Source organism: Xenopus tropicalis, chromosome 2 (assembly GCF_000004195.4).
Source record: "Xenopus tropicalis strain Nigerian chromosome 2, UCB_Xtro_10.0, whole genome shotgun sequence".
Taxonomy (NCBI): Eukaryota; Metazoa; Chordata; class Amphibia; order Anura; family Pipidae; genus Xenopus; species Xenopus tropicalis.
In genome coordinates this window covers 132,960,176-133,032,264 of record NC_030678.2, presented here as the reverse complement: position 1 = coordinate 133,032,264, position 72,089 = coordinate 132,960,176, and the positions used below count along the sequence as shown (strand labels likewise).

The 72,089-nt window shown below is 38.3% G+C and overlaps 1 protein-coding gene and 1 long non-coding RNA gene across 4 annotated transcripts in view; both read right to left on the bottom strand.

Annotated features, from left to right (window-relative positions):
- The window catches only part of LOC116408704, a 34,425-nt gene extending 12,693 nt beyond the window's left edge, over positions 1-21,732 (bottom strand). For both annotated transcript variants that reach the window (XR_004221168.1, XR_004221167.1), the window contains exons 1-2: positions 21,663-21,732; positions 12,583-12,637 (exon numbers count right to left, since the gene is read on the bottom strand). This is a non-coding gene — a long non-coding RNA (uncharacterized LOC116408704). The remainder of the gene's footprint in view (positions 1-12,582; positions 12,638-21,662) is intronic.
- A 16,031-nt stretch (positions 21,733-37,763) lies between these two features.
- Positions 37,764-58,977, bottom strand: dnajc15 (DnaJ heat shock protein family (Hsp40) member C15). 2 transcript variants are annotated; one of them, XM_031895874.1, is made up of 7 exons: positions 58,359-58,392; positions 58,119-58,243; positions 51,838-51,889; positions 49,764-49,837; positions 49,549-49,625; positions 42,721-42,791; positions 37,764-38,965 (listed from the first exon to the last, which is right to left on the bottom strand). In XM_031895874.1, exons 1-7 carry the CDS (start codon positions 58,375-58,377, stop codon positions 38,895-38,897), a joined length of 489 nt encoding a protein of 162 aa, XP_031751734.1. In that variant the 5' UTR covers positions 58,378-58,392; the 3' UTR covers positions 37,764-38,894. The 2 variants fall into 2 exon arrangements, with proteins under 2 accessions (XP_031751734.1, NP_001005145.1); NM_001005145.2 differs by lacking the exon at positions 58,359-58,392 and adding an exon at positions 58,942-58,977 and having other exon boundaries at positions 38,188-38,965.
- Between the last annotated feature and the right edge of the window lie 13,112 nt (positions 58,978-72,089).

Below are 72,089 nucleotides of genomic sequence, written 5' to 3'. Positions count from 1 at the left end.
CCTACATCTAAACCTTAAATTGCATTTAAAAACCACTGTTACTTCTTATTATAATTATTATTGTGTATTTATAATGCCACAGTGCTGTACAATAGATAAATGTAGAATGAAATATACAAATGACAAACAAAAAGTGATCAATACAGGAGGTAAAGTAGGCCTTGCTAAACAGAGCTTAAAATCTAAAAGGAGAAGGGGGTATGAAATACAAATTGTGTAGCAGTGAAACATTTCTCATGTGAGCATAGGGCAGAGCAGTGGTAAGGTAAGGTAATAAGGTACAAGGTATTCTGAAGGGATGCTAGTCTAGATGATATGCTTCTCTAAAAAAACTGTGTCTTAAGCGGCACAGAGATTGAGAAATTTGCATAGAACATGACTGGGAACTCTAATGAATGATGACTATGTACACGTGAGGAGTTAAGTGAGGAGTGAGGTGTTGAGAAGCAGATAGCTGGAAGTGCATAATCTGACCAGTACTTAGAGATTAGTTTGGAGATGTAGAGTGGAGCAGAGTTGCTAACTGCTTTGAATTTTATTCTGAAAAGGTAGTGGAAGCCATTGTAGACACTGGCAGAGTGGCATAGTAGAGGAAGTAGCTTTAGAGGTGTATGAGCCTGCCAGCAGTATCCATTATGGACTGAAGTTCTGACAGACTCTGGAGAGGAAGGTCAGTTAGCAGAGAGTTACAATAGTCAAGCAGTTGTATGATGAGAGAATCCATTTTGGTGCCATCCATAATTTGGAAATATTCTTTACAAGACAGTTACACAGTTTAGTTAATGGAGAAAAGGAATGAATGACAGGGCAGAATCAAAGATAACCCCAAGTGATAGTTGTGCAGTTAATGATAATAGACACATCTCAATGATGCTGTGGGTAATGTATTTGGGAAAGAGAACCGTTTCTGTCTGAGAGGTTAATTCAAGGTAGTGTTGGCACAGTAAAATGACAAATAAGAAGAGACTTCAGTTAAAACATATTGAATAGATAAAAGATGAGAGATACATTTGAGTAACATCAGCAAAAAGAGGTTGACCAGCAACTCCCAGCAAAGCGGGCGTTACATGCAACATTTTCACTCAGATGGGCTCTTGCTAGGAAGATAGAGGAAGGGTGCTGAAATTGAACTATAACTTTCAATAGAATAAGCGCAATTGGGCACCAGTTAAAAGTGTTAAATCTTCAAGTACAAGGTCCTTCAAGTGGAACTTCTATGTCAGGACTTGTCAGGGATCAAACCCTGATCTGTGTGGTCAAAATTTGCCGCACTATCCTGCAGTCTGCTATTTTCTTTTGTTATTCATCTATCCAGGTTGTTCATTAAATCAGTTATCATGCACAGTTACATTTTCTGGTCCCTTCTTAAGCACCTAATGTTGGAACACCACATAACCAAGCACATAGGCTCCTACCTCCCAGTGTAGCTTACAGAGTACAACATTTCTCCTGCTCAGACCAAACACCACTGCTGATTTCTTTTTAAAATAGGTGTCAACATGGAGATCAGAAAAGAGATACAATAAACATTTTCCACATCATGATAAATTTCAGTCCAACAATAGTTTGTCTTCTGACCCAATGACAGATGTGTACGCAAGTGTGGGACATATATCTCCCTAGTCAAAGAACACAGAATCAACAACAAAAGCAGAATGTGAGTACTAAACACATAGATCTTTTGCATTTTAGCAATAATATCAATCTAAGCAGTTCTACTTCAGTAGCAAAGGGAGCTTTAGTTATTATTTATGGGTTCCACCAACAGGTAGCTTGCTAGCTAGCCCACATAATATATGAGTATGAAGATAAAAATTCCAAATATTTATAGAACGTTCTATCCAAATAAAGGCTTTGGGAAAATATATACCCCTAAACCACTTGTAATTTAAAAAGTCATCAATTTGATTAATTTTCAGTTACTTACCTTAGCCAGAAAAAAATAAAAAAGAAAGTTAGCATATTATCTAAATAATATAACTCACAGATTATCTTCACTTATAGACAGGGTTAGGGCCAGCTTTTTTAGACAGAACCCCCCCACCACCATATTTTGGCAATAATCTAAGATGTATAAATTCACCAATCATGCTCTGCGCCTGGCTTTCAGCCAGACATTTATATTGTTAATACTTAAGCCAGGAGGATTCCATGCAAACTAACAAAGCTAAAAGCCCAATCAACATTTTAGCCAATTATCTTAATCCAGTATTAACATCTTTTCATTCTAACCAAAGTGCATTCTTTTACTTATATAAATGTTGGAATCTTTTTTTATATTTTTGTATTACCTCACAATTAGAAATTAAGGGTTTTTACATTATTAGACATAGGAGAGGCCATTGACATTGGTAAGTTGTCATACCTATTTAAGTCACTGAATAAACCTGGCTTTGGCAACAGGTAACCCAGTATCTATACCAACAGTGGCACCATGACCAGGATGATAGGGTTGTATCTTACAGAGGTATAGATCCTGGGTTCACCAAAATTCCACCTATAAAAGGTAGGTGGATAATTGCCAAAACACTTCAAAATAGTGGTCTCCAATTATTTGTATAAATTTGGTTGTTATATGCCCTCTTCAGAATAAACAATGTCAATTTGGGTTTTTACGGAGACCTTCCGCACCATGGGGCCGATTCACTAAAGGTCGATAACGTTTATTGCATGCTTTTTTGCGTTAAAAAGCATGTGATAAATAAGTACCGATTCATCAAAGTCATTTTGCATGCGTTAATCCGCATATGGCATGTGCAAAAAAAAATGCATCATCGCAAAGCGTTATTAGTAACGCATTGTGTTAATTAGCGAATAGAAATAGCACTAACGAATGATTCACAAACACATATGAAGCGTTAAATGCGCAAAATATCACATTAATCTGTGCAAATATTAACAGCTACTTGGGGCAGGCGGTACTTAAAGAAAATTGTGGTTCATGAGTTTTTGGCAACATACAGTAACATGGCGTTTGCAGTCATATTATGTCATAGTATGACATGGCAATTTACATTCATAGATGTCATATCGGGGAGATTAGTCACCCGCGACAAGAGAGATTTGTTGCGGGTGTCTAATCTTAGCGTGTGCCACAACCCTTACCAGTGCTTTGTAAAGGGGAATTCCCTTCTCCTTCAGTGCATCTATAACCTTTTAATACGGGTCAATACTTTGTTAATTTGCTGACTGCCATCCAGGACTCCAGGCCCCTCTCAAGCATTAGCTCAAGCCTAAATTAGTCCCATTAAGGGTATAAGCGACTTGCATATTTTTAAAATTCCAAATGTTTAACCTAAGCAACCCAGCCCTAGGCAACCCAGCCAGCAGCCAACTCATACCCCCTGCCCCACGTGAGCACCCACACTGAGCATACACTCCAATTCTTCCAATTGCAGGCCCATGCTTGAGTGTAACTTATATACAGTAAAATAGTACAGTCATTTTGGATGATTCTGTATATGAACTGGACCCATCAGTCTGCAAAGTGGCATACATAATCCTGCCTAATCACAGGTAGTTAGTTTCAAGCAGAGAATGCAACCTGATAATGGCAAAAGCTTTGCAGGATCATTTGTTAATTAAGACTCTCAAACATTTTTTAAAATTCTCCCCCTGCACTGCCGTGGGTTTCATTCTGACTGCAAATCAGCGGCAATGTGGGCTATCTTTTCATTATAGGTCACTTATACCATCATTGGTCTCATGATTAACAAGTTATATCATGCTGTTTAAATCTTATCTACTTGGAGGGATAGCTTGTAATAGTGTGTCATATAAGCCTTTCTCCGAAGTTTTCAATTAAAAGCCAATGTTATTGGGAGTAATGAGGTGAGTCCAATTAAAAAAGGAGATTAGAAGCTTTCTGGTGTTATAACAGCAAACATTACGCTGCTTCAGTAAAATGACATTATTAGACAGCTTACACAGCTACCAATATCATCAGAAAATAAATGGCATATGTTGGTTCATGACATTAGTACCTCATTTCCTAGTGCTTTCCTATTGTAGCAAGCATAACTTGGGCAGAATACAGAAAGGGAGATCTGATTCACTTATCTTTGGGGTGGGAATGGTGTAATGTGTCAAACAAAATAGTAAGAATGCTTAAGCATCAATTTTAAACTAGTAGGTAAAAAAAGAACTAACATAGCCTAAGCAAGTTATTGTTAGGGAGGAGTGAGCTTTTTCACCCAGTACAGTTTCATGGCAAAAATGTTCACAGCAGATATGACTATTATGCCCTTCTTGCCTTCCCCATCAACCAGTGGGATCATAGCTGTCTTTCTAAGGAGCTGTCTAGGCTCTGTGTTAGACAAAAAAAGACTCAAATGTTGCCAGTTTCTTCCTATGAAGGACAGTGGTAGTATAGTTGGAAGGAGCTTATCTAACAAGGTAGGGCAATGTATAGGCTATTGTATAACTTAAAATGTTATCATTGCTCAAAAGCCCAGACCTCTATGCCTAGTATAAATCATTGGCTATACTTTTTATTTGGATATTTTTCTAACTGTTCTGTGTATTGCAGGATAGAAGTACTACCCATAGTTTATCTATACAGTGGTAACTGCCATTGAAACTTTGACTTTCTATATGATTGGGTTGGCCAAATATTCAAGTACAGACTCTGTAGCATTCATTAATTTAAAAAAAAACAAAAAAAAACAGAAGCTCGGACCTAGAGACGATTATTAAGTACTGGGTAAAATTATATTTATTATTGTATGTATGTATCTTTATTTATAAAGCGCTATTTATGTACACAGTGCTGTACAGTAGAATACATTAATACAAACAGGGGGTTATTAATATAATAGATAAATACAAAGTACAACAATAAACACAGATAGATACAAGATAAATACAGTTGCAATAAGTAAAGAGTCAAAGACACAAGAGGATGGAAGTCCCTGCCCCGAAGAGCTTACAATCTATATGGGAGGGTAAATAAATTTATTATTGCACATTGGTCTTTTAATGACTTTATTAGACAAATGTATTAAGCTAAAATGTAAAAATATTAGGTACATGTTTCCCTTTAAATCTCCCTGGGACATGAAAATCAATGTCACAAGATTTTTGGCCGCCCTGGTTGCAAAAAGACTGCATCATAGAAGCTTAATTGAAATTCCATGATGAGATTATTTGCCTGGGGACCCTTGTCCTGACCAAGTATCTATGCCTATCATCACAGATATAAATTGCATATTTTCTCATTCCTTTTAATGCTGTCTCTTTACTGTGCTTCTTAGAAGGAAAAAAAAAATGACCTTTAAGTAAAAATAAACAACAAGGTATTTTCATTATAAGTAAGTGAGCTGAGTGACAGGTGTGATTTACAATGGAAAATGTTTTGTGCCATAACCTTTAACAGCTGCCCTAAAGCTTGACATGCTCCCTATGAATCCCTACAGGAAAAGCTTTCCAATTTGTGATAATAGCAAACTGGCTATTTAGCTAAATATTTTTGCTTCCTCCAGCACCAGCTCCACCGGCTTCAAGGTGTTATCCATATCCATTGTGTCGATGTAACAAATCAGCAAAGCCATCTCAATACAAAACCAAATATGGTACAGTGGTATGATCTGGTTATATTTAATGAGGATTCAGAATTAAAAATAGAGGTTTGACGAGTTTAATTCCTTTTAGAAATTAAGATTCAAATTGCTAAAACTGGTCCTCTGGGCAATTACTGTTAAAGGACATGTAAAGCCTACATTTGCCTACAATGTATATCAGTTGGGCACGTCTCCTCCACCCTAATGGCATCATTTGTACTGCATATATCCCCTCCGCTTGCCAGCACCATCGCATTTTCCTAAAGCAAATAGCAGCTTTCACCTGGTGGCCATTTTTCCTTTGATACATAATCAGATACATTTAAATCTGCGAACAGCATACACACACACACACAGACCCTTATTCAACATACATTTAATCAAGAATACAGGCTCACACAGGCACAACTGTCACTGATTAAAGTTCTGCTTTGTTTGAGCATTGTAATGGTAAAGCTGAGCTCAGGAAAAAAACTGAAGCAGACAGCTAGAGCTGAGTTTCTATGGGAACCAGCAATGCCATCTCTTTACTGGCTGCTAGACTGGGGGTGTGTTTAGTAATCTCAGTTTAGAACAACTGAGCATGTCTGGCAAGCCAGGAATCAAAGCAAATTCCTGAGGGAGGGGGCCGAGTGGGTTACATGAGGAGAAGGAAATCTAAGTGATTAAGGAGATGTTGCAACCTTACTATTAACCACTGGACAACCAGTGTGACAGGTATTGAAAGATTTCAAAGAGGCTGTTCACTGATTAAATTTTAGTGTGTGGGGTTTACATGTCCTTTAAGACAATTCAACCCATGAATACCCCTCAGTGCCAACTGAAACTATAAGCAGAGGGCAGAACTAGATTCTCTAATCGGATGGCTGAAATGTACAGGTATAGAAGTGATATTTATAACAATCCTGTATACAGGGTGCGAGGAACACAGAGGGAGCTCTACCCATCGCTGTTCAGAACAGGCCTTGCTCCCTCGCGCTAGTAGCCTATGGTGGAGTTGTATAAGGTAATGGAAAGTTATGACCACATACTCATGTAACCCCATTTTGGCCACTGTTGTACTTTTAACACGCAACTCCCTGCGTGTGGCGCTACAGGAGCCCTGAGCCCCTGCTTACTTATGGGGGACAGGTATGATATAAATGAATGGCGTGCCTCCACCCAGGGTAGGTATAGGTAGAACTATATGTCTCCTCCCTGGGAAAACTCTATGAGGTCCTCCTTGGACCTGGACTCCCAGCAACTCCCAGTACCTTACCCCTCCCTTGGGGTAGCTGCTTACCAGGCAGTTGAGGATCCTCAGTATATGAACCACCAAGATACCGGCTAAAATGGTGAACCAGATGAACTTGTTTATTGATGCAGGCAGAACACTTCAGAGGATGTCACACAGACGGCTCAAGTCACACACTCTCTCTTTGGGCTACCCCCAGTACTCCCGCCAGATGATCCCACCTAGGAACTCACCCCGGTCCACGCGTAGGGCCCCTTCACTGGGAACACTCCCAGGTGCTGACTTGGCTCCTCTTACTAAACACTACAGGACCTGAACTCCAGCCATAAATGCTGGGGGGTCTTAACCCCTCTCTCTCCTGTTGGGGCTATCGCTGCCCGTTCTCTCTAGCCTGCCCGTCACTGTTAGAGTGACCTATTACAGTACCTCCTGTACTAGAACGCTAGCCTGTTGTACACCTACTTACAGAGGGGGTCCCAAGCAGAAAGACTTTCACAAAATGGGTGTCATCCCTTTTTATATAGCAGCACACTGCCACCTAGTGGTTGCTGCTGCATAACAGGGGAACTCCCTTTTCACACATAAACAGCTAGGACCACCTTTAGGTGTCCATATCTTATAAGGCCACCCTCATGGTGCCTATCTAAAAGGGAAATTTATCCTGAAGGGGCCCAATTCTTTGGGGTCCCTACACTCAGTATTCTTACATTTCCTTATCTCCAGAGGCAGCATTAACTAGAGAGTAAAGTAGCCATAAGATTAGGGTGGGTTATATGAAGCCACTTCCCCAGGTGCTCCAACATCCAAATTATAGTGAGTAGCAATTAGCAAAGGTTTTACAGAGTTTTAACAGAGTTACCCACAAGGCTGTCTGGCAGAATTTGTCAGCTGAAACAAATCTTTCTGCCCACTAACAGAAGCTATTCTGGTTGAGTGGATTCTTAGGTCATTTGGAATTGTCACCATTGAGAAAACAATGAGACATGAAAATAAAATTACTCTTTAAAGTTGAATCTGTTCATAGTATATTATATTTATATTATTGCTGGGTTCTTTAAGGATTCAAACGTTTACACCGTAACTTTCATGTAGAAATCACATTTCTCTATCCCAGTAAAAGGACCCCAACTTTTTAGATTTATTCATTTATTTATTTATTTTATTATTTATTTATTTTAAAATCAAACTGAACCTTTCCATTTCTATTAGGGTATATTGCAAGACTAGAACATTATAGGAGGAGAAAATATAAAGAGGAGACAGCCTACCCTCCCTGCCTGAGAAAATGGCATCTTAGACAAGGCTACAATTGAAAATACAACATTGAAAAATTAAGTCTGCAAAAAAGTTAGTAATTAAAAAATTGCAAATCTTTATTATAAATCATTTAAAATATAAACGTACCCCATGTACGCAGCCTAACACGTTTCATGCTAATCTAGCACTTAATCATAAACCTATGATTAAGTGCTAGATTAGCATGAAAAAAGCACAATACAAAAAAATCATATTTAATGGTACAAAAATTGTACTTTGATAAATCTGCCCCCTTGAGTATCAAGTTGGGTCCCAATATGGATCCTATTTGGTAACAATTATTTCCCTAATTGTCCCGTTTTGACTACCACACAGTAGCACATGGATTATCTCAGACCCCTTGTATTCAGGCTAATCTCTCGTAATTCAGGTGGCAGGGCCATATACAGTAACAACAGAGATGTCAAATCCATAATTCTTTTCAAACACTGAAACCCCTCCAAAATATTTGATCATATACCAAAAACAACCTCAATAAATATAATAAAAATGTCAAAATAACCCGTGAACAATTTAAAAACTGCATATTCTGTTAACAAAAGAGTTTTAAAGACACATTATTATAAGGATTTGAAGATGAACACATTGGATATGGCCTATTCTTGAACCAAGTCCTGGATTAATTGTGTCCCACACTATGATTGGAATCAGCAGTTCACAAAAAAAAATTTGCTTCCATAATTAGGCAAATCAATATCTCACAGCATAACAACACTTACTACTCACTCTCTGAAGCAGTGTTGTATTACTTGACATGAATCACATCTACCCAGTGGTGAATTACTATAAGAGCAACCAAGCCAGGGACCCAGGGGCCATAGTTCCAAGGGGACCCAGTGCCATGAAAAGAGGAGGAGTGGGGGAGGTGTAGGGGAGAAGGCAGGGTGCCACACAGAGCCTGGCATTAATCCATCCATTTATCTGCCACTAACTCCCACTAACCATAAACCCATCCTACCAGGTAATTACTTGCTTGTGCCATGACATACTGAGGGCTTTGTGTGGATAGCCATTTTACTATATGCTTTTTAAAATATATTTAAAAAGATCATTCTAATAAAAAAAACGAATGTAATAAAACATAGGTATAATGTCAACAACTCTCTGCTACATTTCTTAAACTGTTTATGATTTTGTAATCACATCTTGTTGGATCAAATGAAAATATTTGCCATTTGTTCCACTGTTGCACACAATAAAAACATTGGTGCTTGAATAAACATGACTGAGTTGCTAAATTAAAATCACCGTGTTCTTTGCTGCACCAGTGAAACTGTAAAACCAAACAAATTTTAAGCCAAGCACATTCCACAGAAAAACTGCAATTTATTACTTAGATTAGCATACAAACCATAATATGAAGGAGTAATTCCTGGTGTGTATAACTGCTACAGGTAGCTCTTCCTTGTCACCCACAAACACCGTAATATGCAGGATGCTGCCACTTTACAGAGCGATTTTGACAAACTTGTAAAAATGGGCAGCAAACTGGAAAATGAGGTTCAATGTGGACAAGTGCAAAGTTATGCACTTTGGTAGAAATAATATAAATGCAAGCTATCTGAATAGCTATACTGAATGGTAATTTGTTGGGGGTATCCTTAATGGAGAAGGATCTGGGTTTTTTTGTAGATAATTCCAGGCAGTGTCATTCTGTGGCTACTAAAGCAAATAAAGTGCTGTCTTGTATAAAAAAGGGCATTGACTCAAGATTTGAAAACATAATTTTGCCCCTTTATAGGTCCCTGGTAAGGCCTCACCTTGAGTATGCAGTGCAGTTTTGGGCTCCAGTCCTTAAGAAGGATATTAATGAGCTGGAGAGAGTGCAGAGACTGCAACTAAACTGGTAAAGGGGATGGAAGATTTATGGTTGTTTTCTCTGGAAAAGAGGCGCTTGCGAGGGGACATGATTACTCTGTACAAGTACATTAGAGGGGATTATAGGCAGTTGGGGGATGTTCCCATAAAAACAAAAAAGGATTTTCCCATAAAAACAATCAACGCACCAGAGGCCACCCCTTTATATTAGAGGAACGGAGCTTCCATTTGAAGCAGCGTAGGTGGTTTTTCACGGTGAGGGCAGTGAGGTTGGGGAATGCCCTTCCTAGTGATGTGGTAATGGCAGATTCTGTTAATGCCTTTAAGAGGGGCCTAGATGAGTTCTTGAACAAGCAGAATATCCAAGGCTATTGTGATACTAATATCTACAGTTAGGGGCTGATTTACTAAGACACGATTTCGAATTGGAAAAATTCTGATTGGAAACGAACATTTTGCGACTTTTTCGTATTTTTTGCTATTTTTTTGGCGTCTTTACGATTTTTGCGTAAAAACGCGAGTTTTTCATAGCCATTACGAAAGTTGCGCAAAGTCGCGATTTTTTCGTAGCGTTAACACTTGCGCACAAAGTCGCGCCTTTTTCGTAGCGTTAAAACTTAAAATGCGCGACGTTTCGCGCAAGTTTTAACGCTACGAAAAAATCGAGACTTTGCGCAACTTTCGTAATGGCTAAGAAAAACTTGCGTTTTTACGCAAAAATCGTAAAGACGCAGAAAAAAATCGCAAAAAATACGAAAAAGTCGCAAAATGTTCTTTTCCAATCTGAATTTTTCCAATTCGGATTCGAAATCGTGTCTTAGTAAATCAGCCCCTAACTGTAGATATTAGTATCACAATAGCCTTGGATATTCTGCTTGTTCAAGAACTTATCCAGGCCTCTCTTAAAGGCATTAACAGAATCTGCCATTACCACATCTCTAGGAAGGGCATTCCACAACCTCACTGCCCTCACCGTGAAAAACCACCTTCCTCTAATCTAAAGGGGGGGGGCCTCTGGTGTGCTGATCATTTTTATGGCAAAACAGAACCCCCATATCTGCCTATAATCATAGTGTGGTCATTTAAGATACAAATCTGAGAGAAATTTGAGATCATTCAAAAAGCACTTCCATCTGAATTCTTGCTGAACTTTGCACTTAGTACCATAGGGCAGGTGGTAAGTACAGGGCTCTATTGCACCTTGCACCCCCCACTCTCCCTAAGATTTCTACAGCCACTACCTATTTCTCTGCAGGAGCAAGGATCTGTGATTTGATGTGAGATGCATGTGCAGTTTTGTTTTTTCACATGGGATGCATCAAGCACAGCGCTCCTAGCAACAATGATGCTGGGAAAAAAGCTGCATTGAGGGGAAAAACATGGTAATTGTGCTTGACATTGCTCACTGTACAAAGTTGTATTTTTGTTCATATAATTATGGTTCCTTATACTTTTATTATACATTTAATAATACTAAATGCGTAAATGCGTAAGTATGCTGCATCGCGTATGTACGCATTCACACCGCACTTCTGCATTCTGCATCGGTCCGGTCAATCGCGCCCGAAAAAAGTCTGACCACCCCTGGCTTAGGCTGTCTATTATGAAATCATACTGCATCATCTAACAAGTTTTGACTACCACAACTAAGATGTGTTTCGAAATATCACAACAAAACTATAAAACTCCTAACCAAAGATTAAACAAAGATTCTATAAAGCATTGCTATAAAGCTAAACTACTAATGTCTACCACAGTTTCCTATTAAATTATTAAATTGTATGTGTTTGTAGTATTGAACTGCAAGAAGTAGTTTGTGGTCATGGAACTCCTTGATGACTTATAATATCCTTATATTTTACAAAAGGGTGTACATTATTCACTATATAATATACAATGCATGCATAAACACAAACAAAAAAAACTATGGCTCCCAATTTTGTGGAAAATGTATAGTGTCTAATATGGGTTCACAGTATTTAAGAGCAGTTATTAAAACTGCTTCAATGTGTGCATTTGCAGGGCAAATATCATCCCATAACACAGGTTGATGTCATAATTCAAACCCTAGCCAGTCTTTGTAAAAGCATTTTGCTTCACCTAGCCAAGCGTAGGAATGCAACAACTAATGGCTTCCCCTTACATTGGCACAATATTTCCTCTAGATGTGGATTACAATACAGTGCAAAGTACATGCTCTGCCTATAATGATGCTATCATTTTTCTGAAAAAGTAGATAAAAAACATGAATCAATATACTTATCAGCAGAGTACAATATATATGTATTATAAACCGGAAATTATGTTCCAGTACAAATAAAAAAAGGAAATTTCCCCCATTCAGACTGGGAAATTGCTTTGTTGTTTTGCTTAGTAAAAAACATTTCTCAATGTACCCAAGCTCCAATATCTAGAATCTATGGTCCCAGAGCTAACACATCCATTGTTAATCTATTTACTACCACATCTTACTCTATAATGAAAAGCCAAGCAAGGCGGTGCATACTGTATGTCTGCTGTCTTTGTGTTGATGCCTGAGCTGACAAGCTATTTATTGGTCGCAGTAGCCATTCTAATTATCCCAGGCTTTCTAGGTCTGCCACTTTATCTTTCCTGTTGTTAGTCAGGGAATAATAACATGAAATAGTAACCTACCTGTGTGGAGTTAAATCAATATCAGAATAAGCGAGCATTCAAGTATCTTGTAAACCTAAACACACACAAAAAAATATAATGTTATATAGTGTATGAGCAAAGAATCACATAGTTAAAATAACCAAAATACAGAATTTACACAGTTTACACAAATTGTGAAATCTATGTTCTAATAATCTGAATGAAGGTTAAAATGTAATGCAATAGTAATGGGATGAACATTCGTTTTTGGGATAGTGCTCTTGTACCTTCATGCTCCCAGCTAATTATGGTTTCCCCATCCACTACTTAAAGGAAAACTATACCTTCAGAATTAATTCTTTATATGGTATCAGGTGGCCTATTAGAACCTTACCAAACTGGCACCATGAATCATATGATCCCAGGGGGCGGCCATTAGTACTTAGAATGGTAATTTTCTATTTGGGATTATGCAATGGCACAAACTATTACAAAATGATATGTTTATGAAAATGGTTTATTTAAATGAAGCAGAGTTTTACATACAGTTTTCATTTAAGATGTGTATACAAGATTAACAAAATCTTTATTAGAAAAATACAAGGCCAACTAAGCTCGTTCAATTGTATTCAGCTATCTATAAACACGTTATTAAACTAAAAGATTTATTTTCTTAGCTCCTGTGATCTCTATTCTGAGTTCAGCTGCTCAGAAAGAAAATAGAGAGGTAGAGATCCAATTCTTTAAGGAAGACAATCACATGACTGTGTGGCTGTGCAGTGTTTTAGGAGAAGGAAAAGCCTGCCATAGGAATAATGAAGAGGATAATAGTGATGTGAGGTCACAGAAATGACTTCACTTCTCGATGAGGCTATCACCCCAGTGGGGGCAGGGCTAGATCCAATAATTCCTGTGCATGCATTGGCTCATGTGGCATGAGTCCCATCACTATCATATTCCTATGGTTGCTGCAGTAATTTAATAGATTAATATATCTTTTAACAAATTGCATTTTATTAGCCGTTAATTAGGGATAAGTTAAAACTGTGTATTCTCTGTAAAACAGTGAGTATGCTTAATATCGGTGCTGTGGTACATAATGAAGCTAGCCGCAAGGAGCCAGACTAACAAGCTGGTTCTTTCATGAATTAATTTGCCATTTTGAATGTAGAAAAGTCCATATAGGAAGGACAAGCTTTTTTAATGGACTCAACTGAGTGTATTATAATAAATAAAATAAATATTAAAGAAAGGCCGAACACCTAGGATTATACCTCAATTCATTCAATCGTAATGGAGAAAAGGACACCATGGGGTGCTCAAAGTAAAAATAATTGCAAGAAATAAGAAACCCACTTATTGGCACACCCAATTACTCCTGCTACCCTCTTACTGAAACTCAATGATGGCTACCCCTTTTTCTGCATTATTTAAAAATGTATTATAAACATATGAGACTGATTACAACACATCAGATGCGATGGGAATTGTAGTGTAAAAACTCCTTTCTCACTAAGACTTCCACATTGAAACACTTTCAGGGAAATTCGTGCCTCTGCTAACAATGCTTAGACAGGCATCTCCTAAGATCTAATAGCCTAGGACCCTGACACTGAGGCAGCAGTACTAACCACTATGCCACCATTAAGCCACCGTGTTGTCCTTATTTCTTCACAATGCAGATTTCCATACATTATTGCTATTGCTTTATACTGTTCTCTAACCTAACACTCTGTGGTAGGCTATTTGTTATAGCCTATAATTTAAATTTTATACTGAAAGCTCTTTCAAACAAGGCTAGTGTTTTTAGCACTATGCAAGACCAAGAACAAGACATCAACAGTATAGAGAGACTTTTAAGTAATATTCTTGGTGAATGGCAATTTAAATTGTTATAAATACAGTATGAACATACAAAGACAAGAAATCCTCTTCACTCACCCATTATCGAAGGCAAACAATACCCATGAACAATGTAGGTCTCTATAAAAATATATTGCATAAAACAGCCCATATGTAAAACCCTGCTTCATCTAAATAAACATGTTAATACATAATACATGTTAAGGTCCCCATGCACGGGCCGATTGTAGCTGCTGATATCGGTTTCTTGGACCGATTTGGCCAGATATCGATCGGCCAGGTTAGAAAATTCAGTCGGATCGGGGACCGCATCGGCTCGTTGATGCAGTCCCCGAACCGACTGCCCCATTGCCGCCTTTAGAATTCGATCGTTTGGCCCCAGGGCCAAAAGATCGAATTCGCTACAGGTTCCCCAATATTGCCCACCCGTAGGTCGGGATATCGGATGAAGATCTGCTCGCTTGGCGATGGTCCGTGTATGGGCAGCTTTATACTGTATCAGCCAATGAATGGACAAAGTTTTGTCTTTTGCTTCAACACTTCTTCCTGTTACAGTTAGAGCTACATTCTTTCTGGTGATCTCTGAGAGAACGCACAAACCATCACAAAATGGTAGCTTAAGGTAAAAGATGTGATCTCTGAGAAAACGCACAAACCATCACAAAATGGTAGCTTAAGGTAAAAGATGTGATCTCTGAGAAAACGCACAAACCATCACAAAATGGTAGCTTAAGGTAAAAGATGTGAAACGGCAATATTTACTGATATACATATTCCAATTTGGTAAGATTCTTTAATAGGCCACTTAATATAATATAAGCTATCTGTTGGTTAAGTATTCATTCTAGGGGTATAGTTTCCCTTTAAGAACACCGATACATTCTGTGCATTAAGTTTTTAAAAATGCCTGTCCCGTTAAACAAAGCAGGGATTGTTTGTATACATATTGCTATATATTTAAGCTGACCAACTGTGTCAAAGGCCTCCCTCACAACAACCTGATTATCATGCCATTGATTGAAACTCCTGACATCTTTAACATAATCTGGCCAAAACCCACCCCAAACTTACCCTTCCTCTTCCTTCTACAGCTTCCCCAATCCTCCTCACGACTTCCGTGACGTCATATACCGGCCCCTTTCATCATCACCCCACCCCTTCTACATCACAAACCACCCCTTTTGTTTCTGCTGCCCCCACTGGCCAATTTATTTTAAAAAGGTGGCAACCCTAAGCATTCCTACTATTCATCGTTTTGCAGATTCCTGCACTTTACTAAGCAATACAATATCATCCTTGTTAGCAGGTACCACAAAGTACTGTTCCATACAGTAAAAAATTTAACCAAGGATTTGTAGCAATTATAATTTCTAATTTCTTGCTTCCTATTATTTCCTTTATATTTACTGCCTGATAAATAAACCATTGCAATATCACAAAAAAGAACCTAATTGTACAGAATGCATTCAAATAAATATTTAGCATTATTATGTTTCTTATGTTTCAGTGCTTAGAATATTTATTCAAAGTAAAACATGATAGAAATTGCTGACATCTCTTCCAATTCAGTGAATTGTTCTTAATGTTGCTAATCATCAACGAATAAGGTTTAATGGTATAAATGATGCACTGAATGCAAACACTTTACAGTTATGTTATGTTTTTCCTCTCTTTTTTTTTGAAAGTGTTGTAAATTGCCAAGGGAAGTTTTTTTAATTGTTGGGTCAGATGTGCATTTTATCTGTATTTGTCTATTGGTGTTATAGAGTAATATCAATAAAGGTATCATGTTACCACAAACACAAGTATATTTTTTCTTTTTCTGTTTTAGGGCAGGTACATTTCTTAGGTAACATAAAAATATCAAGCAAAACTTGCCCGATCTCATTCTCCATGTTCCTGTATGAGGGGGCTGCCATATTTGTTGTGCAATAGAAGACTGAAATTAATAGCTTAATTAATTAATTAAGACTGAATTAATAGCCTGAAATTTTAGCTGACTGGTTGAAAAGGGACAGTCAGAATGGGTTTCTTCTGAGTTCCACCCACTTCCTAAGAACATACAGTCAGGTAAACTGCTGCCTGTTAAAAATTATCATAGTGCTGAGCAAAGATATGAAATAGTTCAGGACCACAAAAAAAGTCACAGTTAGGCTGTACACTGTACAAATAAACATGTCAGCTCACACATGCAACAAGTCTTACTTCTGCAGCTTGTGATGTGAATGGATATAATAGCATCCCAGTGCCTAATAAACCAGAAAGACCCAGACCCAGGGGGAGTTAACCTTCCATAAATTCTGATTTATGCACTATCATTTGGGAGCTGCATAGCTAATCAGTTCCCTTTTGTAGCTTCTGTTAATTCTTACTTATTCTAAGTCAACACTAATAATTAAATGAGAGTGAACTCACACAATGTTTATTAGAATTAAATATGTGGGGGCCTTTATTGACAATTACCCAGGGCTTCAGGCAGGCTGGATCCATCACTAGGGAATTAGCAGCTACAGTTATATGCTGCATATAAAAATAAATATATTTCTTACTTGCAATGACAGCCTCTTTTGGCTTCTACATCACATTTACAAGAAGAATAGACCATTTGTACTTTCTGAGAGCTAGGTCATACTTATTCCTCTAATTTAGCTCATGTGCAAAAAGGCATACAATTCAGGGTTTTTACAAGAACCTGCAAGACAGCAGTAAAATCCAGATCATTACCCCCTGAACATAGTGCTGTCATCGTTCTGCCTTGTGTCCTTCTCAGAAGCTGATTAATTAAAAGTAATTGCACAAGCAGAAATAGAAGCTTCTTTATCACTTTAATGAGCCGCTGATTCTTGGATATAGCTCAAAAGAATCTTCTCCTCCCCATCATGCAGATAATCTGGGTGATTCTATCGTGTGATGCTTATTTGTCCTGGTGCCTTCTCAAGGGCAGCTGCCTAGAGTCTTATGAATTAATCATGTTAAAGCAACATTATATGACAAACTGCAGTCAGAAGGCATGATAGCCCGACATGGCAGCCAGAAAGGACAAATAATTCAGAATAGTAAATATGGTTAGCATGGAAAGATTTTTAAATGTAGGCTGAGAGTTCTACTATAGCTACATAATCCTTCTAAATAGATTTTTATTAAAACAATCTTGCAATGAGAAAGGTACGGGTATCGGACCCCTTATCCGGAAACCCATTATCCAGAAAGTTCTGAATTATGGGAAGGCCATCTCCCATAGACTCCATTTTAATCAAATAATTCACATTTTTACAAATGATTTTCTTTTTCTCTGTAATAATAAAATAGTACCTTGTACTTGATCCCAACTAAGATATATATATATATATATATATATATATAAAATGTTTTTATCAGACTTTAGGTAGGAGATCCAAATTACGGAAAGACCCCTTATCCAGTAAACCCCAGGTCCTGAGCATTCTGGATAATGGGTCCCATACCTGTACTGAAAATTTCCAATCCAATTCAACCCCAAAATAACAATCTCAAAAATGAAAATCAATTGCAAATTGTCTCAGAATATCATTGTATATGTCCGGCAGCGCGCCGAGAACGCACCAGGCCCCCGCCCTGCAAAAGAAATCTTTGGAGGGGCCCGGCGCGCACAAGTACCTAGCCACCCCACCCCCTCTCTCCCCAGTCTAACATGCATGTTGAAGTAATGTGTGCACTCGGTAAATTTTAAGCAGTGGGGGCTTAATAGGAATTTTATGCTGACAATACAATATTTAGTTCTAGGTTGCGATGCAGGGTTTTTGTTGCTCAGTAAAACAAATGCAATCCCATGATTTAGAGATATAATATTCATAAAAACAAAGCAAGTCCCTACATTTTATGAATATGTATGAGGCACATTTGTCATTAAAGTTTTTACATGTAGTTACCTCACAAGAGCAATCATGGCTGCTCCTGGCTATACGAGAAAGCTCAAAGAAGGGAAGCATGGCTCCCCGAACACATTAACATCTGGCAATATCTTCACTGAAGTATTATAGAAACTTAAATGAATGCAAAGCAAATTATAAAGAGGCTAAATGTTTCCCTTTATTGAATAAGGAGAGAAGAAAAAGGGAGAGCTGCTTTATTGTTTACAATTGTATCCAACAGTGGGTTCTAATAATATATAAGTAGCTGCAGTGGCACATTGTGATTGAGCAGCTAAATTACTAGATAATAAATTTATTTCAATCAACCTGCCAGTGCACCAGTAATGTGAGTGATAGAGGAGAAATTCCCACCCTTTGCCATTTTGCCACCCTTCCAAGAAAGCTGGATATTTCCTAGCTGGTAATTTCCCAGTGGACCATTGACTTTAGTGTCACACATACCTTTGTTCCAGCCTAGGCACCTACACCCCTAACTGATTGGAAAAGCTGCTCAGCTTTATTCTCTAACACTGAAACGAGCCTGGCGACACCTCCAGCATTTTGCATCAAAATGGCGTGTGCATATGAGGCGCAAGTGTGTTGCTTCTGTTGACCCTTAAGGTGTTGCTAGCTCCAGGGTTCCCCTAAATCAACAACCACGGTTGAACAGGTGCTCAGCACAATTACGCAAAGGTTCAAGGGGTACCTGTAGATGCAATTACCTTTAATGAATGTGATTTTATTGTGCAGCATCTGCAGCCATTTTGCACAAAAGCAAACTGCACTTAGCACTTGTAAATAACCCCTAGTCTCACTACTACCATGGTTATCAACTCAGTGATGTAAATGTGTGGGCCTGTGGGCCTGTGGGCCTGTGGGCCTGTGGGCCTGTGGGCCTGTGGGCCTGTGGGCCTGTGGGCCTGTGGGCCTGTGGGCCTGCCCCCCCCCCCCCCCCCCCCCATCTTGTGGGTTCCCTTTGTGTTTGTGCTGGGTGCTATTAGCTGGTAGCATATCACCCTTTGGCTGTTGACTGCAACTTCCTGGACCCCCCCTCAAGAGTGCAGAAGCAGGGGCATGCTGGTATTTTTTTCTGCAAAATCTGGCCAAAGGCTACCTATTTAATCTCGAGAAGGCTGCTCAGGAAGATTGCCCCCATTAACCAATACTAATCATACAATATATATCATTTGAAAACATATTAAACAGTATTAGTGCACCCATGTGGAACAGGTTTCTCTCAGTTAGCATTTGGGGAGGATGGGCCTAGAGAGAGAGGGGCTATATAAGAAGAGAAGTGTGCCACTTGCTTTTTGGCTGATGTGAGAAGAAAAGTAAATGACACCAAGGAGCCTGAGGCTTGCCACCTCAGTGAAGTACCATGGGGAGTCAATAGTAAGCAGATAGTGATAGGTTAGATTTGTGGAGCTTAGTGTAGGTGATAAGAGGAGTAAGGAAAGGTTCAGTGTTTTGGCAGTACCCAAGAAAGCGGGAACTTAAAGTTAAAGGGAAGTTAAATGGTGTCTAGTACCTTAACACAAGGCTGACCCCTGTGGTTGGAGTCTGTGTAGGACAGAGCTTCTCGCTGAAGAGAGAGGCAGAGAAGTAGGCAACAGGTGTGGCCGGCTGACAGGAAACCATGGGACTTGTACGATTATTAGTATTATTGGAGAAGCTATACTTGTGACTATGAAAGTAGTTCCCATGTTCATCTGCAAGACCTTGTGGATCTACATTTTGTTGCCGTTTACGTTTGCAACTATAATTGCCTTCTGTATGTGACAGTGGTGCTTACCCTATCTGGGTATCAGTGATTTGACTATAAGCGATATTTGAGGCACATCGTTACAGCCAGCTTTGGCAAATTAGACTTATGAATGCATGGAGCCAGGGGCGCTGCTGCCATGAGGCAAGTCCAGAAACTCACCCCAGATGGCAGTTCCCTGCAGGTTACAAGTGGTGACAATCAGAATTTTCCCTTTTCTAGTGTAAGAGAACCCAATTGCTCCTATCAGGCCCAGGGAGTGATGGGGTGGCATTAGAAGAGCTGCCTCAGGGTGGGCTGGGGCGCAGAATCATCACTGCATCAACCCCAAAAATGTTAGGTACAATTGCAATCAGTACTTCATCTGTAAAAAATCAAACTACAAACAATGCAGACATGAAACAACAAACCAGATTAGATGTTCCTCCTTAATAAAGTTAAAGGGGTGGTTCACCTTCAGGTAAACTTTTAGTATGTTTTAGAATGCCCAGGTCTTCGTGAATTGCCTTCTTCTTCTGACTCTTTCCAGCTTTCAAATGAGGGTCACTAAACCCAGCTGCTAAAAAATAAATGCTGCTTTGCGAGGCTACAATTTTATAGTTACTTTTTATTACTTATCGTTCTATTTAGGGCCTCCTTCATTCATATTCCTTTCTCTCTTGCAAGCTTCTGATTAGTAATTTAAATTGGACCCTACCAACCAGATAGCTACTGAGATTTCAAACTGGAGAGCTGCTGAACAAAAAGCTAAATAACACAGACTGCAAATAATAAAAAAACTAAAAAACACTAGCCATTTACCCTTAAGGCATTGTAGCTAATGTACACTAACCCAGCATAAATCAGTTTTGATGGCAGACAAATTGTACTGGCTGCATTTAAAAGTGTTTTGGTAAAATTTATGATTTGCCAAAGGAGAAATTATCCAGAAAATCTTTGGCGCCAATAATAAAGAATGTAGCAATATTATTTAGGAATGCTTGGGATAAACAGTCTATTAAGAGAGAAAATAAAATACCTGAAATAATTTGGGAATAGAACCAGTGTTGCTGGATGAACGGATGTCTTTCTCAGCCCTCCAATTACATGTATTTACACTTCTCAGCGCGCTTCATTCAAGGTCAGAGGCAAAACCTGAATAGTGTTTGACAGTTCTATTGACAGCTTCATGTGCATGAAGGGCAGAATGAATAGTTACTGCTGGAAGTACTAATATAGCATTTTTATGCCCAAGAATACTGAATTTCCTCATTGTTACTTTTTTATTGGAGAAACATATAAATCCTATAAAGATGTTATTGTACAGTATATGAGTTTTTCAGGCGATACAGGTCCTTTATACAGTAGATACAATAAAAAATAATAACAGTTTTACAGCTATGTATGAAGGACAGAAAATCCCATTTACAATCCTTACCATCTGAAGAAACATTTTTATCGCCCATGTTTCAAGAATGTGTCTGCTTCCAAGGACATAGTTAAAGAGACAGTATAATTGCATACATTTTTTAATATAATAAAGTGTTTTCATGTATCTTGGAATAGTTTCCTGTAATAGATTTGCCTAATATACAGTATTTTAAACATACAGTACATTTGCTCACCTGCTTCAAGGAAACATCTGGAGTTCTTAGACATGAGATGGGGAAAGGCGTGTAAGCACTTTTTGGCTGTAAAACAGACAAAGACCAGCTAGATAGGGTTATGTGTACCGCATGCTCTATAGCCTAACACATAGGATGGGCCTTCGCTATTGGAAGGATCAAGGGGATAGGCGTGCAACTACAACTCAATTATGCTGTGTACAAAAAGATGAAAATAAAGGACGCCAGAAGGTTCTTGCAGCAAACTCAAACAGAACTGATTTGTCAAAGAAAATTGTTCACAGGGTTATGTAGTAATATTCACAATGCAGATGTAGAGCTATGGATTGACAGGTTAATAGTAGAGCAAACAATGTAAAGATGCACCATGGTGGAGAGTAGTTGGTAAGCAATTCTGTATCCTTAGGGTTTCCACCTTAATGGACCAGATCCCTTATAGTAGACGTGGATCAGGGAGAAGACTATTCTTGATACCCATGTGAATACTGCGGTCCCTTCACTAAGGCAGCAGAGCCTGTAAAAAAAAAAAAAATACTCCCAGCTATCTCTTCTAGTTGGAGTCAGAAAACTGCTCTCTCACGTACCTAGAACGTTTTATTACACAAAATATGCTGCACTTACCAAATCCTTATTCACGGGCTCTTCAACTTCTCTAGAGATGATTGCTTTCTCTAGGGCCTTGTGGATCCCAGGCTTCCTGGAGAACATCCACACAGAAGTGCTGAAGGCCAAGAAGGAAGATCTACTCCTAAACAAACACTATATTAAAGTGTAGTAGGAAGTGTTCATGGATGTCTGCCCAGTAACTAATGGAAGTAAGGAAGGTAGGGTTTAAAGCTATAAACCCTGCCCCTAGGTACTGTATGCTGACATTTCCACACGCTCAAACTAAATGGGGCCACTGTATTACAAACCTGCTATGTTTTGCAGGAATCAGTATAGTAGAACAATACTTTTTTAAAAGCTTCTTGTCCTGTTATACAGAATATATTCATATAGAATGAAATGTATATATTACATCTTTCAAATACTGTGGATATTTAAAACCAATACAAAATACATTATGGCTCATCTAATATAATTCAATGTAGAACTAGTGAAAAACATTGTGTAGATAATATTTAAAAAAAGGAGTAAGTGCACAATGAACAAACAGAAATTAGCTCCAGGGTACAAGGGGGAATTTTTTTCCTTTTAGATGAGGGCCCAGCCTGCCATGCCCCGGCCCCTCTTTTCTAACCAATCCCTGAAATGATAGGACAGTGGTCCCCAACCAAGGACCGGTGTGAACTTCGAAATTTTTTCTGCGGACGGGGGGGGGGGGGGGGGGGGGGGGTTGTGCGGCGCAATGAATTCGCTTTCATCAGTGTCTTTATATGCCTGGTGCATCCATCTGCGCCTTTATACCTACTTTGGCGCTTTCCTCTGAGCCTCTATGTGCAGCGTGCCGCTTTTATATGTGCCTTTCTTCTGGTGGCGCTTAGGGGTATCTTGCTGTGTAAAAAGTGGAGTGAAGCATTACCGGTGATGTTGCCCAGGGCAACCAATCAGCAATTAGATTTCAACAGTTAGCAAATCAAAGCAAAGCATCTGATTGGCTGCTATAAATAACATCACCGGTGATGTTTTACTCCACTTTTTACACAGCATGATAAATATACCCCTTCGTGTACGCCTCACATTCCCCACGGTGGGGAACAGAGGAGGCCCACTAGAAAGCGGTCTGCGGCCCGGTACTGGTCCACGGCCCGGCGATCGGGGACCCCTGCGATAGGACAAGCGAGACTGCAGAGCACCACATGGGTCATCAGCATGAAGCTCAGGAGCCAAACATCATTTGTGGAAGTAGCAGCATATCCAGCTCATTACAGTATTGACACAATCCATTATACTTGTGCGAGAAATCTGCAACAAAATCTCAAACTAATGCATTTACATACTGCATAGGCAGTGTCGAAAATATTTACATTTAATTAATGGATGCTGTATAAATGAGACACTTTATTAGGAATATAAGCACAGACAGTAAAGATGCAGGTGAAAAATATTCACTTGTTTTTTTATACAGTATTGCATTAAAATGTCACCAGTATTTATTTATATAAAACATGTAATATAAAGGGGTGGGATAGTATTGCACACTGCATGTGTAAATTTGATGAAGTAATTTCAAAATATAAACCTCTTAACCATGTTTTACTGTTGAATACTGAAAGAAAGATAGCTTTTTTAGAAAATAAGGATATCAATTCATGTTCTTTTCATTTGGTCCTTATTTTAGTTTTTGAACGATTTAGCTTTTTGTTCAGCAGCTCTCCAGTTTGGACATCATTTTTTTGCAGAGATGAATAGACGAGGGCTTAATACAATGATAAACAATAAAAAGTAGCAATGACAGTAATATTGTAGTCAATATGGTCAGTAAATACTACCTGCTAATTGGTTGTTATGGGTTACTAGACAAGTATTTATAACATTAGCTTTTATGTTTAGGGGCAGATTTACTAAAATGAATCTTTTTTTTCTGGCCTTGAAAGTCCTATAAACTCGACAAGGTATTTATTTGAATTTAATTCCATCATTGTAGTATTTATGAAATGTCACAATATTGTTGGTGAGGTAAAACCAAAATATTGAGTTTATTGCCTGAAAAATCTCTTTTTTCAAGGCAAAAAAAATCTAAAAATTTGTGAAATTTACCATTTATTTCCACGAATCCTCTTAATTTTTCCAAAACAGGAATTGCTCCAGCAGCCATTTTTGAAACATAGTCACTCATTCTTGGAAAACAATAATGTGTTAGAGTTTCACTTGAGACTGGGTGACATACAAGGTTGGCATTAACTTCCCCTTGAAATTGAGTAAAATAGAAAACAATGGGATTAATTTCCCCTTGAAACTGGGTGCAATACAAAACAATGATGGCATTAACTTCCCCTTGAAAGTGTGTAGCAAAAGGAAAGGCTGACAATGAATATATGCTTTTTCAACCATTTTCGAGTTAAACTTGAACATTTTTAGTATTTAAATCCTTCCATAGGACTCAATGGTACCCGACAGATTAAACCTGACGATTTTGTTTTTTTCAGAGGAAAAAGTAACCCAAGCGTTAATAAATCTAGAATTACACGAGTTATTTTTGAAAAATAAAATTGTGGGGGGTAAATTTCAAAAAAATTTGAATTTTTCAAGAAAATATCAGAAAAATTGAGTGAAACCCCATTTGTGAATTATATAGAAGTTTAAAAAATCGACTTTTTCCTAAAATTGCTTAGTAATTCATGAATGTACGAGTTTGAATCCCGAAATGGGAAAAATTCGGATTAGATATGATAATTTCTGATGATTGCAAATATCACGCAAATGCTTACGGAAAAATCGGAATAGTCACGATAATATTGTATTGGCGATCCAAAAGATACTTTAATAAATGTCCCCTTAGTGTCTGCGGCACAAAGACATTTCTTTCCTTCTATGGGCTAAAAAGGGATGGGAGGTAATTAAATAACACTGGGCAAAATGCGCTCTAGTTTAGTAACCTATGGCAACCAATCAGCCATTGGCTTTCATCACACTACTGCAGGTAGCATAATAGATGCAAAAATATGAGTGGCTGCTATGGGTTATTCCACTTAACCTCTGACCATTACGTTCCTCAAGCATTCCAGACAGAACCAAACCAAGACTTTTGTTGCAAATGATTGTTTCTCTAAAACATCTGTGTACCAAGATTTCCAAGTTTAGTTAAGAAAACAAATTAATAATGGCCTTCCTGTGTTATTAATCCTATTAATAACATTGGCATCCAGTATGTTTTTATAGGCCAGGCAGCAGCCATACCCTCCATACCAGCCAAGAAAACACTTCTATTAATTACTAAAGGCGCTCAAGTAATTATAAAATATTTGTACAGTCCTGGAGAAAATGCTGACAGATAATCTTCCCTGCGTACATTAGGAACCAGCAGACTATTTCAATCATGTTTACAACATGGACCACAGTTCACTGTTTTTGTTCTACCAGGATCTACATAGCTTTCTGCTGGCTGCTAAATAAAAGGAACTTGAACTACTGCCACATTCGCTTAGGATTCCTTACAACTGGAAAGCGGCCAAATGCACAATCAGATCTGAGTGGATTATCACAGATCTAGCATTTAATCCCCGAGATATTTGGGAATGCAAGCTTGTCCAGCACAGGAGTGCCACATGTCCAGCTGCCCACATTCATTACAATGTGTGTGTTGCATCTATGCTTTATAAATATTTTGATGAGTCTTGCTAAAAACATAGGCTGGTTACACAATATAGTCCATGCAATAGCCTGCTCTGTTATTTCATAGCAGTGGGAGTTCAGTAACCTCTGGAGTGTTGTAGGTTTTATTTTTAATATCTCCTCAGACTTGCTTGCCTGGGGCCCATATTCCTTAATTTGTTCTTTTGTCGCCCCTATTGAGGTGGTAGTCCCTTATAGTAGTGGTTCCCAAGCTGTGGAACTGCCCTCACAGTGCCAGGAACTGGAAATATGGGGATAAAGCGTATTTGCTCTTCTAGACAGACACACTTGAAAGCCCAGCTTGGAGGTAATTTAGGGTGAATGCTTACTTGCTGTGTTAGATATCCTTGGAGCAATGGCTAAATGACTATAACAGCAATGTCTTCCTTATGAAGAGGGGGGGCCTGACCAAACACTAGACCTCCAAAGGGGGCTTAAAACGTAAAGTACAACATGTCCTACATGCTCAACTAGCCCAGTAAAAGGTATAATTTAAAATAGTGAAAACACCAACAACATTTAACAATCTATAATGGAACAGGATACTGGTAGCATAGGACTTTATCAGGGAATTAAAGCATAACATGCAGTAGCTCTGGTGCTCTGTACAACTACTCCATAGCCATAAATAACTTTGTTGCATAGACTTGTAGAATTGTCCTCTAGTTACATGCTTGCTGCTGTAAAACAGATATTCACCTGTCTGGAAATGATGAAGCTCAGTAGATATACAAACTAGGCACAAAGCAGCAGAGGCTTCCGTAATAAACCCCTCAGTGATTACTTGTGGCACATTATACAGAAGCAGCTAAAACAAACACAACATGACTAAAACGGATGCTACACAAATAATTAACTGAAAGTATGCAGAGCTTAATATGAAATATGATCACATTGGTAATCTTTATCGAAATACTCTGTTTTCTCAATGATATTCGTAGAAGAAGAATTAAAGGTGTAATTATACAGCTGTATAATGCCTGAAAATAAAGAGCATGGAAATAAGGGATGCAATAATTCCTCCTAGCCATGTTCTAGGACGACCACAAACACATTCCGCTCCAATGTCCAGATAAATGACAACTTTACATTTAAATTCTATCTTAATGTAATACATGTACTTAATGGAAGCAACTTACTGAACAGGGACAACATACAGTACAGATCAGTTATAACTGGCTCTCAGCTGTACTTAAGTTGCTTCTGCCCAAATTCCAGCTCAACCCTAAGAGGCATATTTATTATGCTGTGTAAAAAATGGCGAGTAGATTCGCCACACATTGTCAGGCTTCGCCGCGTAAAAAGGGTATAATAGTTTTATGCATTTTTGCATCCGCCGGAACTTACGTAAAATAAAAGGTGTCAAGTCTGGCGTTCAGGCGTCGATCTTCTCCATTTATGTTACACCGCTTTTTACACAGTTTTTTCAGCGAATTCGTTTTACACAGCAAAATAAATAATGCCCCTAAGTGTTTGATTCACCTGCCCACCCTAGGGACTACCCAAAGAATTTCATTCAAACTATGGAGTGTAACAGAATTATATGTTTATCCATTAACTTCAGTGCCACCAGCGTAAGGTGTCAGCTCATGGGATCTGTCCGGCAGACAATTTGTCACACAATTGTGCCATAAGTCAAAAATAGTGTCAATAGTAGACACCAACCATTGATAGGTGACACAGACAAGATGCATTTAAATCGACTGGTTTTAACCCAGATTGCAGATTTTACAGAACAAATCATAACATTTAAAGCCTGCCTTGCTCTAAATTAGCATTTCTATGTAAGATGGACCCTTGCTCTAAATTAGTATTTCTATGTAACCCATTATCCCATTACCCACAGAATTTTCAACTTAATACTCACAGTTTGTCACATACTAGAGTATTTGTCAGAGCATGCATCCCCAGTACAGGGTAGGAGCCCCTCGGCTCATTACAAGGTAGCAGCCCTCTGCTCAGCTGCAAAATAATTCTCAGGCAAGGAGAGAACAGCCACCCAGTCCCTTGCTATCTGCCAAAAACCTTTTTTTTTTTTTTTTTAAAAAGTAACAATAAACACAATTTTAACCAAATAAACCAATGTATGCAGGTTAGATGTATGTCTCACCTGTGTCTGGCAGCTCAGCACGGCCCCATCAGTACAACCTGCAGAGAAAATAATGGGCTCCTGTGTTCCCCTGTGGTGAATTGTATTAAAAAGCCACTGTGTGGGAACACATTCTGCAACTCCTATGTGTGGGGCCCTTAAATGTTCATCCTCAGACACAGCATAAAGTTTTCCCACTGGGCACACCATTTGCATACACAGCATTACAATCAGTGGGTTTAGGGTTTACACCTGGCTCATGCAATTTACACAGTAGTCTCTCAAGTATGTCAGTGCAGTTATATGATCCATTATCCAGAAAGGTTTGCATTAAAGGTAGGGTATCTCCCATAGACTGCATTTTAATTAAATAATTCACACTTTAAAAAATGTTCTTTTTTCTGTAATTTTTGTGCTTGATCCCAACTTAAGATATACCCATTTCAGTCTCATTTTTAGTCATGGTGGCATTCACAAAAGTGGATTAATATAAAACTGGAGTAAGAATGTCCTTTGGGAATTAAATGTTTTATAAAAGAACATCAGATTATCTTCTTTGGACACTATATCCACGGATGAGGCACAACATGCAGCATTTCCTTACCAGACCCCACAGGCACAGTTCACACAGAGGAGCACGGGGTTTGCTAACATTTTTTGTGTTACCATACAATTAAACTCACAAAAAAAACTACATGGGAGCACAGGAAAAAAAACGTTTATCATCACCTTTTATATAGTGACCATCATTCATGGATAGTAGGGACCATAAATTGTAATCTTGTGATCTCCACTAGGACTGATGATAAACAATCTCTGTATTGTGCTGTGGGACATGCTGCCACTATATAAATTCAGGATAATAACTGTAGAAAATTCCGTACAAAGTTACATTATCCTTTCTCACATCCACCTCCCTAGGGGCACAACAGATTTCACTCGTTCATCATCACCTCCCCCAGGAGGGAACCCCTTCTTAGTCTTATAATAAAACCTTCATTCCTCAGTCTCTTGTTACACTGTGTCTAACCCCCTTTTTGTTTATCTGACTGATTGCCCATGGAATTGGCAGTAGTGTGCCCCTGCATAGTAACACATAGTAACAGATCAACAAAGCCAGAAAAAGCAGTAATTTATAAAAGTGAGTCCATTTCATGCAGCCAAATGTTATAGAATTTTTGCAAACATAAAACCTATCCAGCACAACAGATATTCATAAAAATATCATAAGGTATAAAAATCAGATTTGATATTAGGGCAAAGAGCACATAAAGCACTGGCATACTGCTGCTCCCCTGTAGTCATTAACTTACCTGGTGTTCTTTGAAAAGGTTTGTATCTGTCATGTAACTGTTAGAGAACAAGAAACCCAGCTGCACAAATATGTTATGGTTAATTAAGCTTATATTATTTTTGGTGATCGTTCAGTTGTGATTGGGAATGGGATTAGCTCATTTATTTTAATTTCTTGCATATCATCTAACCTGAGAGGTTTCATTTGCCTGTTGTCTTTTTCTCTTCCAGCATCTGTCTGTCATTGTGCTTATGTTCTCACACCACAATGTAGCATGGCATAGAGGCCAAGCAAGATGACTGGGTGGTTTATCAGGGCAGCTAATGGGACTCTCTGCCATGTAATGCATTAATTTGCCTCCTAATTATTGCATTTCACTGCTATTCAGACAATTTGACATCTAATGAGCCAATATTATTAGGCTTTAGATTTGAATACATTTTCTAACTAGTACTGTAAGGTTTTATGTTGCTTGTACCCTATTTTCTCAGAAAGGAAATTATTACTATATGGCTGTTAATTCAGTACTGAGTTTGATGCACTCTTTGCAGCTAGCTTCCTTCAGCTTGTTCTTAGGGGATTCTGATTAAGTCAAGAAATCTGCTCCTTATTTTAATTTCTCTTGTCTTCTTAATTTAAATTAACCCAATTGAGGGATGAATGAAATGGTTAGATTTTGTTTTGGCACCATTTTCACAGGGGTTATGGGTATTTAAGATTTGCACATATTACCATATTTTATCCTTGATAAAGGTCCTAATGTGGACCAAAACATTGGATACAAGTTATATGTGAAATAAAGACATTTTGTTGTTTTTAGCCGAATACAAGAGAGTGCTGGTCCTTACTAAACATATGCATTTTTTGACCATGTGCCTAATACCCCTGTATTGTTTCCCCCACCAGAGGCACAGGCTAATAGAGCCCACACTCCAGATAGGGGGAAACAGTCGTTTAAAAAGAAAAAAAAAAAACTGCCCCTGCCAGCACTGGGCTACCTGCACCAGGAGGGACAGGTGCCCTTTAACAGAACATTTGGAGATGTGTGCGGGCACATATTCTTTCATATATACGTACAGAGACATTTTGGAAAGGTTGTAACATTTCCATTTCAGGATCCCTTGCGTTCTCGCTCTTCCTTATCTAGGATGGCAGAAAGAGAAAGTGAACAAGTAGGTGTCAGTAAACATAGGTTTAAGTTACAGCTGCACAGCTTATGGCTATATACACACATACATTTATTTTAATATTTGTGCAGTGCTATACTCTTGTGTGTTCAATTGTAGAGCAGATGAGTAGGGATTAGTGGGATGTAATTAAAGGCACAAATTTTGCCCAGGAGCAGTAACACCAACGCAACCAGTCAGCTGTTTGCAGATGAAATAGGTGACCAGTACATGATTCCTGCTAATTGGTTTCTGTTGGTGACTAGAAGTGCAACCTTTGCACCTTTTATAACATTGCCCCCTACATCATGCTACCAGTAGGTTCTGGGGGTTATGGCTAATGCCACATGGGGCTGTTGCTCAGCCAATTTATAAGCACAGGCTGAGAAACAGCATCTCTGCTCATATCTCCAGTCTTCTGTGTGTTTACCCAGAGCCATTGTATCAACCCAGGTGCAGACACATAGAACAGGTTTCGGCATAGAAATGTGCAAGTGTCCATTTCGGTGCTAAAATCCACTACGTGTGTCAGCACTCGGGCCAATGCAGAGGCACTGGGGGTAGACCCAGGAAACATGAGTGGAGGGTGTAAGAGGTTGTTTCTTGGTCTGTGCTTATATGCATGCCATGTGGCATTAGTCTGCAGGATAAATTGCTAATTTTTTACAGAGGGAATTCACTTGCAGCTTCAGTTTTTCCCATTGACTTGAATGGGTTACATTATTAATACAACCACCTAAAATTTGGTGTTCGGGTGACGTAAAAAAAAAAAAACATCGCTTTGTACATTTACCATGTGTTTACACTGCTTTTTTACATAGTTTTTCCAGGTAAATAATTTTACACAGCCCCTAGCACTTATTTTACCCTAACTAATTTCAGCCTTCTGTAAAGCAATTCCTTTAATGCTACATTTTCAGCAGTGGACCCCTGTATCAGAGCTCTTATTCTAATATTTCTCAAAGAGATTATTAAAAGATTGCATTTTGTAACGTTGTAATATTTTAAAATCCATGCCTATAAAATGCTATCTATACAGCTGGACATACTGCACATCATTGCCTTTTAATGCAGCGCTTCATATGCATAATCCATATGCATAATTCAGTGACTCAGCCACAAAGTAAACAGATTTTTGAATATTAATATTGTATACATATAAACTGTGTGCTAGCTCTGCAGAGTGCTCATTGGCAAGTCAGCAAAGTGCTGAAGTGGACACAAAACTGAGCCCCTACTGATATTGTTTACAAAGGTGTATAATACCTGATCTGTACAAAACTTTGCACTTTTTATTACATAACCCATAATTGTATTGCTGTTGCTATCTCATACTTTGCCATCTGTATAAAAGTCACAAAAGTTGCCCAGGTGCAGCAACCAATAAGATATATGCTTTTCAAACAGGTGACCAATAAATAATACCTGCTTATGGTACTAAAGGTGACTTGAAGCAAATTTTTTTTTTACTGGAGGATATGTAGTATCTATGGAACATAGATTTCAAGCAGATTTTTTAAGTCCCTTAATGTCACATGAATCTTTTTACAGGAACTGAGGTCCCAAGAGGACAATGAAAATGTTGTAATTAAAAAGACTGGTAAGTGTCATAGTGATCCACTCTCTAGGGCACATTTATCAAAGTACGATTGTCTCAGAATACAAAAAATTTGTATTCGAAGTTTGTGCATATTTTTTGCGACTTTTCGTACTTTGCGGCAATTTGCGCGACAGAATCATATTTGTTGCCAATGAGTACGAAAGTTTCGGATTCATTAAAGCTTCGGTATCGTGACTTTCCTTGGGCCAGGTTGGAGCTGCAGAGTGCCATTGAGCCCTTGGGAGACTTTCCTTGGGCCAGGTTGGAGCTGCAGAGTGCCATTGAGCCCTATGGGAGACTTTCCTTGGGCCAGGTTGGAGCTGCCGAGTGCCATTGACCCATATGGGAGACTTTTCCTTGGGCCCGGGTTTGGAGCTGCAGAGTGCCATTGAGCCCTATGGGAGACTTTCCTTGGGGCCAGGTTTGAGACTGCAGGTTGCCATCTGACCCTATGGGAGACTTTCCTTGGGCCAGGTTGGAGTGCAGGAGTTTACCAATGAGCCCTATGGGAGACTTTCCTTGGGCCAGGTTGGAGCTGCAGGGGTGCCATTGGCCCTATGGAGACTTTCCTTGCGTGCCGGGTTGGAGACTGCCAGAGTGCCATTGAGCCCTTATGAGGAGACTTTCCCTTGGGCCAGGTGGAGCTGCAGGTGCCATGAGGCCCTATGGGAGACTTTCCTTGGGCCGGGTGGAGCTGCAGAGTGCCCATTGAGCCCCTATGCGGAGAACTTTCCTTGGGCCCAGGTTGGAGCTGCAGGGTGCCATTGAGCCCTATGGGAAGACTTTCTTGGGCCGGGTTGGAGCTGCAGAGTGCCATTGAGCCTATGGGAGACTTTCCTTGGGCCAGGTTGGAGCTGCAGAGTGCCATTGAGCCCTATGGGAGACTTTCCTTGGGCCGGGTTGGAGCTGCAGAGTGCCATTGAGCCTATGGGAGACTTTCCTTGGGCCGGGTTGGAGCTTGCAGAGTGCCATTGAGCCCTATGGGAGACTTTCCTTGGGCCGGGGTTGGAGCTGCAGAGTGCCATTGAGCCCTATGGGAGACTTTCCTTGGACCGGGTTGGAGCTGCAGAGTGCCATTGAGCCCTATGGGAGACTTTCCTTGGGCCAGGTGGAGCTGCAGAGTGCCATTGAGCCCTATGGGAGACTTTTCTTGGGCAGGTTGGAGCTGCAGAGTGCCATTGAGCCCTATTGGGAGACTTTCCTTGGGCCAGGTTGGAGCTGCAGAGTGCCATGAGCCCTTAATTGGCGCGAGGACTTTTCCTTGGGCCAGGTTGGAGCTGCAGAGTGCCATTGAGCCCTATGGGAGACTTTCCTTGGGCCGGGTTGGAGCTGCAGAGTGCCATTGAGTCCTATGGGAGGCTTCCAAAAACATGCACAGAAGGATCAAAGTCAGAAAGGTTTTCCCGCCGTTTTCCATTGGATATGAAAATTTTGTGACTTTCGGAACACCATTACGATATTATCGTGACTATTACGATTTTTTCGTAAGCATTTTCGTAACATTTCCGATCATCAAAAATTTTTCGTATCACCCATTTTGGGATTCAAACTAGTACTTTGATGAATCTGCCCCTATGTATCTGAGGCTAACGCAACTTTACTAAGGCTGAAGAGATAGTATAACCCTTGTTCAACAGTACAATGAACTGGGGTGCCAATTCAAACCCCCCCTAACTTTAGTAGTTAGGTTTTTCCTCATGCCAGTGCTCCCTAGCCCAGGGAAGTTTCAAGGTTCAAGTTAGGTTCTCACAAAGGAATGGGTGTAATCTTCTTTAAGGTCATTATGTGGCCCCATAGTTTCATGGTACTGTAGGGACCCATAGGTTTTAGAGTCCCTATGGCTTTAATTCCCTACTGCCTCTTTTCTATTACTGTTACTGGGCAGAGTCCCATGTATCTAGTTCACTATACCTTATGCCTTATTGGCTTAGTTAGGATGACCACTCCCCTTGCAGACTAATAAAGTGTCTAGCGAGGAGGAGTGGCTTCCTCTTTGGCTGCCTTCTGAATCTCAGGGAACAACTCCATTGAGTCTGGGATCAGAATAGGCCCCAGTAAAGCCACCTGCTCTAGAGTAGCCCTCTGTAGTCGGAGTGAAGTCAGGGATAGGGTCCCGTGAACAAGGAGAAGTTAGTGATAGGATACATCCTGTTATAGCATGCTCGAGGGAGTGTGATATAGTTAGGGTTATCTAGTAAGAGCAGTCCTGGCTCCAACATAGGAGGATGTAAGGGTTTAGCACACCCCAGGCTCTTTTGCCTTGCTGTAGACACAGGTATCAGGCTAGTATCCGTACCCCTGAACCACTGTTGGCTGTAGGGATCCGGCCCAGTAAAAGGTACTCATCCTTGGGACTTCCTGGCTATCAGTCTTACCTACCTCCGCTGTGATGCTGCACTGTTCTATATTCAAACTACCACTAACCACTGTAATACCTACCTCAACTATTGTGAGTATACCCTGCTTCAACCTTGTCTGTGACAATAAACGTTTTACAGTTATTCATCAAGAACCTTCTGGCGTCCTATTTGCTACATCTGCACCACACAGCCTCAGGGAGTTGTAGTTCAACAACATCCGCACCTCCAATTTAGCTCCTGTTACCTATCTCCCACTTAGTGGAGGCCCATCCTGGGAAAGGGGGATCGTATGTAACACGTGCTCTACCATATTCTAGTCTGGATTAACCCCTTCTAAGCCTATTTCTTAGTTTGCTTAGTATTATCATCTCTGCTAATCTGAGCTAAATTCAGCTCTCTCCTTTTTATAGTCAGTATCTGAGACACAAACAAAACCATACAATCATAAAGACACTTCCACAGTAGTGCAGGATGGCCAAATGCAAAACAGAGTAAATACTTATATTCTAGTCATCACAGTATAATACACAAATGGTAATAAAAATACGATATGGTTTTTAAAAATGGTTTGGTCTGAGTGCAAAAGTATCTGGTAGACATAATATGAATAATGTTTGTGATGACTATGGTGTTAGCTGAGTAATATACTTTATAGATATATTGCATTATGGGCATTTCACATATTTATTACAATATTTTAATGGGTTTTTGTGTCCCAGACGCTTATCACATCTGTAATAAATGTTTCATTTTACTGCAGCAATGATGATTTTCAGTGCTTATCTAAACGGCTCTCTTGTTTCATTTGCTTTTTTCTAGAGTCTACAGTATGTATTCCTTAAAATATTCAACATGTTTTTCAAATTTCAAATGTGTTTGAGTCTAGATATGCATTAACATTTTTCAATATAAAAAACTCTATTATCACCCTTCATGTTTTATGATGTTCTGTACTTCATAAAATCTCTGTAAAATCACAGAGTTCATATGTAAAAAGATGACTTCACTTAATAGACAATGCTGATCATTTACTGATAACTGTCTCTATGTGTGTTTAGCAGGGGCAATTCTCAGTATTCTCAATGGCAGAGTATTTTCTGAAATTTAGTTGCTCTGTGTGTTGTAATTGTGGGATACCTATGTAAAACAATTTCAAACACAAACAACACTATCACTGTGGGTTCCATCAGATTTGGTCAGGCCAGGCAGGCCATACAGGTCTAACGCTGGCCATACACGCACCGATAATATCGTACGAAACCCCGTTTCGTACGATATTCGGTGCGTGTATGGCAAGTCTGCTGATATCGACTCACCGATGGGCCAGGTTAAAAGATTTTGATCGGGCGCCATAGAAGGCGCCTGATCAAAATCTGCCTTCAGGGCTGAACCGGCAGAAGGAGGTAGAAATCCTATTGTTTCTACCTCCTTATCTGCCGTTTCAGCCCTGAACGGTTAGTGGCCGATTGTACGATCTTTCATGCGACAGATGGTCGCACGAAAGATCGAAAATCGCCACGTGTGTGGCCACCTTTACTAATCACAACCCAATGAGATTGGATAGATCTCATCACACAATAGGATCAGATCTAATCCAGTTTTATGGCTGGTAGGCAACAGAACTCTGTCTGGCATCTATTTATTATGTTCTTTACAACAGACTATGGGTCTTAGTCTGTGCCATCTGCAGGTAGTGTGCCCTTGCTTCCTATAAAATCATGCTCAAAGAAGCCATGAGGAACAAAATAACAGAAAACGTAAAAATACAATCTCCACAAGGCGATGTAATATGTATTCCATAAAAATCCAAACCTCTATTAACAATAACAAGAAGAAGTGGTGCTGTATACAAATGTTTTATATTCTTTTCTTAAAGTGCATTTTAGACAATGATCTCAGTAACCCTAATATATAAAAGAAAAATGTCCATCATAATATTTTTAAATGTTCTGTGAACACATTTAAAAGTTGACCCTCCATTTATTGCTCTTTTGTGATCCACAAATCCCTTTTAAGCTTCCATTTAGTTCTACAAGTGTGTCTAAAGCCAGGAGGGACAATTTGCACAATGTATAAAATAGTCAATAAATCCTCATTCTTCCATCATCTTGCGATAATTTACTTACAATAATTCTTAATATATGTCATATTCCCCTTCTATTTCTTTGTAGTATTTTCTTGGGTGCTCTAGATCATCGACAATCATTTCATGTAAAAATATTAGAAACAGTTTATAAATGGAACCATATGATAACCTGGGATTAAAACAAAATTTAGGGTTAAGGTTATCACTTGTTTCCCACTCCATGAGAACAGTATGCTTTTTACGAATCACCACAGAGATAGTGTATGTCTACACATACATGAATAACATGGTTAACACGGGGGGGGGGGGGGGGGGGGGGTCATTTACAGACACTAGGCAAATATGCACAAGGGCAGAAACTCATGGCAACCAATCAAATGTTTGATTTTGTTGTTCAACTTGTAGTTGTCTGAAGACAAAAAAAGCCACTTACTGATTGGTTGATATGGATTACTGCCCACGTGCAAATTTGTGTGCTTATAAATTAGCTGCAGCTTTTATGGAACTTATTCCCAGAGGCTGCAAAGTGGGCCAGTTATCTAGTCTTCCTATTTAGGTGACATCTTCTCTTGCTACTACTAAATAGCTACTTTCTGGAAAGTACATTTTTGTGCCAAAAGCACCTCTACCAGCAGAGAAAGGCATTTGCTATTATAATAAATGAAGATTGGTATAGGAGGTTTTGGGCATTTTCCATCTGAAAGCCATTTCCTTTAGTATTCTATCTTCTAATGCCTATTGGTGTTTATATTTTTCTTTTTCAGCTTACTTGCAGAGAGGTGCTCTATTCATTGATCTCATTTTCTAGGCTAAATAGTTTGTTTGCATTTTTGCTTTACTGTACATAGACTCCTAATGATTATAATCCACAATTTGATTGTTTAGATGGCAACAAAGAGCACACTGATGCACCAAAGTCCAATTATATCATCATACCTATGTATGGGAACTTTTTTCCCATACAAAATCAAATGTTAGGATAAAGGATAAAACAGCATTCTTTGTTATATACAAGGCCTGATGGCACATGAAAATAATACATTGGAGACTAGAGAGCAATATTAGCAAGCCATTTAATCTAGAATGACAACCAGAGAATAGAAATATTTGCTTGCTTGCTCCACTGCAGGAGGATAGTTAACCCTTGAATTGCCAAGCAGACAAGCCTTTAGCTGTGTATGAACAAAAGGGCTCAGCACTATACTGTGCTGAAAGAACTCTGACCTCATGATACAAGCAAAATAAGAGATTTATTACACATACACACAAAGGCATATCCCATTAACTCCACAGGACTTAGATTTGCTCCTGAATATGATATGGTTCTCCACTGAGTTAGCCATGAGAATGCAGAACACGTTTCATTAGTCTTATGGCCACTCAATGAAAAATTCCCTGCACCTGCACTTAGTAGAATGTTGGGGGGTTCTTTAGCTAAGGCATTATGTATTATAAACATAACATGTAAAGTGCAGTACAATCTACAATAAACAAACACTATAAATTCAGTAGGCATGGTGCAGCGTCTTATATAGCTAAAAATTTATATTCTCTCTGATATTAATGTCTTGTTCATTAGGCAGCTGTTGAATGTGGGGAAAATAATTTAAAACAAAAACACAAAAGATAATAAAGGATTTTATTACTTATTTAATGTTTCAAATTGTATGGGAGCTGGTGCAGAAACAGCAGAGGTCCAAATTATAGAGAAGATTGAAGCCTCCTAATTGCATTTATTGTAGTTGCTAGCATTGTCACCCAAGAGTATCTACAGCTCTGGAACTGTGTTTTGTACATTCTTTCCAGCTTACATAGAAAGGATTTGGCCTTGGCACAGATGCAAAGTGCTGGAACACATCTGCATAAATCCTGAATTCAATATTGTTCCATGTTGCAGTGCATAAAAACACTGCTAATTCAAAATAATCTATGGAAAGTATGGGATTCTGTATAAAAAAAGGTTTTGAATATTTTGAACATGAAAAAACCCAAAACTGTTTATCATCATAATGATACTTATATTAACATCAACTGGTATGTACTGTCATTATTAAAGATAAAGAAGCAAACCAATCTCATATGAAGAACTGCTTACAGTAGGATACTATAAGAAATGGCAATGCCATATTTTAGAGGTTTCTAGAGGACAGTTGTGTATCTGACAAAAGCGTCACCAATAGCATCCAGTTCTTGGGACCCTGAAACTAAATGGCTTGTCCCTGAAACTTCCTCAAAATAAATACAGGTATAGTTGGAACTTGGAATAAAAAGAAGTCTGGAAGTGCAAATAACCAGCATAAATACTTTACACTGAAACACATCAATTAGTAACAGGCCTAATGCAAGTTATAATTTATCTCTATCAAGGTTTGGTAGTGGATTCCAGTAAGTCCTTTGCTTCATTGATCTTCATTGCCATATAAGGAGATCCACCTGTAAGAAGAAGCAGAGATTCAGAAACAATTAAAGCGATTCTGTTATAATTTTTATGGTATACTTTTTATTACACTGGTTACATAGCAAATAATTCACTCTACCATTTAACATTTTATTCTAGAACCAGCAAATGTATTTTTTTTAGTTATAATATTGGTGTGTAGGTGCCATCTCAGTGCATTGTGCCTGAGTCTGAGCTTTCAGAAGGAGCCAGCGCTACACATTAGAACTGCTTTCAGGTAACCTATTGTTTCTCCTACTCCCATGTAACTGGAGGAATCCCAAGGTGGACTTGCATTTCTTACTACTGAGCACTGATATCTACTGGGAGCTGCTATGTTGCTCTCTTCCCATTGTTCTACTGATCGGCTGCTGGGAGGTGGATGATATCACTCCAACTTGCAGCTCAGCAGTATTGTGTGAATGAAGTTTATCAGAGCACATGTCTGTTTGGAACCCATATGGCTAGCCCGATGTGAAATTTTATAATTTAATATAACAAATTTTTTTTTTTTTTTTTTTTTGAAAAATGGATTTCAACACAGGATTCTGTGGAGAAGCTGATGAGTTTTGAAAAAAACATGTTTTCCCATGACAGTATTATTTTTAAATAATTTCTGCATGCAAAGAGCCCCTTCCTTTGATGATGCTTAAAATGCATCTACTTCAGGCCCTTGTTTTGGTTACTGTAGCATGGGTCTGGAATAGGAATCCAACTACATGCCAGCACAGTTTATATATGTACGATACTGCCTAGTATTCTACCTTCCTCCATAACAGCTAATGGAATTCTGCATGATTTGGCTATACCGAGTGGATATGATTTAACACAGCCTCTACTTATAGCAATACTGAGTAAGTACAGATTTAAACCATTCCCCTGCTTTGCTGTATGTATCAGCAAACAACTAATCTCTACCATATCACTGACTTGCGTGGCAGGAAATTAGTTTCCATAGCTTGCTTAAAGAAAACATAAACAATCTCATATATTTAAATTTCCCGTATTTATGGAGCTATTTATAAATGTGTATCTGTATATTCCAAAGCTTCACATAGGCAGCAATTTGTTTCTAGCATTGCTGCACTTTTGAAGTTATTAGTCATTTTCATATGGTTATTGGCAATTTCAGACTCCAATAAGTGATTTTAGTTAGGACATGTCTGCAGCTTGCAGTAAAATATGAAGAGTGCTGTAAATCTGCGAGCAGGAAAAGCAAAAATACACTTTCTCCTGGTTGACTTTTGAAATACAGTGTAATGTTTCACCATCTGCTATTTTTAAGCAGAAGCGGGAATGAGCATATGGACCTGATTTTTTACTAGCAGATGCGGTCTACTTAGATGTTGTAATAATAGTCTTTCTGTAGAATAAATCTTTTGCACTTAAAACCTGGCTAGTTACAGCCTTCCTGCTCGGGTGCTGAGGTCTATAATTTCTGAACTCTGAATGGCATTAATATTTTATGGAATGTTTACAGACGGAGAACTTATCATAGGAGAAATTATTTCTGGTGTATTACCAAAATGGATCGGATACAGCAGCATTTTCTCATTTTTAGCATTCGCAGTTATAAATAATTAATGAGATATAGCTCAGCATTACCCGACTTATATTAATGCAATGAATGTAAACCTGAACTTATGAGAGAGTAACCCAAAATAAGATTCCATTTTCATTAGGGAAGAAAGACGGTTTACAACAGTGCTTCTTAACCTTTTCATCTGACCTGAAATTTTGCTAAAAAAAAGTTTTAGGACAACTGCTCTGTTCTACTATACAACTTGGGCAGATGATGTGCAGCTATATATCCATATATCCTCTTTACAGGCCCATTTAAAAGGATTAAAAGGATTTAGTGCTGCTTATCAAATTGAATAATTACAGGGAATATGATGTACACATTATTGCGATAAACAACCTAAGTAGTTTTAGTTTTGTGTCCAACTGTTATTTTTTTTGGCATAAATCGAATGGATTATGAATGAACGGGGTCTTTATGAATTATGCTGGCTCCAGCTGTCAAAGGAAGTGGTGTACTGCTGTTCTTAATGTATAAACAATAATGATTTCATATCTGATATGTAATGTATTTTATATATAATCTCTGCAAAGTAATTTCAGGTAGCACAGAACATTTTATGTTGTAGTCTTCAGTTTGGTGATGTGCATTCCAAATGCTTTTTATATGATGTAGAAACGTATATCCAAAAGTCCACACAGCATTTCTTAAAAATGCTTTGAGGCAAGAACACATAAATTACGCCTGTCATCATTTAAAATAAAAACTAAAAAGTATCATTGAGTAGAGGTTGAGGTTAAGATAAACATTTATTACTATAATAGCTTTTGAAAACGTATGGTATAAAACAACAAAGGAGATGACAATGAGAGAAATCAAACTAAGCATGTAGGAGGATTATTAAATAGGAGCCGAATCAAGGCTGTTTTGCTCACCTAACAATTCAATTAGCATGCATAAATTATACAACATATAAATATGCAAATATAGATTACTAATTACTGTACCACACTTTTTCAAGTCACTTTCATACCCAAAAAATGTGCAGGGAGCTGCTGCCAGAGTCTGCATGTACAGCTGTCCTCCATTAAGCACTCCCCCAGGCCTATGACCGCTATATCTGTCTCCATTGTACCACTTCTCAGGACTGTGTATGGAAAACCGTATTCATTTTTTTTGGAAACAACCATTACACACTAATGAAAACTGTGAAAAAAGCTGCACTGCCCTGAGGAAATGTTGCCATCTTCCCCCAGTCCCTGACTAAACTGTGTGCCATTTGATTTGGAGAGATTAAGCAGGAAAAATGGACTGCTGAAGACCTAAATAGCAAACCAAGTATACAGGTATGGGGGCCTGTTATCCAGTCAAATGCTTGGGACCTGGGATTTTCCAGATAAGGGGTCTTTCTGTAATTTGGATCTAAAAATTTCTGTACTTTGTCTACTAAAAATGATTTCAACATTAAATAAACCCAATAGGATTGTTTTACCTTCAATAAGGATTAATTATATCTTAGTTAGGATCAAGGACGAGATTCTGTTTTATTATTACAGACAAAAAGGAAATCACTAATATCACATTAAAAATGTGAATGGTAGCTGACCATCCCATAATTTGGATCTTTCTGGATAATGGGTTTCTGGATAAGGGATCCCATACCTGTACTTTCTATACAAGCACCAAGAGCATTTACATATGGCAGTAGCTTTAGAGGGCTACCCCTACTCATAACTAGAAAATCTGGGCTAAATCTGGCAGCTGGAGGTAAGGTTACTACTAGTCCTAAGCCATGCCTAGGCATATGTAAAATCAGCAGACACCTCTTCCAGCAGAAGTGAACCCAATATTTCCTCAGTATTAATGCAGAACATATCCTCAACTGTTAAAAGAACACCTTAGGAGCAGAAGTACAAACAATAAAAGCAACAGTCTGGCTGTTTCTATTCTCTGCATTGCTGGTTCCGATTCATGACACAATGCAGCTGATAAAGAACAGAAAAAAATAACTGAATTCAGCTGCAATTAGTTAAAAATAATTGAACAACTAAGGAACATTGTTACTTTGTAAATGCATTCTATTGCTCATTAGGCTGATGCCACTCCAGGCGTATGGCGTATATTTTTCGGCTACTTTAATGTGAGCATCAATATTTTAACAAATTAAGCAAATAAACTAAAAAAAACAGTATTCATTATTTTATAATTGGAAAAAAAGTTCAACTTTACCTTTATCTGGATGATTTAAAATCATGATTTTTCGATGAGCTGCGCGAATTTTGGATTTGCTAGCAGACGGACTGTAAAAAAAGTTTTTATTATAAAACTGTATAAACTATGAAGAATATATTACAATTCAGAGTCTATTGTACAAAAAGACACTTTGCCATCTTGTGGGCAAGACAGAGAAGTACATGGCTGTCAAATTTGCACAAATATTTTGCCTACAAATCTATTAACAAACTCTATTTCCGATATCAGCTATGAAGTATTCATTAGCTGGCTTTTTAATTAGATCTTCTTTGGAATAATTTAAATACAATTCTCTTTGGTTAAGCACTTCCTGCATGCCAGGATTCATTACAATGCATTTATTAACATGTGAGCTTAGTCCTAAATACAGTGGAGAAATTCATCAGATGCTGAAAAGCTAGAACCTTATACTGTAGGGATGAATAAACAAGGCTGTACTGCAGTTATTGATTGGTTTGCTGGGACTGCTGAAGTAATACGGTTAATGAAAACAATTACAAAATACTAAGTTGTTAAATCTGTTAACAAGAAATGACAGATCTGGGTTGATAGATTTGTCAAGTTAAATGTGAGATTTAATATACTTAGAAGGGATGAAATTAGAGTTAGAGCCTAATTGCAGTATACTATAAGTTTGGGTCCAATGCTTCCTATTAGATGTAGTTAAATAAAGCATTAGTCACTAACAAAGGCCAGCTGCCAGTTCATACACACATACAATTTAGTGTTTGACATTTAAAGCAAAGCACTACATAAAACTAGCAATGTATTCTATCCAGGATTCGGCTCAATCGGAGTAAAATTTGCAAGATACGGATTAGGACAAATCTTGATTTGCTGCATTCCTATATAAAACAGCTTTCGGTTCTCTGAAAAAACAGCAACTTTCTAGTTGTAAGTACTTAAGATGTCCAAGGTCCTTAAAAGCAACTCTAGCATCATTATTTTACAAGACTGCAGAAAGAATAATTTAAAGGAGAAGGAAAGGTACAATCACTGGGGGTTGCCAAAATGTTAGTGATTGTAAGCACTTACCTTATACCCCAGCAGAGGCGGGGAAAGTCCGCCAGGTGCCCTAGGGTGGCCAGCCAGCTCAGCTCCACTGCTTCCCCCTCTCCCCACCAGGTTCCTGCCTAGCACCCCCTCACTGTTGCGCCCTAGGCAGGTGCCTCTTTTGCCTACCCCTAGTTCCGGGCTTTTACCCTAGGCCGATGCCCATAAGCAGAAAACTGCACTGGCTTGGGGTACTTGCACGCAAGTGATCCTCTTTCTCCTGTCTTTTTCTTCTCAATCCTGGGGGCGCCACATGCGCAGTACAGTAAAAAGGCCAGATTTTTTGTTAATGTTCAAGCTTTTTACTCTACTGCACATGGGCAAGCAGCATGAAGACAGAAGAAGGAAGAGGAGACACTCGCTCGCAGGCACCTTGGGGTATAATAATACATTATATAATAATTACAACCCCCCAGTGATCATACCTTCTTCTTTAAAAATGGTGAAAACAGTGAGGGTTTTGCAAAAACATGAGCACTGTTTCAAATGCCACAGTGACACAGACATCTAATCTAGAATTGCACAAAAATGTTTATTGTATGAGAAAGAAGGAAACCTACAAAAAAGGCTAGATGTGTTCTAAACTGGGAACGGAGACATGTCAACAGTCTTAGCAAATGCATATACTCTAGTGAGCCACTTAGAGGTAATGACACATTTGAAATGAAGCTGCAGTTATATTTATAACAATTTATATCCTGGCTTAACACAATACAACATAGATGGAACTATCATTATGCCATTTTAAGTTTTAACTGGCATCTCTATCAAAGGGTGTTTACTATTTAACCTCTCGCATTCCTCCAAAGTAATGTAGCTAAATCGGGTTGCAAAAAGCCAACAGTCCACCAAGTTGATCCCCAACAAATGATCCCCAGTGTGCATATGAATACATATTAACTACCTTCTAAGCACTAGTGCCCAAAACTGCGCTGCAGTTGTAAGCAAGACAGCACTTTTTTTTTTTTTGCTTTAGTAGACAATAACTGGCACTGTCTAAAGTTGTACAGTCAACAAGCCAAAATCCAATTCAGTACACCACTAACACCAGTGCTTTTTCAGAAAACTTTTCATTTACCACCACTCTTTGTAATTGATCTTTCAGCCAGCTCTCTACCCAAATATAAATTTTAAGTTCAAGACACACATTCCTTAATTTAATTAGTAACCTTTTGTGTATTACTGTATCAAATACTTTAGCAAGATCTAAGTAGATCATATTCACTGCGGCCCCACTGTCAAGGTTTCTACTCACCTTCATAGAAGGCAATTAAGTTTCTCTGATAACTGAAAAACTTGAATGAAATACAATTTGTGCCTAAAGTAGGCACTTAATCACAGGCAATTCACACTTCCTTTTCAAAGAAAAATAACTAATGAGAAACTGGCACAGACTAACTAATCAAATCAAACAGAAAAACAATCAAACTGCAGTTCTTATTTAAAGAAAAAGTTTATCCAATTTAAACATAAAATAAAACTAAATTTACAAATGAACAAGCAAAATTCCACAAGGAATATATAACTATATAAATGTGTATTTATAAGCCTTCAGTTATGGAACCTATTATCTGGAATGCTTGAGACCTACGGTTTCCCAGAAAAGGGATCTTTCCATAATTTGGATCACCATAACTTAATACTTAATTCTGCTAAAAACATTTAAACATAAAATAAGCTCTGTAGGACTGTTTTGAAAAAATACCCTCTTGGGCCTAACTTAACTTCATTACCTACTGTGGAACACTGAATTAACGACCCATTTGAACATTGTTTTGCTAGATTTTCAAACAAGTCCTTCGTTTAACTAGGTCCTTAGGTTTAATATGTAGTTTCTCAATTATTTCTCAATTTTTCCTGGTATAAAGTTTGTTTTGCTGCAGGTCTGCGGAATAAGTACCTGGACCTCCATGTATGGAAATCACAAAGTTTAGCTCTTTTGGTACTTGGGGGTGAATACCAACAATTCCTGGACCATATGTTCTAGACTTGTCTGAACATCATTCCGTTAACCAGACACTTTATATGATCAGAAAATGGTCTATAAAAATGAAGTCTTAATTTTCATGGTTTCTCTGCTGTGTAAAAGAAAGACGTTTCAAATCTCTGCTTTTTCCCTGCTCTCATTAACCAATTTACCTCCCTCTGATACAACCCTAACCCCTTTCTTGCTTAACTTTTTTTAACTATTTAGATTTTTTTTTTTTAAATGCAATTTGTATTACTGCTCATCTGATTACTTTTTGTACCTAATAAAAGTTTAAAGTAAACTGAATTCCTTCAATGATTTTTTTCTTTCTTGCTACCTTTTCTATTACAACATAATTTTACTCTTTACTCTTAGGAGTAAGGTACCACCTGAAAAGGACTTTGTAACCTGCTTCCAGTAGGATTGTGTTATTTGAGCTTTTCCGTGTATTTTCCCATAGTTTCTTCCAGTCAGGTTCTCCAAGGGTTTTATTTAATTCTTTGTTCCATGACTTAATGTATTGAAGGTTTAATAGTTAATAGTGGGATCTCCTTAGCAGGTATACTATGTGCCCTTCTCAAGTCTCAAGTCCCTCCCCCCCACTGTTAGTTTAAAGGAGAAGGAAAGGCTAAGTCACTGGGGGTGCCAAAATGTTAGGCACACCCAGTTGGCTTTTTCAATCTACTCCGGCCCCGGGATTCAGAAGACAGAATAAAGAAGGAAGAGATAACACTCGCTGCAGCTTCCCCGGGCTGGTGCGGTCTTCTCCTAACAGGAGCACCAGCCTGGGGTTAAAGGTAAGCGATTAAAGTCATTTTACCTTTCCTTCTCCTTTAAAGGGGTTGTTCCCCTTTGATTTGACTTTTAGTATGATGTAAAAGTAATATTCCGAGACAATTTGTAAATGGTCTTCATTTTTTATTATCTGTATTTTTTAAATTATTTTAGTTTTGTTCGGCAGCTCTCCAGCTTGGAATTTCAGCAGCTATTTGGTTGCTAGGATCCAAATTACCTTAGCAAACAGGGTGTGGTTTAAATAAAAGAATGATATATGAATAGAATAAAATAAGTAAATAATAATAATAGCCTCACAGACCAATAGTTTTTTTTGTTTTTTTTTTTAGTTTTTTTCCTTGGTCTGTGACCCCCATTTGAAAGCTACAAAGAGTTAGAAGAAGGCAAATAATTCAGAAACTATGAAAAAGAAATAATGAAGACTAACTTAAAAGTTGCTTAGAATTTGCCTTTCTATAACATACTAAAAGTTAACTTAAAGGTGAACCACCCCTTTAAAGGGGACCTGTCACCCTAAGAAATAATTCCAAAATATTTTGCTTGACAAACACAATAGAAAATAAACATCAGGTACACTATATAAATTATTTGAATCTTATTTATTTCAGCCTTGAAATTCACAATTGCAGCAAGCAGGCAGGTGCGATTTTGTGAATATTGTTATTAAGGCAAGCCTTGCATCCTGCCAAAATCTTGTTTCTGTGCCAGTATGGGGGGACCTGATACTCATGTCCATGCACTGGTTACATAATTAGATGGTGAGGAGGGAGGGGAAATGTGAGGAGGGCAGCAATATCTAAAAAGTTCTTAATTGAAAGTGAAATTAACTCTTCCCCACCTCTATGCCTAAGACATAGAGGCGGGGCAGACAATATATGATTGACATCTGGGATTTTTAAATAAACATATAATGGGTATGGATGTGTCAATAAAAAGAAATTAGTTTGGGTTTCATGTTTATTTGAAAGGGGCTTTAATAATACAGCTTTTTATGCCTGGGTGAAAGGTCCACTTTAAGGTTACTGCCCATAAAAATACATTGTGTGTAGTTTAGCAGATAGCAGTTAAGATAGATTCCCACACACTTTTTTAAAATATAAAATATTTTATTTGTACAGTATCATAACTTGGCATAATAGGTATTACTGCGCTCAGAAATTTTGGACACATGGAATGTGAATAAACATTCAAGTTTAGGTAGATCAAGCTCTACCTGGTGCTACCTGCAAAATGTATATATAGCATCTATGGGTTACTTTTCCAACAAATAAAACTGATGTAATTTAGAGCATATTTTAGAAAATCCTCCCCAGTGTGTGTAGCTTGCAGGGGCTGACATTTTGGTTATGAAATTGATATGCACAACAGAGTTGGGCATTTATATGCATGCAGTATCAAAGTATCTCAGGAACTTGTGACATTGATGTTTTGTCTTTTTACCATGGGAGTTAAGATGATGCAAAAAGCAAACTGATTTTAAAAACTGTAGTAAAAAACATTGAGAGTCATGTATAAACACTCAGCAAAATTGCACTTTGGCAGTAACCCATGGCAACCAGTCAGAGGTTTATTTGATTCTACTTGCAGCTGGCCAAAAAAAAAAAACTAATCACTAGTTGCTATGGGGTAATGCCCAGGTGTACATTTGCCCAGTATAGATGACTCCCAATGTGTTTTACTAAAATTGTATGGTGTATATTTGTCCAGTGTTTATAAATAAGCACCACTATCTGATATTCTGTTTGCTAATTTTGTGTACATAGACATTTACCCATTTTAAATTTATTTTCATTATTTTCATTTTTCATCATGTGCTTACTTATAGCAACATTTTCGCAAATTTTTCTTCAGCAATGCACCAATTATATTTTGGGTACGCTAAACACCACAATTTGGTACCGCTCTAATCTATAGTATCAGATATCAGAGATTAATTTAAAGACTGTGTCTGTGTACCTACATATCAGCTATATACTAATACTAGACTTCTGTGTTTTTGGTTTTTGTTTTTTTTTACAAAATCTAGAAAATGATCATTACAATAATAATAAATGATGTGTCTGTGTTTATTATAGCAGAATATCTACTTTTACAAAACAGAGGGACATATTTTGGAATTTATAATGTGTTTTGACACTGCAATGAAAAATATGTATATTTTATGTGGAATACTTTTAAAATCCCATTTTGTACTCCTGCAGGTTTTTAATCTAATAGTATTTCTATTTGGTATTGATGTGGTCGATATGGTTAGGAAGATGGTGCTATTGAAATCAGTAGGCTTTTTCATGCATATTAAAATATATATTATACACACTGTATTATTATTATAATACAATAATATTATTTGTCCTGAAAAAAGCATTATATACATTTTCTTGTAAACTTACATTTACCCCTGAAATCAAAACAATGAAAAGGTGATTGGCATGTAAAGTACTACAAAATCAAGTAGCAGTGAGAGTGGTCAATTATAAAAAAAAAGTTATTTTCTTAAATGAAACTTATTTGCATGGTTAGTTACTAAGGTACACCATCCTTGGCAGAAAACATACATTGTTTTATAGTTTTTTATTATTTGTTTTTTTTCTGCCCCTTTTGCAGGTTTTAAATGGGGGTGACTGCCCTGGGAGCCATAAAACTATTGCTCTGTAAGACTACAATTTTATTGTAATTCTTACTTTTTATTAATTAAGTTCCTGTTCAGTCCATCTCTTATTCATATTTCAGTCTTTATTCAAACAACAGCCTGGTTGCAAGATAACTAAGATCCCAGCAACCATATAGCCATTGAAATACCAAACTGGAGAGCAGCTTAACAGAAAGCTAATTTACTAAAAAAAAATAAAAAAGAAAAAAAGAAAGACCAAATGCAAAGTGTCAACATCATACTAAAAGTTAATTCAAAGGTAAACATCCCATTTAACAGTTTAATTTCTCTATCAAATCTGGATGACATGCATGACTGCCGTATACACACCACTCACCTGACACCTAGAATAAGGCTAGCTTCCCGCCTATTCATTTTCTGTTCAAATCCTCCTTTGTAATAATAAGAAAGGCTCTGTTGAGAGAAAGAAAATTATATAAATGCATTGTATCAATCTCACATGAGAATATTGACATAAGATGGTCAAGTAAAGTAAATCACGTAATTGTAGTTTCATTTAGACACAAGTCTATAAACAAATGGGAAACTTACTGGGGTTGGGATTTTTTTAGCGCTTTCTGCTATAACTTGACCCAAAGGTTTCCACAGCTGAAATGCAAAGCGACCTGAAGGAGACAAAAAACAGCCACATAATTTATGAAACGATCTGCCATTAATAATGGCATGCTTCAACAGATCATGCTATTCTTTCATTTCAAAAATGAGTGTAAAGAGGTTTCTTTAGTTTACTGGTAAAGCTTGTTTGTTAGCAAAGAAGATTTTTATTTCTTTAAGGCAAAAAGCGTATTACAGCTCAAAGAACCATAGTGGAGCTTGCTGGAGTGCAGTCTATTTAAATATGTATTTTGTATGTAAGAGGCAGAACCATGCTTAGTTTTGCACCATGAAAGCAGCACTACAAATTTAAAAACTTCCAAAAAAAAAATTTCTCCTGCCCTCGAGGAAGATGTAAAAAGTATGTATTATGATCTTCCTGTTAAAGAGGATTAATCGGAAAAATAAAAATGCAATATAAGCTTCATCTCACTAAAATAAGAAACCTTTTAAATATAACCAATAACTAATTCTGCACTGTTTCCGAAATATTCAGAAACTATCTTTCTCTTTTTATCTCCTCTTCATGCAGTAGGTGGAGTCAGGTTTTTATTGAGAGTTGATCTAATACATCCTTTAGGGTGGTTGCACCCTTTTCCTGTTCTCAACATGCAGGATTTGTGCTGGAGTCACTTTTTTGAGTTAGCTCTAATACATCTGCTAGGAAAGCCACCAGACACCGCCCCACCCCCTACCAGATGCATTCAACCTACCTGTCATTCAAAATCTGACCCTGATTTCTAGGGATGCAATGAATCCACTTTTTCAGAATCCTTCCTAAAGGATTTGGGTGAATATCAAACCAAATCTGAACTGTAATTAGTATCTGCAAATTTGGTTTTGGAATCCTGGATTCGTTGCATCCCTACTGATTTCTGCATAATGAGAAAGTGAAGAGTTACAGATTGCTGAGAGGGGAACATGAAGAATAAATATTTCAGAAATTAGACAATTTTTAATTGATTGTACTTAAAAAAAGTTTACTATCTCAAAGATAAAGCTAATATTACATTTTTATTTTTACTAAAACTTATATTTTTCTGGCCTTGAAAGTTGTATAAACTCGACATGGTATAAACTGGAATTTAACTAAATTACTGTTGTATTTTTAAAATGTCATGATAATGCTTGAATCATTTGTATGGAAATTTCGGGTTTACATCAGAAAATCCCAAATTTTTTGAGCCAAAAGTAATTATTGGCGTTTAAACAGACGTTAGTTTCTATGAATGACTCTTTATTTTTTCTAAACAGGAGTTGCTCCAGCAGCCATTTTAGGAGCATTGGTGCTGTGTTTAGGTTTCACTTGAAACTGGGTGAAATAGAAAACAATGAGAGGAATTAACTTCCACTTGACACTGGAAACAGAAAACAACAAGGGGATTAACTTCCCATTGAAACTGGGTGAAATAGAAAACATGAGGGGATTTCTCTTTGAAAAATGGGTCAAGGACAGGCTGTCACTGACTATTCTATTCCTCTACTATTGCAAGCCTCCATAGGAATCAATGGTACTTGAAAGATAAAACCTGCTAATTGTTTGACAAAAAAATAGTTAACTAAACATTAATAAATCACAAATTATGGGAGATATTTTAGAAAAACTCAAATTTTTCAGGGAAAAATTCCAAACAACTGAGATTTGTAAATCTCAAAAATATCTAGTGAAAAAAAATCGACTTTTTCTTAAAATTGCTTAGTAAATGTGCCCCTTAAAGTTCAACATATTTTATACTTCTAAAACATTGCTGGGTGAAAAGTGGTGTTTTAACCAGTGAGGTGTTATCTTGATGGATGGATTCTAAACCATTAGGCACAATGGTTTTACCCTATTTAAGTTGGACAAAGTACTTATATTTTTATAAGTGGATCTATATTGGAGGCAATACAGGAAAACTTAAACATTTTGTAATATAGCGTGGATTTTTAAACCCCTAGGAAATAACTTTTGCAGAAGGAAACCGTGGTTACATGTTTACGTAGTTCTACGTGCACATAAAGAATTATTTACCTGCAAAAGCCGCAGCTGCAACACCAAGTCCCACCGCTATTAATGTTCCACCCTAATGGGGGAAAAAAAAAAAAAAACAATCATCATCTTCTTAAAGAACAAATGGACATCTTATTTGTAATATAAAAACATGCAATGCAGCCTCATCTGAATTATTTGCAAAGCACACATATAGTATTAAAAACTACACCATAACAATCATCACAGTATGCCTTTAAGGACTGCAGGAATTCTGACACTAAAGATAGAGAACTGTAAATTACCACACACCAGGAATCATTTTATACCATCTGTTGATCAATTATAGAAACATATAAAAAACGTAAAAACAAAAATTAAATTGTTTCTGTAAATTATTATTTTCAACCTTTCACAAACCACTATAAGTTATTGTTTTATAGATCATACTTTAGAGTACCTTTTATAAAGGGGCCCTTATGAATATTAAGCACAGAACACTGTACTACAACATCACATCTTCTCCCGTGCATCTTGCAGAGCGTTAGTTAAATATATCACATATTAGCAATGAGTGAAAGTTGGAGCAGTAGGGAAACCATCTGCTTCATGCCCAGCTGGAAGACTATTAATGCTAAAGCATTTCTAAATAAAACAAAAATGATTTACTAATTCTTGTTTCTGACATTTCTTATTCTGCTGAGGTGTCCATTCTGGATTTTTATGCTCATTCTTGTGTTTTTTAATACCTTCTACAGTGTATTTTAAATTCCATGAGCAGAGCAGCTGATTTTATTTCAGAACGCTATAAACATGAAAATTGACTTGTCAACTGCAGCAATTAATGCACCAGGGTTTCCTGTGAACAGGGGGCAAAATAAGTCGAATGCTACTAGTATTTAAACATATCTTATAGGTGATATAATAATACCGATTTAATTAAAATATCTGCTTTAAGAATGGAGAATAAATTTGACTTCTTTGCACTAAGAAAGCTAATATTGCCATATTCTTACACTAGTTAGTGTGACCCATCAGTAGAGCTGAGAGTATTCACTTCATGTTCATACAGGTGCACAGCTGGTTCAGTGACTCATTGCTGGGATTGGTTTCTAACTGATTTAAAAGGATTCTGCCATGATTTTTATGGTGTAATTTTTATTACACTGTGTACATTGCAAATAATTCATTCTACCGTTTACAATTTTATTCTTGATCCTGTGTTTTCAGAAAGAGCTGGCTCATCACAATGCATCTGCTTTCAGATAAGCTATTGTTTCTCCTACTCAACATAACTGGAGGAGTCATGGTTGAAGTCATGGTGCTTTCCTATTGAGTGTTATTCTCATATCTCATATCATATCATGGGAGCATTTTTTGCTTTCTTTGAAACTAAGAATATGTCTAGCCACATGTCAAATTACAAAACTACATTTTAAAAAAATGTGTTTGCTCTTTTGAAAACATTTTTCAATGCAGGATTCTGTGGGAGAAGTGCTATTAATTGATGAGTGTTGTGAAAAAAAACATGTTTTCCTGTGACAGAATACCTTTAATTTCAATCTTATGATATCTATCCTGAGATGATGCTTTACTAAAAATACACTTAGGGCCAAATTTACAAAAGCATGAACGCTCCGAGCGTATTTTCGCCGAATTTTTCGGGCATCCGCACAACTTTTTCGTACGCTTGCGTGAAAAAATTGGAAAGGTTTTACCGCTGTTTACAATGGTTCACTATGAAAATTTTGTGACTTTCGGATCGCCAATACGATATTATTGTGACTAATACGATTTTTTCGTAACCATTTTCGGGATATTTGCGAGAAATTCCAATTTGAATTTTTCCCCTTCAGGATTCGAATTTGTGGATTAGTAAATCTGCCCCATAGTATATTCACTTTTTTCCACTTAAATATTTCCCTTCTGTTATCAGAAAATGTAAAAGAAAAATACATCTGAATAGCTATGTTTGCTAGATATTGTAATAGCACACCAGTCATGGTTACATATCAGAGAGGATAAAGATCTGAAACACAGACTTGCTTGCTGAATTCTAGCACTTTTAACTGACTCCTTGAAGAGTTGTAGGAATCAGTCCTTGAAACAGTTACATTGTTTTCTACACAAATAAAGCAATTAAAATATATCTGTAACTAAAAACTGTTCCGAAACCAAAGCCAGTAACCAAACATAGGCAGTTATTCTATGCTTTTGTAAAAAACGTCAAGGTCTAGCACAGCAAAAAGCATTACAAACCCAGGATTTATTTTATTAAGATAAAAAAAATGTTGCAAGAAATGAAGCATGAAATTGCAATGGCACACTGCTGTTCCTTCTCTTGCTGGCCACTTTTCTGCACAGTTTCTCACAAATATTTAGTCATCCATTACAAATATTTACACCTTAAACTTTGTCATAAAACGGCAGGTTAAATGATATGTTGAAATGCTCTCAAGAGGCCAAGGATGCAGATTTCTTCAGTAGGAGCATATTGTTAATAAGTGGCACTGACAGCCACAGGCAGGCCTGGAATGGTAATCAGTAGATTGGTAGATAGGAGCTACTATAAGATGCCATAAACAGACACTATTTATTGGTCCTGTGGGGGCATCTGTGTACATATGCTAGAGCATACTTTGAATCTCAGCCTAGACCTGGATGCAGGCATCAATTTTATAGTTATATAAATATTTCCACAGTGTCTCTATAAGGTGCTTATATTCACTATTTCAATCTGTGAATAAATTGAAGAAAAAAAAACAAACTTTGATGTGTTGATATGGGAAAAGGACCTAGGAAAAGCCTAGCAGCAACCACTGAGTCGCAGCTAGAATGAGAACTTTGGCGAATGGGCAAGCTTTACACTTCATAGATATTGCACCCAGTATATAAATTTGTAAAACTAAACAGAGACACAGATGTTTCACATTAAGCAAGTTTGCACACAAATTTGGGTTGATTTGCAATTAAATGACTATGAAAGTGCAATTTACTGGTCAGTTTCCATTAGTCAGGCACCCCCCAGTGAGTATAATTGCTAACCATGGACCCAGGGTAATTTCCTGGAAGCGCTGTGTTGCAAGCTTTATGGATTTCCCTGTTATCCCTAGCAGCAGTCCATGGCCGAACTGTAACCAGTATTTCACATATCCATGGGGCAGTTTCATCCCTTTTAGTGTTGCAGGACAAGCCATACAAACAATGCCTGCAAAAATTTGCACCTTGCTTTGATGGATTTCATGTATGACCTTATTTGCCTTATTAAAAAACTCATATGTACCCAGGCCTATGGGAGTTGGCAGGCTATTCCAACTTATAGACAAAGAAATGGTTAATCCCCACAGGACGGCTATGAGAGGTCATAAATGGAAGGTGATTTTTTTTGTTTGTTTGAGGAGGCTAAAGTTGGTCATACACACACTGACTTAAAGGACAAGGAAAGGCTGCTTCTCAATTTCATACTATATGATAGAGGCCCCTTGTGTCTACCTGATCACTTTTTTTTAAAAATACCACTCCTGTCTCTCGTAGTGCAGTCTTAAAGTTATCGTTAATACCCCGTAGTCACAGTCACCATTTTATTTTAAAAGATGTCATCAACAAGGCACCCGTGAACTAAATGCGCATGTGCCGAATTTGTGCCACCCCCTGGACGTGAACAAGTCTATGAAGCTCGATTGTAGACGGATGTCGCCATGGTCCAGCATGTCACCATCACAACCATACTAGGCTGCTGCCATTGGTGCGTGCTTGAGAGGGGAGATCTTAGCAGGATTAAGCGACTGCTTTGCTAAAGTAGTAGGCACACTCCTAAAGTTTTGTAATGCACATGTATGCGCTGCCTGTTCTTTATGATTCTGCACATGACCACCAGTCTTGATCTTGCTGAAATGGGAGTTGCATCTTGGGAATTTTTGTTAATGAAGTCAACAATTTTGCCAAAATTTCAGAGACTGAACTAAAAATGGGCTTAATACAGAGGGGAATGGCAAGGGCAGATGGCATCACTATAGGTATGGCTTTAGATGGACTGTAACTCTTTCATAGCCTTTCCTTGTTTAAAGGAACAGTAACACCAAAAAATGAAAGAGCTTTAAAGCAATAAAACTATAATGCACTGTTGCTCTGCACTGGTAAAACTGGTGTGTTTGCTACATTAACTCTACATTAATTTATATAATAAGCTGCTGTGTAGCCACGGGGGCAGCCATTTAAGCTGGAAAAAAGGAGAAAAGGCACAGGTTACATAGCAGATAACGGATAAGTTCTGTAGAATACAATAGTGTTTTATCTGTTATCTGCTATGTGCCTGTGCCTTTTCTCCTTTGAATGGCTGCCTCCATGGCTACATAGCAGCTTATTTATATAAATTATAGTAGACTTTCTGAAGTAAACACACAACTTTTACCAGTGCAGGGCAGCAGCACATTATACTTTAGTTACTTTTATACACCTTCATTGTTTGGTGTTACTGTTCCTTTAAGGCAGCGGCACACAGGGAGATTAGTCACCCATGGTTAAATCTCAGGTACTGGAGGCAACTAATCTCCCTAAAACGCCTTCCCACCAGATACAAAGCAAATCTCCGGTGAGAAGGGACACAAGCTGCTTTGTTTCCGAAGTCACAGTTCCTCCTGCAGGAAATTTTGAGCAACTTCAGAAAACTAATCAATGCATACTCCCCTGAACATTGGGTAACAAATACTGAGCCAGTTTAATGTATTATGTCCCTAGAAAACAATGTAGGATAAATGCAATGCTAATTCCATCTATAATAAGTAACACAAAAGACAGAATAAATGCATTATAATTTTTGTGTGTGTACCCGCAACAAACATAGTAGGAAAAATGTTTGTTTTTTTTAGCTTATAATGCTTATTAGAACCGAAGTTTAATCCACAGAGAGTGGTTACAGCAAGGTAAGCGTTAATGCTGTTATGGTCAGAGATGCTGCAAAGTCATTACCACACTGGGACTATAAGAGTTGTCTAAAGGTAGTGTTTATGAAGGTCAAAAAAATAATTAATAATAACAGAAGTATTTGTTTGCCTGTAACTACCATTATTCCTGGGTCAAACAGTTTGGGTGAAAGTGGAAGCTAATTACCTTCAGTGTTAGCAGCAACAACTTCATAAACAGGAATTCCAGCATTCTGTAACATCTCTTTCAATGCTGTTGGTTTAAGCCCTGATACAACCATGCAGGAACTGGACTGGCAGGAGAGTGGTTCAAAGTTCACCCTCTGACAATCCAATTCCAGTGATACCGGGACTTAAACTCTCAGGGAAAACACAACTTTAAAAGAACAAACCACACTCATCATATTTGACATTATGGTCCCTTTTACAATCTCTCTCTCTCCAGAATTAGAATGGCCCCACAGGGGAGAGGAATGCTGAATTTTATAAGGAAAAAGTCTTTACATGTTAGAAACAGTATTTTCTATATTACAGGCAGGGACATAATTCAAAAACTATAAAAAAAATAAATAAATAATGAAGACCAATTGAAAAGTTGATGTATTCTATAACATACCAAAAGTTAACGTAAAGGTGAACAACTTCTTTAATATACCAGGATAATGTTGTGCAGTTTTATACTGGAACATGAAGGCCCATGTGACCTGAACATTTCAACTCAAACCCATATTTCTATCTGCCAGGACATGCAACACATAAAAACTTCAATTCTACCCACAAATGATTCCATGGCAGGCAGAAGGGTGGAAGGAAGACATTGCTCTACCAGACCCAACCCTGAACCTTCAATTTGGCAACCAACCTGGTTTGGACTATATATAACATATCTAACATTATCTGCCTAAATCTGTGCTTTAGTTGCTGTTCCAGACTCCTCCTACATTTGCAGGTGAAGGCTACTGTGATGTAATAAAAGATGCAAAGTTTGCTTATGTCTTCTATCCCATAAGTAGCAGTAAATACTCCTTGTGTATCAGTCACTATGGGTTGCTAGCCCAGTGCTTATTACATCTCCCCCCAACGCATGTCAAATAAAAGCGAAGCACAGCTGAAAATGACCTTGGCTACATTATGGTTATGTCCTACTGGGGACATGAGTTACGATGAGAAATACGTTTACGTTGCTCTACCACGTTGGTTTCAGATAAGCAGTCAGCTAGATATACAGGTCACTTCAAAACTCAGATTACACTTCCTCTAAGACGTATGTACGGACAATTGCGATATTACATAGGTACCAGGGGGAACCGTGTATAATGGGTCCAAGCAAGACACTACGGGCTTTATATACTCCCGAAGCAACCAGTGGCCACAGGGAGCCAGGCCAGCTCCATTACTCACCAGTCGTCGATCAATATCAGTGGATGAGCCCGCATTCGGACCTGGCATATACTCAGAATAGCGCAGCGCTTCAGATGTCCCCATGCCGGTGCTGGACGTCGCCATGACAGTAAGACTTACGGTGGCTGAAAGAGTCAAACTACGTCAAACTTCGTTCTATGTCGATTGCTTAGCTTTAGCAAAATATCGTTTTCCCCAATGCATTGGCAAATTGGTTGAAGAAACGAGAAATTAACCCACCAAACACGCTCAAAATCATTCATTGGCTTTTAGTTTCTACTTTTTTTCTACTACATAATTTATGGCAAGTAAACAGATGGTAATGTCCTATTTCATGAACTGTACGGGTCTGTAACACGAGAAATGAAAATTCCCACAATGTTTCAGATATCGTTCACTGAATGAAAAAATCTTCCTCATTTCAGTGAAGTATAATATTAACTGAGGAGATGGATAAAATGGAGGTGGCAGGAGTGTCATAGAGCCATACACATATAAGTGAGAAAGTGTGCCTTTCAGTGCTGAGGAGGATGCTACCATTTAATGCTGGGGGTTCAATTGCCATTTTAATGCTGCGGTCTATGTTATTCACAGTGGGTGTCCCTGCCCATTTTATAATATACAATTTAATGGTTAAAGAAGACATATAGTATAAACTAAAAAACATCTAATCTTGTAGGCAATTATGAATAAAATATGGTGCTGGTTTCACTTTGGTTTAAAAAAATAATCCTGTCTGTAAAAATGTCCCCTTTATTGAATCTCCCTTTACATCCTCTTACTTCCCTATGGTGTTTCAAATGAGGGGTGGGTGCGTCCTTACAGTCTCTGCCAGAAGCACAGTAGGAGGAAGATAGCCAATCGCAGCCCTGCAATCACAAAAGCAAAGACAGGCTTCAGTTCCCTATCAGGTCAGCCTAGCTGCCGATTGGTTACTATGCAACAGTGCAGTGTGCTGAGTGATGCAGGCCCCCTGCACAGCCTGGAAAAACAGGCAGCTGGAAGTGGGACAGATGGGCAGAACTAATGGGGTTTTTGGAGAAAATTTCAATAAATCAGCTTGAAACACAACTTTTTAAAAGCACATAGCACATATATTAGGATGAGTAAAATTTATTGACACAATATGTCCCTGCCAGGAACTATCTCAGGTGCGGGGTTGGCCAGATGGAGCCTCTGAGCTGAGTAACCCAGAATAGGCACGTTGCAGAATGGATCAATAGCAGAAGCCTAAGTAAGCCAGAAGTAAGCACAATAATTTATTGAAAAAATAATAAATGAATAGCAATACTAAGATAAGGTGGCAACAACAAAGAAATAAGAGCAAGCACATAGGCAAACTGAAGCAAGTCCTTAGGCAGGCGAGAGGTCTAGGGCAGGCTGAGTTCAATGCATAGTCGGGGGCAGGCAGCGTTCAAGCAAGAGAATGTCCAAGAGTCAGGCCAAGTCCGTATCCAGAAGGTAACAGTTACAAGCAGAGGATCAAGAAATCTGGATGTTGATACCAGACAGGACAAGGCTAGAATCAGAACAGGAGAAGGCAAGATTACTGAACAAGCTTAATGATCCAGCACTGGAAAGCACATAAGAGTCCTGACATGTCCCCTTTAAGTGCATGTACAGATATATATTTATATTTATGGTGAATGTGGCAAAAATAAGTGTGGACTTTAAAGTAGGTGTAGTCTATGCAAATTATTGGCTACAGTGTCTTAAACACCATCAGACCACTGACATATTTTACTGAATGACAAATCCCACACAGTAATTTTTTGCCTTGTAATATTTTTGTTTGAAAGCTTAAAAAATAAAAAATGTTTTTGTTACTGTGATATTAAAGCAATATGAAATATACTGCATACTTATTCCATACCTATTCATTTAAAATGATATTAAATCATTACTGTTCTCAATTTATTCCATTAATAAGAAAAAGTAGAAGTGTTAACAATCACCCTATGTGGCTTAACTCTGAGGTAAAGAAGTTAATAGGGAGAAAAAGGAAAGCTTTTAAGAAATATAAGTCAGAGGGGACAGTAGCTGCGTTTAATGATTATAAACACTATAACAAGTGTTGTAAAACAGCAATCCGGAACGCAAAGATAGAAAATGAGGAGCGCATCGCGGCCGAGGCCAAGACTAACCCCAAAAAGTTTTTTAAGTATATTAATAGTAAAAAGATGCAGGTTGAGGGTGTGGCCCCATTGAGTTATAATAACAATATGGTTACAGCGGATACAGAAAAGGCAGATGTGCTTAACCAGTTCTTTTCTTCTGTGTATACAGTAGAGGAGCCAGAGGGCCAAGTCCCACCCAATAGCTTGACTGTTGCCTCAGCTCCAACTACACAGTGGTTGGCACAGGATATGGTGCTTAAAGGGTTACACACGGTAAATGTAAACAAGGCACCTGGGCCAGATGGAATACACCCTCGGGTACTGAGAGAGCTAGGGGCAGAATTGCAGTGGCCCTTGTTTCTGATATTCTCAGACTCTCTTTCATCAGGTATGGTACCTAGGGATTGGAAGAAGGCGAATGTCATTCCCATATTTAAAAAGGGAGTAAGATCTCAGCCTGGCAATTATAGGCCTGTAAGTTTGACATCCGTGGTGGGCAAGTTATTTGAAGGCTTGTTAAGGGATCACATTCAAAATTATGTAGTGGAGAATGCCATTATGAGCAGTAATCAGCATGGCTTTATGAAGGACAGGTCATGTCAGACCAATTGAATTGCTTTTTATGATGAGGTAAGTAAGAAGCTGGACAGTGGGGATGCAGTAGATATAATCTATTTGGATTTTGCCAAAGCATTTGATACCGTTCCCCACAAACGACTGCTTTCTAAGCTAAGGTCTATTGGTCTTAGTGAAGTCGTTTGCACATGGATAGAAAACTGGCTACAGGATCGGGTACAGAGGGTGGTTGTTAATGGTACATTCTCTACTTGGAGTAAGGTTCTCAGTGGGGTCCCTCAGGGTTCTGTACTGGGTCCACTTTTGTTTAATTAGTTCATAAATGACTTAGGGGAGGGTATTATGAGTAATGTATCAGTGTTTGCAGATGACACAAAACTCTGCAGACCAGTCAATTCTATCCAGGATGTGACATCCCTGCAGCAGGATCTTGACCAACTGGCAATCTGGGCAGTTAAGTGGCAGATGAGATTTAATGTGGATAAATGTAAGGTCATGCACCTGGGATGTAAAAATATGCAAGCCCCGTATACCCTTAATGGGACTGCACTAGGCAAATCCCTAATGGAGAAGGACCTTGGAGTCCTTGTAGATAATAAACTTGGCTGTAGCAAGCAATGCCAGGCAGCAGCTGCAAGGGCAAACAAGGTTTTGAGCTGTATTAAAAGGGGTATAGATTCACGGGAGGAGGGGGTTATTCTTCCCCTTTACAGAGCGCTGGTAAGGCCCCATCTAGAATATGCCGTGCAGTTTTGGTCTCCAGTGCTCAAAAGGGACATTATTGAGTTAGAGAGGGTCCAGAGAAGGGCAACTAAGCTGGTAAAGGGTATGGAAAGTCTCAGTTATGAAGAAAGACTGGCCAAGTTGGGTCTGTTTACACCGGAGAAGAGGCGCTTAAGAGGTGACATGATAACTATGTATAAATATATAAAGGGATCATATAATAACCTTTCTAATGTTTTATTTACCAGTAGGTCCTTCCAACGGACACGAGGGCACCCACTTCGTTTAGAAGAAGGGAGGTTCCATTTAAACATTCGGAAAGGATTTTTTACAGTGAGAGCTGTGAAGTTGTGGAATTCCCTCCCCGAATCAGTCGTGCTGGCTGATACATTATATAACTTTAAGAAGGGGCTGGATGGATTCTTAGCAAGTGAGGGAATACAGGGTTATGGGAGATAGCTCTTAGTACTAGTTGATCCAGGGACTGGTCCGATTGCCATCTTGGAGTCAGGAAGGAATTTTTTCCCCTCTGCGGCAAATTAGAGAGGCTTCAGATGGGGTTTTTTGCCTTCCTCTGGATCAACTAGTAGTTAGGCAGGTTATATATAGGCATTATGGTTGAACTTGATGGACGTATGTCTTTTTTCCACCCAACTTACTATGTTACTATGTTACTATGAGGAATGACCATTATTATGCAGTATCAGAGTGGCTTGAATTACCTTCCACTTTGTGATTATTTAACCAGCAATGCCCACGAGTCATCTAAAATGTCCTGTATTGTTTTGTACCCTTTTATGAATTTATGTAAGTAACAAAAGGAAGGGATCATCATCATCATTTATTTACAGTGGCTTGCAAAAGTATTCAGCCCCCTTGAACTTTTCCACATTTTGTCACATTACAGCCACAAACATGAATCAATTTTATTGGAATTCCACATGAAAGACCAATACAAAGTGGTGTACACGTGAGAAGTGATAGGAAAAGCATACATGATTCCAAACATTTTTTACAAATAAATAACTGCAAAATGGGGTGTGCGTAATTATTCAGCCCCCTTTGGTCTGAGTGCAGTCAGTTGCCCATAGACATTGCCTGATGAGTGCTAATGACTAAATAGAGTGCACCTGTGTGTAATCTAATGTCAGTACAAATACAGCTGCTCTATGACGGCCTCAGAGGTTGGTTTAATAGAATATTGGGAGCAACAACACCATGAAGTCCAAAGAACACACCAGACAGGTCAGGGATAAAGTTATTGAGAAATTTAAAGCAGGCTTAGGCTACAAAAAGATTTCCAAAGACTTGAACATCCCACGGAGCACTGTTCAAGCGATCATTCAGAAATGGAAGGAGTATGGCACAACTGTAAACCTACCAAGACAAGGCCGTCCACCTAAACTCACAGGCCGAACAAGGAGAGCGCTGATCAGAAATGCAGCCAAGAGGCCCATGGTGACTCTGGACGAGCTGCAGAGATCTACAGCTCAGGTGGGGGAATCTGTCCATAGGACAACTATTAGTTGTGCACTGCACAAAGTTGGCCTTTATGGAAAAGTGGCAAGATGAAAGCCATTGTTAACAGAAAACCATAAGAAGTCCCATTTGCAGTTTGCCACAAGCCATGTGGGGGACACAGCAAACATGTGGAAGAAGGTGCTCTGGTCAGATGAGACCAAAATGGAACTTTCTGGCCAAAATGCAAAACGCTATGTGTGGCGGAAAACTAGCACTGCACATCAATCTGAACACACCATCCACCCTGTCAAATATGGTGGTGGCAGCATCATGCTCTGGGGGTGCTTCTCTTCAGCAGGGACAGGGAAGCTGGTCAGAGTTGATGGGAAGATGGATGGAGCCAAATACAGGGCAATCTTGGAAGAAAACCTCTTGGAGTCTGCAAAAGACTTGAGACTGGGGCGGAGGTTTACCTTCCAGCAGGACAACAACCCTAAACATAAAACCAGGGAATGGTTTAAAACAAAACATATCCATGTGCTAGAATGGCCCAGTCAAAGTCCAGATCTAAATCCAATCAAGAATCTGTGGCAAGATCTGAAAACTGTTGTTCACAAACGCTGTCCATCTAATCTGACTGAGCTGGAGCTGTTTTGCAAAGAAGAATGGGCAAGGATTTCAGTCTGTAGATGTGCAAAGCTGGTAGAGACATACCCTAAAAGCCTGGCAGCTGTAATTGCAGCAAAAGGTGGTTCTACAAAGTATTGACTCGGGGCTGAATAATTACGCACACCCCACTTTGCAGTTATTTATTTGTAAAAAATGTTTGGAATCATGTATGATTTTCCTTCCACTTCTCACATGTACACCACTTTGTATTGGTCTTTCACGTGGAATTCCAATAAAATTGATTCATGTTTGTGGCTGTAATGTGACAAAATGTGGAAAAGTTCAAGGGGGCCGAATACTTTTGCAAGCCACTGTATATAGCGCCAGCAAACTACACAAAACTTTACATTAGTTTATAACAAACAGGGATCAACGTTACAATAAACTAACAAACAAGGGTTTACAGAGTAAAAATAGGATCAGAGGGCCCAACTCACAAGAGTTTACAATCTAAAGGGATTAGTGAAGCTATATTGTATTATCTACCTGCTTTTAAAATCTGTGATCAAAGGTTGATCTTTGAGTGGCTTAGTGCAGAAGTATGACTACTTAAAGAAGACATACAGTATAACTTGAGTGAAAATCCCCCAAATGTTTTATCTTGCAATAATGAATACTATATGATGCTGGTTTCACTAAAAATGATCATTATCATTAAAAATAGCCCTGATATTGGAGCTCCCCATAGAGCTGTCTGTATTTCAAATGAGGGTTGGGTGTGTTCTAATCAGGGTCAGACTGGGGGGTGCAGGGCCCACCGAGGCTTTCCTGCACCCACAAATGGCCCCCGCCGCAGAGGCCCCCAACACCCTCTGACCCCCTCCCCCGAGTGCTCCTAAAATAAACTTACCTGAGGCGCGTTGGGGGAGACGGCAGATCTAGGGAGCGCCCTGGGGGGGAGCGGATCTGGGCCCAGTCCAGATGATCCCTGGCAGAAGCACAGCAGGAAGAGGAGAACCAATCATAGTTCTGCAGTCACACAAGCAAAGACAATCTGCAATTCCCTATAAGGCCAGTTTAGCTCCTGAGTGGTTCCTATCTCACACTGTGTGCTGAGTGCTGCCAGCCCCCTTGCACAGCCTGGGATAGGAGGTATAGGATGGCAGCAGGACATGGAACAGATGGGCCAACTAGTAGAGTCTTCAAGAAATTTTTAATAAATCAGCCCAAAACAACTTTTTACTGTATATTGCCACCTTACACCTGGGCTAAAGCCTTTTCACAGCATCCTTCTCTTGCAGAAAAATAGAAGAGCCTCACTCAATAGCAAACTAATCAAGAGTGGCTACCTATTTAAGCATTACTTTTATTAAAATAATTCTGAGACCATATTACAAGGAAGGCTACATCCACCCAGGAGACTGATTAGCAATGAATAATACATTAACATCAAAATTCAGGAGTGTACTCAAGCAGCATAACAATTTTAACACTTAAAAATGGTAATGATGAGTGGATTTTTGCAGTTAGATGTTAATAATTGCTTTAATAGCTTCTATTGATGGTTCTGCTGTTTTACCAATTCCCTACCCATAAACAACTGTGCTTATAGTTTAATACAAAATATACACAGAATTTGCAAAGATAGTACAGGTATGGGATCCCTTATCCGGAAACCCGTTATCCAGAAAGCTCCGAATTACGGAAAGCCCGTCTCCCATAGACTCCATTTTAATCAAATAATTCAGAATTTTAAAACTGATTTTCTTTTTCTCTGTAAGTATAAATAATCCTTATTAGATGCAATAATCCTTATTAGATGCAAAACAATCCTGTTGGGTTTAATTAATGTTTTATTGATTTTTTAGTAGACTTAAGGTATGAAGATCCAAATTATGGAAAGACCCCCTATCCGGAATACCCTTGGTCCCGAGCATTCTGGATAATGGGTCCAATACCTGTACAGTATATCACTACTTGTTTAAAATCAGATTAAAAAAAACTAAAAGTTCCTCTCTTTCTGTATTGTTGTTAAAATGTTACATTTCTAAAAAAACTATAAAAACTTCCCTGATAGACATTCCTTTTCTTCCATCCCTATTTTATCTCATATTCTCAGTAAGATGCAATGGAATATCTGTTCAATTCCCATTCATAGAACCAGTACCTTAAGCTGTGTTTTAAAATGTATTCAATACAATTTGCAAGCTTAGCTCAGTAACTAAATCATTGCCTCAGAAGTACTGGTACAGTGTATTACAATAAAAAGCTAGCTGGATATATAATCCTGACAACATGACTTGTGGTATTAGGTACAGTATATCCAGATGGAATTGATTCTCAGATAAATGCATGCCAAGAATTAGCCCCTATACTGGCATCAGCCATTGCATTGGCCAAAGCGCAGGCAAATAGTGTGGATTTCGACGCCAAAACGCATGAGTATGAATTTCAGGGCCAAAATCCACTCCTTTTGCCTGCACCCAGGCCAATGCAATGGCTCCAGGTGCAGGCATAGGATAAGGTTGATACTACAGTATGAGAATGAGAAAAGGCACAAGTTACATAGCAGATAAGCTGTGTAGATTTCCAGGGTGCTTTACAGAGTTTATTTGTTATCTTCTATGTAACCTGTGCCAACCCTATTTTAATTTGAATAGCTGCCCCCATGGATACTCAGCAGCTTTGTTTATAGAAACTAAAATAGTCTTTCTGAAGCAAACACACAATTTTTACCAGTGCAGGTCAACAACACATTATATTTTAACAACTTTGATACGCTTTCATTTTTTAGTGTTACTATTTCTTTAAGTGAGGATGTCACCATAAAGAGAGGCAATATAAAAAAGTAAGTACTACACTAATAAAAGAAGCCAAATCCATTGTCTTTCTTCTCTCTATAATTACTATACATGTTCAGCTAAACCTCTGTTTTGTATTTTATATAAGATAAGATGAGATAAGAATACAAATCATGTTAGTATTAGGAAAATGCAAATGTCATGAAAAATGGATTGAGTTCAGTGAGATCTGACAAAAAAAGCAATAAGATCCAACAAAAAAAGCAATTATCTTCAAAAAAGTCCCACTTTATCTATGAATCCTGTAGAAGTAAATGTTGTGCAAAATACGCTATCCTATATATTCTGCTAGTTACTAACAATTTCATACAGTAAAAGAGCAATATGAAATATTTATCTTACTATAAATTTAGCAACTTTGATGTCAACCAGGATCCTGAATCATGAAACCACAGGCATGAATATTTTTTTCTTTAACTTCTGTTGCATTCAAAGTAATCTATTATTCTCTAGGTTGCACTTCAATCCTAAGAACATAAGTGTTTTGCAATAGTATTATATTGAGTAACATCAAAAAATAATAAAATAAAATACAACTTCCCCTCAGGGCACCAAAACGTTTCAAAGCCATCTATACTGAAGGGGAAAATACCTAAAGTAAAAAAAGGTTTTTACAGGAACTATAAATATTCAGCACTATTTTGCATTAATATTTCATATGAGCAGTTATTGTAAAGTGTTATGGCAATAGTGTTACTAATTCCAAATTGAGAAAGTGCTTGTTTTATAGAATCCCATTTAACTGTTTGTTACTGTGCAATGAATGGCACCGTTACTTTAACGTTGCACCACATCTTGCCAAATTTAAATTACTGTCCAATGTAATTTGCAGGCTGATTTATTTCAAGCATCTCCTGTTAGGATAATGGCTGACAGGTTCGTTCTGAGCACTTGTCCATTTCATTGTTTCTCTCTAAACAAAGGTCCTATATTGCATAAGTTACATATTTGCTTTCATTTGCTATCTGCTAGCAGATTGATCATAGCTATATACTGATTAGTTGCTATGTGCAATCGTGCTTGTGCAGTTTACCACCTATGTTAATAAATGAGCCCTATCTTAAAAAATCCTCCGATCAACCTCTTGGATTTCTATGAAATCGTGTCCAAATAGGTGATGGGTTTTTGATCCTTGACAATAATTTCCAAAAAGTTCTGACTACTGTATATAAATGCAGAGTTTGCAGGATCAGTGTCATGTAGGGGGAACCCCCCGTAGCTGCCTGGTGTCTCAAGATGTAAAACTATCATTTAAAGTAAAGCAATGCACAGCACCTCAGGGGTAGCAACTTTTCTCCACTGCACTCCTCTGACTGCTCAGGGTTAGCAAGCGTGAATGTTTTCTCTAATTAAGTTGCAATAATAATATAACCGAATGCAAATTATTATATGTGAAGCCCTACGGAGTTAAAAAAGTGGAGGTGCTATGTGTGCTAGAGGTTGTGGTTTTATGCACAGTCTCTCCCACAATTAAAAGCCACACTTGCTGTTATAATAAGCCTCACCCACCAACACTTTCTGGTTTTGCCCACTTTAAAGCATTTTCTTCTAGTGAACAGTTTGATGCCCAGTATGCAGTTCGCTCTACCTACCTACCTAAGTATGCAGCCTGTAGGGACCCCAAAATGAAAATTGTGCATATGACTTTTCTTGGCTGTCAGTTCACCTTCAGATTCAACACAGCACCTTGCCTATTAATAATAAGTCTATTACCTTCATTTTCTCTTTTTGTTTCTTCTATTTTCTTCTTCTCTCCTGTTCTCTAGAATCCTTTTTGATGCCTTCACCTTCTTCATCTGTATAACACTTCTCCATCTCTTCTCTACTTTTCTCCCTCCCAACAATATGTTCTCTCCTTTTATCTTCTATATGCTCTTCTGGGGAAGTGGGGATGAGCAAAAAAAAAATCCCTCTGGTATTACAATAAAAAAGTTCCAGGATTCAAAACTCTTGCATCCCCCAGAAGGGATGCTATTTCACAGAAATAAAGAAGGGGAGGGATGGCACCCCCAAATCCAACACTGGGCACTATTTGTAACCAACTGAAAAAGGAAAATTTTACTATTTTGTCACTTTCAACAGAAATACCAGTTTACCAATCTGTTTTTTAATTATTTATTTATATTCTACTTCTAAATGAAACACTGGTACTTTATAAATATCTTATCTAAGCTAAAACATTGATATTGTATTGAACTGGAGTATAGTCCTATTCATATGAAGGGCCCATAGTTGAGATAAAATGACTACCCAGGACAACAGTCCATGTGGGCCAAGTTCAGTTTAACTAGCCAGTTGGCATCCCTTTTTTCCCCATAACTTTGCTGTTTACCTTCATCTGGCCATAAACATGGAGATTGTTGCCTAATTTAGCCATCAAAGTTGAAGAGAAGACGTGCACACCCTCTGGGAGGAGACCACATGGTCAAATACAGTTCTCACCCAGTGGCATTCCAACCTTACCAACAGAATATGCCAGAGGGAGACTGTAATTTGGCCCCATACATAAGCGAATAAGCTGAACTGGTCAGTGCCAGTTAATGAATGCCCATTTTATTTTAAACCAATGGCTGCAGGAGTTCCACAGCTGGAGCCTTCTTCATTCTGAACAGTTATAGTATAAAATGCTGCTTAGTATTCTGTGTAAAGATAAAATGCTAGGTCAAACACAACACAGGAAGAGAAAGTAGAAAGGATAAAGGAAAGGGAAAGAATAACAAAAGTTTAATACAGAACAAAAATTAGGGAACAGAGAAGTGACAATAATAACAAGAGTATGGTGGAAAGAGATGGAGAGAAATTATTTTGGTGAATGGACCCCATTACAGAAATATAAATGGATGCCTAACTGCATAAATAAAAATGAATAGGGGCCAAGCTAATTGCTTCATCTAAGGATGATTTCCATTAAAGTAGCATTGTGTAGGCTGGCCACATACAAAGAGGCAAAATAAGTACTAATTTTGTATTTCAGGAAATGAAATGCAGCATTTTATATACTAATACACTAACGCTACATTACAAGCCCAGGTAAGGTTTAAATAATAATGACGTCTGTGTTTTTTTCCAACGCAGCAGACCTTTTTTTTTTAAGGCAAAACAAACCACATGGTGAAATTCTAGCAAAGGTTTAGAAAATGTTTTGCTGCTGACAAAATAGCAAATTTCACCATAAAATAGTATCAAGTGAAAGGTTCCCTCATCTGTAATCTTCACTGCCATAGGGTTTATGTGCCTTGGGCTGGTACAGAACCGATATAACATTTTCTATCCTAATTCTTCGAGCTTTAATTTTCTTTTAAATATGGCCTAGACTCTTCCATATCCTTTGCTTAAACAATCTTTATGTTGTTTTCTGTAAATGCAGAATTAGAGTACCGAATAAGCAGTTTAATCAACAACATTAATCTCTTCTAGTGATTCCACCAAGATGTTTGCAGTGATCTATTGTATAACAAGATTGCATTGTGAGTGTAAGTAAAGAGCAGGTTCTTAATGGTATGGCACTGAGCCTTGTACATTAAACCTTTATTGCTAGAAGGTTTAATGAGCGCATGTGATTTGATATGCAGCACCTGCTAAAATTACAGTACTTATTTAGCTTCAGCAACTGACTGTTTAGTGGTTATTTTATCAAATGAGCTAAAATATACTATTACTTTGGGAACATTGTGCTACGTGGAGTGTTCTCATTTGTATAAAGAAAAAAACAGTTAATTTGATACAACTCATTGCCTGTGTCACAAATAATTGTCTTAGTTGCAAGGAGGAACAAGTAATGCTCCCAGTCTACAATTAACAATTTTTTTTACTCCCTGCTGCGCATTTATGGCAGAGAAACGGTATGACAATTTCTGTTTATAAAGATGGCTGGAGTGTTAATTGTAAAGTGTCCATTGGTTTCCCATGGATGATGCCTACCCAGAAGACATTTATCAGAAGTAAGGCAAGGATTTGTGCTCCACTGAAGGCTAATAAAATGTATAATGGACAAACACGTCTCACACATTGTGTTGTGTTGAAGTAGTGCTTCCCTTTAAATGTGACTTTTAGTATGGTGTAAGCAGTTGTATTCTAGGACAAGATGCAGTTGGTGGTAATTAAATCATTTGAACTTTTATTTGTTCAGCTTTCTAGTAGGGATGTATACAGCTATCTGGTTTCTAGGATTTACATTCCAGAGAAACATAAGAAATAACAATTTTAATACACATGTGCAAAAACAGGTTCATGGCTCAAAGGAACCAAAAATAAGCATCTGTAAAAGGCACTTGCTACATTTGACCCCACAAAAATGATTAATTTATCAAGTGCTCTTAGTCCATAAGCGTTACACACGGTATCCCAAAACCCAGAATGAATGCAAGATTCTGAAAGGAGCCCTGTGCTACGCGGATGCTGCCAGGACATAAAGTAAGAGAACCAAGGTAAGAGTTCTGATCAAGCGAGGAAACCAGAGCATATCAGAGAAGTAACTGGAAGAATAAGGCAAAGTCACTAGAGTAGGCTAAGGTCACAAGCAAATCTCGTGCCAAACGAGATGATGACATCACACAGTGTCAAGTTTGTGTCAAATCAAAAGGACGTGCGCATCTGATGTACACGCCAGAAGAACAGGAACCGCGTTCACAAGAGGGAAATAAGAATAATAATATTATATATATTATGACAACAAGCACATTTTAAAACACCTGGAGGTCTACAGCTCAAAAAGTGCAAGCAAACATAAGTGGCTTTGCATAAATGCTTGCATATTATTAGCTGGAGGCCTCCAGGTGTCAGCTAGAGACTGGCGGGAAATGTCAGCAATATAATTAACTGCTTGCGCCTAACAAATTGGTACCCCTAGTGAATGTAACTTCCCTTTTTAAAAAAAATTCTTATAGTAAATGTGTGCAGATCCCAACTGGCTGACTAGCTTGAGCTGTGTCAAACCAAATGCACCAAATTGTGGTACCCCTGTAAAAATGGAAGTATACATGCCCTCCATTATCCCTACCACAATAAAAATAAAACAGGTGTTTATCTTCAACACAACCCCAATAGTGAAAGCTTTTATGGTGTTTTAATGGAGCAAAAGCTCAAATACTGCAAATTAATCCATATCATACTGTATAAAACACTGCAAAACACATTCCAAAATGAAACAAATTATCAACATCACTTATTAGACTGTAAGCATTGGGTCTCTTTAATCTTGTGCTGCGTGCCATCAGTTAACCAAAGAGTAACCTAGAAACATATTCTGCAGCATCAGCAGTCTGGTCCCTAACAGATAGCAGCAGTCAGACGGTTAAAGGAGAAGGAAAGTCGTTTTGGCATTTTACTGCCAATAGATTTGCCACATTAGTGCCACCTAGAACACTATATTTATTCTGCAGAAAGCTTAATCATACCTGAACTAGGGGTAGGCAGAAGAGGTACCTGCCTAGGGCGCAACAGTGAGGGGGTGCTAGGCAGGTACCTCTGTTGCCAACCCTTAATCTGGGATCTCTTACCTCCCCCGATGATTTCCCAGCGCTCCCTCCCTCCCCTTGCACGATGTGCTCTCCCCTCTTCGGCATCCTCACGTGTGCGTGCGTTTGTGCACGTGGAGGGTAGAGGGGGAAGTGGTGGGGGCGAGG

Coding starts and splice junctions, on each gene's coding strand:
- dnajc15 (XM_031895874.1), bottom strand. Junction 49,626..49,763: donor CTAAAAAAATCCCAACCCCA/GTAAGTTTCCCA, acceptor TTCTCTCAACAG/AGCCTTTCTTATTATTACAA. Junction 38,966..42,720: donor TTTAAATCATCCAGATAAAG/GTAAAGTTGAAC, acceptor TTCTTCTTACAG/GTGGATCTCCTTATATGGCA.